We start from the raw sequence: 70,695 nt of genomic DNA, 5'->3' as shown, positions 1-70,695 counted from the left end.
ATCTGCATTTACAGTAGGAGATTGTAATGCACCTCTCTAGCAATTGATAGATCAAGCAGACAAACAAAAATCACCAAGGAAACATGTTTTGAACTTCAGGTTGTAGTATTATGATGCAATAGACATATTTAGTACACTGTACTCATTGCTTACAGAATACTCATTCTTTTCAAGTATACTGGGACATTTAAAAATTTTGAGCAAATACTGGGCCATAAAGCAAATTTTAACTAATTTCAGATAGAGATTTTTTTTAAAAAAAATATTTTTATTATTGATTTCTGAGAGAAAGGGAGAAGGAGAGAGAAATAGAAACATCAATGATGAGAATCATTGATTGGCTGCCTCCTGCATGTCCCCATTCGGTCCATTTGCATATTAGGGTTTTATTATATTGGATGGCCAATTTCAGCTAACAATTGGGGATCAAGTCCACAACCCAGGGCCACAGTTAGCTGAAAATGTGGCTGAGTAGTGCACTCTTTATTCTAGACAAGAGGCCCGGTGCATGAAATATGTGTACGCAGGGGGGTCCCTCAGCCGGCCTGTGCCCTCTCGTGGGGAGCAGGCCTAAGCCATCAATTGGACATCCTTAGCGCTGTCACAGAGCCACTGCGCTCGCCAGCCGTGAGCTGGGCTCAGGGCTTCTGGGTGAGCGGCACTCCCCTTGTGGGCGCGCACTGATCACCAGGGGGGCAGCTCCTGCGTTGAGCGTCTGCCCCCTGGTGGCCAGTGCGCATCATAGTGACCGGTCGTTCTGCCATTCGGTCCATTTGCATATTAGGGTTTTATTATATTGGATGGCCAATTTCAGCTAACAATTCAGGCTTTCTATTGACATAGAGCAGAAGTCAGCAAACCGTGGCTCTCACCTGTTTTTGCAAATAATGTTTTATTGGAACCCAGCCATGCTCATTTGTTTACGTATTGCTCGTGACTGCTTTCCCCTTGTAAGCTGAGTTGGGTAGTTTCGACAAAGCTGGCAAATATTTGCCATGTGGCCCTTTGCAGGAATGTTTGTGACGCCTGGTGCAGAGAAGAGGGGAGGATGGGTATTGGGGCCAATGAGAGGTCTGCCACGCTATTACTGCTGCCGTTTAACATCATCCTGACGAAAGTGCGTGAGACAGGAAAAGGCATCAGAGGAGTAAGAATTGGAAAGGAAGGGATAAAACTATATGACCATCTACACAGAAAATCAACACCATCCGCAAATAATTAGACCTAATACAAGGCTCCAGTGTAGCAAGGCAGCTATTAACACTTTAATGTAGAAAGAGCAGATAAGAAAAATATTAAAAGATTTCCAAATTAACATAAATTCAATGCAAGAAAATATTAATTTCAGTTGGATTTTTAAAAGCAACTTAATATATTTAAAAAATATAGATAAAATAAATAAAAATCAATTTTTTTGGAGAAAAGCAAAAACTGGGAGAAAGGGAAAAACGACATTAGAATGTATTACAAAGCCATATCTATAAAAGCCGCACAGTGATTATACAATACCAGACAAAGAGGCCAAAATGGTGTGGAATAGGGAGATCAGAGACAGACCTACGCATATGTGGGAACTTAATATGTGTGGAGAGAAGATATTGGGAAAGCTGGCTCTTCACAGGAAAAAAAAAGAACTCCATCACAGACAAAGGTGGGCTGGATAGATTCAAGACCCAAACATAAAAGGTAAAATTATGAAAGTAATAGAAAAAAAAAAAGAAGTCAGAATATTTTCACCTAGGGGTACAGAAAGACTTTATAAATAATGTCTCCAAAGCACATACCAACAAAGCAGAACAAAAATTAGTAAAATTGACTGCATAAAAATGAGAAACTCCAGCTCAGTGACAGTGTGTCGGTTAGGGTCATAGGGAGAAACGGGCAACTGAAGGCTATTTTAACAAAGGGACAGTTTATGAAAGTGTGAGCAGGGTTGGGAACGCCACAAGAAACAGGACACTCTCCACCTCTGGATTTGAGGAAATGCACAACTGTGAGCACGTTCACCGCCCCATCGAATTCCCCGTAAACCGGTCGTTAGCACGAGAAGTCTAATCAGATTCAGGGTCAAGGTTCTCTGACGAAAACCTCTCACAGGCCATGCTGTGTAGCCCCCCACTGCATCACAATGGAGACACCTAATGTCTGCCATTTTTAAAATTGGCCTCCCCTTTCTAATATTTTTACTCTTATTTTATTTTTATTCTGGTTCAACCTGCAGAAGTATTCCAGGGATGATTCACCTTCTTCTCTGGGCCTGTCCCAGTGGACCAGGTTCGGGTTCTGGAGGAGACCGCACACAAATGAAAGAGACTAAACAAGAAAATATAAATTTGGGAATTGGGGGCCAGGCAGGAGCCCAGCTCAAGAAGAAGGATTCCGCTTTCCTCTGGACTTGCCATCCCTTTTATTCAGGTCTTGGGATCCACCCATAGCCCTTAGGCAGGCAATTCCAATAATAGCCAATCAGCAAGGATTTACATAAAGCTAAAAGGTGCAAGTTGCTTCAGCTCCATTGTCTCAACTAAACTGTGGTGCAGAGCTCTGGCCTTCCAGAGCTCAAGGTCTCCAGCCTTCCAGGTTCCTTGTCAACACCTCTCTGCTAGTGAAGACAATGGGCAGCTTCCAAATATATATATATTAGAGGCCCGGTGCATGAATTCGTGCATGGGTGGGGTCCCGCCAGCCTGGCCAGGAGGAGGGGACATGGACAGTTGGCCGGCCTGCCTGCTGGTCAAACTCCTGGTCTAGGGGACAATTTGTATATTAGCCTTTTATTATATAGGAAACACACTGAGTGGCCAGATTATTATGCTTTCAGAGATCATCATAATCTGGCCACTCAGTGTATTTCTCAGCGCTCCCCAAGCATTTTGGGGTGTGGATGCTGACATGTACACAGACATATTTCCTTTCTCCCACTCCTCAGTTCAAGGCACGCTCTCAGCTTCAGTCCGTTCAAAGTTCTCTCATTAAAAAAAATATTTTTGTTGATTTCAGAGAAAGGGAGAGGGAGAGAGAGAGAGAAACATCAATGATGAGAGAGGATCAGTGATTGGCTGCCTCATGCACGTCCCCTACTGGGTATCAAGCCCACAACCCGGGCATGTGCCTTTGACTGGAATTGAACCTGGGACCCTTTAGTTGGCAGGCTGATGCTCTACCCATTGAGCCAAACTGGCTAGGGCCAAAGTTCTCTCATTTTTATGTTTTCCCTTCATTCTGGTTGCACCTCCTATTCTCCCTTCCTTAAGCAACCACTTGAATGGATTTGACATGTCCTTGAAAGTGTATGGATCCTTGAAAATTGTGTGGTGCTGTTGTGCGTGTAGGCTATTGATTCTCATTAATGTTATTGTGTTCTAGACTGTATTCTGTTTTCTACTTTTTTCATTCAATACTGATTTTAAGTCTTTCCATGTTGTTGTTTGAATATGTAGTCACTCTTTCTATTTTTTGCCTGTATGATACACTTGGTTATATTTTTCTAGCTTTAGTGAGATATGATTGACAAATAAAAGTTGTTAGCCCTGGCCGGTGTGGTTCATGTGATGGGGTGTCGTCCCATGCACCAGGAGGTTGCCGGTGCGATTCCTGGTCAAGGGCATATGCCAAGGTTGCGGGCTTGATCCCCAGTAGGGGGAATGCAGGAGGCAGCTGAAGGATGTTTCTTTCTTTCTTTCCCTCTCTGTCTAAAAATTAATAAATGATTATTTAAGGAAATTGTACATATTTCAGTTGTACAATGTGATTTTTAAGATATACAACATGACTTAACATACATATACATATACATATACATATACATATACATATACATATACATATACATGTACATTATGAAATGACCACCATAATTAAGTTAATTCCTCACACGGTTACTATTTTTTGGTGTGTGGTAAGAACACTTAAGTTCAACTCTCTTAGTAAATTTCAAGTACACAATACAGTATTAACTGTAATCACCATGCTGTACACAAGCTACCCAGAACTCCATCCTGCATGACTGAAACTTTGTTCCCTTTGACCAACATCTCCATTTCTCTCACTCCCCAGCCCCTGGCAACCAGCATTGTACTCTCTCGTTCTAAGCACTTGACTTTTTTAGATTCCACATATAAAGGAGATCATACAGTGTTTGTTTTTCTCTGTCTGGCTTACTTCACGTAGCACAATGCCCTTCAGGTTCACCCATGTTGTTGCAAATGGCAGGAGTTTCTTCTTCTTGTGGGCAAACCAAACGATAGGTATCTATTACATCCAAGTACATACAGAATCTAGTAGGTAGTTGTGACATAAGAAGTATATATTTGGTCTCTGTCCCCGGTTCCTGACACTGAGCTCCTCTCTCCCTTGGAATTTCCTGGGTGGAAGGAGCATCTTTGGTTTTAATGATGTACTTGTTGGTGGGCTCCTGAGTGGGGGCTGGTCACCAGAAAGACCCAGCCATGATTAGAAGCTTGGGCCTTTCAGCCACCCTCCGTTCTGTGTAGAAGACCTGGAGACTGAGTACATAATTTATCATGCCTACATGATGAAACATAAAAATCCCTAAACTATAGGTTTTGGAGAGCTTCCGGGTTGGTAAACACTACATGCCATGTGAGTAGAGCCCTCTAAACTCCACAGGAACAGAAACTCCTGTTCTCAGGACCGTTCTAGACCTTACCTTATGTACCTCTTCATCTGGCTCTTCATCTGTCTCCTTTATTATATCCTATTAAAAACCAGCACATGTAAGTGTTTCCTGAGTTCTGTGAGCCATGATAGCCAATTATTGGGTCTGAGGAGGGGATTGTGAGAATACCTGATTTATACCTGGTTGGTCAGAAATACAGGTGACAACCTGGGACTATGAATGGCATCTGAAGTGGGGGCAGTCTTGTGGGACTGAGCCTTAACCTGTGTGGTCTGCACTACCTTTAGGTAGCAGTGTCAGAATGGAATTGTAGGACACCTAGTTGGTGTCTGCAGAGTTGCAGAATTGGTTTGCATGGGTAACCCCCTGCCCCCCGACATTTAGAAGTGCTGTGAATAGAGGAAACAAGAGTTTTCCTTTAATAATTGAGGAGTTTCAAATCAGAGCAGAAAATATGCAGTAAATGGTGGTGGGGCAGTTGTTATCCAACTCACTGACTTCATCACTTAAAAATTTTAAAAATATATTTTTATTGATTTCAGAGAGAAAGGGAGAGGGGAGAGAGAAACACCAATGAGAGATAATCATTGATTGGCTGCCTCCTGCATGTCCCACATTGGGGATTGAACCTGAAACCCGGGCATGTGCCTCGATCAGGAATCGAACTGTCACCTCCTGGTTCATAGGTCGACGCTTAACCACATCAGCTGGGCTGACTTCATAATTTTTTAAAACAAATATGTATTTTTATTGATTTCAGAGAGGAAGGGAGAGGGAGAGATAGAAACATCAATGATGTGAGAGAATCATTGATTGGCTGCCTCCTGCACGCCCCCTACTGGGGATTGAGCCTGCAAGCTGCGGGCATGTGCCCTTGACTGGAATTGAACCAGGACCCTTTAGTCCGAAGGCTGATGCTCTATCCGCTGAGCAAACCCGGCTAGGGCTGACTTCATCAATTTTTAAGAAATATTTGAGACCTGGCCAGGGAGCTCAGTTGGTTAGATATGCCAAAGTTGAGAGTTCGATCCCCAGCCAGGGCACATACAAGAATCAACCAATGAATGTATAAATAAGTGGAACAACAAATTGATGTTTCTCTCTCTGTCAAATCAATAATAATAATAAAAAGAAATACTTGACGATGGAATTGATTTATTTCTTATGTGCTATTTTTCTCAATTCTGAATGCTTGGAATGCGACTTCTCAAAAACTATGGTTCAGATGTTATGATTCATACTGCTGGGTTAAAAAATAGTAGAATTGGTACATAGGAGCCATGGCTACCCCTAATGTTTTAACAAGAAGTGAAAAATACTTAGAATTTCATGTATGGCAAAAACATTGCAGGCAATGAAGGCAAATCTACAATATATGCTGAATAATGACTAAATATATAAGCTGGCCCTTCCTTGACATTGAGTGCCATTAGCCCAATAGACTGCTACTCGGTAGGTGACTGGCTGGCCTATTTCCACACCTACTTTCCAAGATCCAGCCTTTGTGATCTTTCCTCTAGTCTACAGTTTACCAGGGAAGTTTTGGCATTACCTCAATCTCAACCAGTTCAGACCACCATTGAGGCCAGATTCTAATCAACCAACCAAGCAAACTGTTAGAGCTGCTCTCAGCTACTTTGATTGACTCTGTGAATCTAGAATCTCTAAGAAGTACACCCAAATCAATAAAATAGAGAGGTGGCACACAATCCTGTCCCTTTAACCCAATGGTTCAAAATAGACAATGGTTATTAAGACTTAGTGCCTTGTCAAGAGCAACCTAGCCAGATCACGAGCATGGAATCTTGATCTTGATCAGACCAGGGACAGCTTCAGAGTCACAACTTACTTGGCTGTGGGTAATCCCACAGTGTCCCCAGGTGGCCCAGGCTGGAGAGGAACCACAGAGAGACCTCCGCAGTGGGAGGGGTAGACAAGGATGCTGAGAGAGGCCTGGGCAGGTGAAGGGCAGCAAGGTATGCATCTCTCAGGGAGAGGGGGGAGGACTATTGCGGATTGCAGAGTTATCCTGTCCCACTCTGCACATTTATGACCAGAGACATTGGGACTGGCCTCCCTGGGCCCAAGAGACCAAATTTCAATATTACAATAACCAGCGAAAGTACAATGACTCCCCCCCCCCCCCCCCCCCCCCGCCAGGGGGGTGGATTCTAGGGGTGGAAAGGACAGGAAGGACAATTTACTCATAGAGACCAGCCTATACTTGTTTACAAACGTGCAAGCAGTCCCCCAATGGCGGGCTTTGCTTGTCCAAAAAGCAAATCTTTTTTTTAAATGTATAAAATAAATTTTATTTATTTTTTAATGTGAATTCATTTTTTCCCATCACCATTTATCCCCTCTATGGCCTCTTCCATCCCCCCATCACTACACTGTCCATGTCCATGAGTTTTCTTTTTTTCTTTTTTGTCCCCCCCCCCCCCCCCCCCTCAGCTGTCTGCTTGCTTTCTATCTATGAGTCTGTCTCTATTTTGCTTGGTAGTTCAGTTTGTTCATTAAATCCCACATATGAATGAAATCATACGGTGCTTGTCTTTCTCTGACTGGCTTATTTCACTTAGCGTAATGTTCTCCAGGTCCATCCATGGTGTTGCAAAGGGTAAAATTTTCTTCCTCAAAAAGCAAATCTTTGCCCTCCCCGGGTGGCTCAGGTGGTTAGAGTATCATCCCAATAAACTAAAGTTGAGGGTTCTATCTCTGATCAGGGTACATATAAGTGTTAGGGGCAGAAATAGAATATTGGGGACTAGCTACAATGATAAGAAATATTAATCATGCTCTGTTAACCAGGATGGTTCTGTTCTGCTTAGAGAAAGCACATTTTAACCTCCCTGGGACATGGGAGCTATCATCGGAATGCAGTCCATCCTCCTGTCCCGAGAACTGCCTATCATTATGGAAAGATTTACAACCTCGTGGCTGAAACAATCTAGTCCCAGAGGCACCTGCTCTTTACAACCCGCAGACCCTATTGCCTATAATCTGGACCGGGGGCACCCGGAGGCACCTGCCCTCTGTGACCCCCCACCCCCAGTCCACATGACCTGTAACCTATAATGATTATCCCGTGCCTACTTTCCATGCCTGTAATTCTTACTTCCCCATGTAATCTTTGTCCTTCTAATATAAGCAGCTGGCTTATGGTGGGGGGAGAGCAGATGTTTGTGGATGACCTGCTGCTCTCCCACACTGCCGGCAGTATAGGAATGAACGCTCATACAGATTCAGCCCTGTCTCTGCTGAATTGGCTCAACTAGTGACAGGCAGCCTGGACCCCTTGATTGTTCGGTTACACAAGAAGCAACCAATAAATGCATAAATAAGTGGAACAACAAATCAATATTTCTCTCTAAAATCAATAAATAAAATTTAATAAGTAAATAAAATAAAATTATTTTTTTAAAAAGCAAATCTTTATGTTGGCCATCAGAGCCTATATACTCATAAACTTTGTAATATACTATTGTTATGAACTGAATTGTGTTCCTCCTCCCCCAATTCATGTGTTGAGTTCCTAACCCCCAGTACTTCAGAATGTGACCTTATTTGGAGATAAGGTATTTATTTTATTTTATTTTTTAAATATTCTTTAAAAATATTTTTATTGATTTCAGAGAGGAAGGGAGAGGGATAGAGAGATAGAAACATCAGTGATGAGAGAGAATCATTGATTGGCTGCCTCCTGCACACCCCCTACTGGGGATTGAGCCTGCAACCCAGACATGTGCCCTTGTCCTGAATCGAACCTGGGACCCTTTAAGTCTGCAGCCCGACGCTCTAGCCACTGAGCCAAACCAGCTAGGGCAAGATAAGGTCTTTAAAGAGATAGTTAAGTTAAAGTGAGGTAATCAGGGTGGCCCCTAATCCAAAATGACCTGGAAGGGAAACTTTATACACAGACGCGTAGAATGAAGACATTGTGAAGACGAGGAGAGGACGACCATCTACAAGCCAGGGAGAGGCCTGGAACAAATCCTTCCCTCTCCGCCCTCAGGGGGAACCGGCCCTGCCAGTGACACGTTGATACTGGACCTCCAGCCTCCAGGACTGTGAGAACATAAGTTCTGTTTTGTAAGACCCCCCACCCCCCGCCTCCGCCCCAGGCTGTGGTACTTTGTTGTGGTAGCCCTAGGAGATGAGGTAGCTCCCTCCCAGGATGAATGCTCCTCTGAAAATTTGTAATGCCACTAAATACAAAATCCACTGGTAAAGACTAACTGGAAGTTTAAGAAAATGTAATCAGTCGGGAGGGTCTTTGGGAAGAGCTTATGGAAATTCTAATATTCTACGTAATTGTGAGACCCTATATAGTGGCACCCTACAGGAAGAACTCTGTTTCTAATAAAGCTCTACGGTTCTAACTTCCCCTTCCCGTAACCTCCTTGCCCCTATATAAACACTCCTCCATCGTGGCCCGCAGGCCAGCGTGTGCGTGGCTTGCCATGTCTGCATGCACTGGGTTGCAACTCATACTTTTTTGCTTTTGGGTGATGAAACACCTAGTCAACATTATTCTTCACTTGACACTACCAACAAAAAATTCTCTCCATTCAAGTTAGGATTATTAAGTAATAAAATCTCACAAGTGAGGAATGCACCTAATAAGATTTGTACAAATAAAATCTGGTTTGGAATCCCAATTTGAATGATTAAATTAAATTAAATTTCACTAAATTCAGCATCATTAAAGAGGGCCAGTATACAATATCTCCGTCTGAAGAGCGCCGCCCGTTTGCAGTGCTGACAGTGAGGTTTGCCCTGACTCCTTCCAGGGCCCTTGGGCCCACCCTGCAGTGTCTAGGCTGGGCAGCAGAGGAAATTCCTTCTTTCCTTCAATCTAAGCTCCCATCATCAGGACAAATTTTACCAAAATGACTTTGAATAGATGAATTACCATGTTTGTTTTGGTTTGGTTTGGTTTTCTGCTTTGTTTTTTTAATCAGCCCTTCACCAACAACTGAGACCATCGGCTCTCAGGAATAAAAACAAACACAGACTAGATAAGGCTTCCCTAGTAGTCTAAACGGATCCATTTCCTCAACAGAATTTTAAAACCACAGGGCTGGGGGTCTGAAGAGACGCCTGGTGTGTGTATGTGTGTGTGTGTGTGTGCGTGCGCGCGCGCGTGCCTGTTTGTGCCACAACCTGTCTAAATCCTCAATTCCCTTTTATTTTTTAAATTTTTTTAAAAAAAATATATTTTATTGAATTTTTACAGAGAGGAAGGGAGAGGGATAGAGAGTTAAAAACATCAATCATATGTCTGCAACCAAGGTATATGCCCTTGACCAAAATTGAACCTGAGACCCTTCAGTCTGCAGGCTGATGCTCTATCCACTGAGCCAAACCAGTTAGGACCCCTTTAAAGGAACAGATATATAATAAAAATCTAAAAGAAGCCACATTAGAAATGCAGAGAGGTCTGCAAAAACAAGAGGCTCCTTTCATTCCCCAAAACCAAACCAACACAATGAATGCAGTGGATCTGTGTGCCAAAGTGTCCATTTTGCCCTGCGGAGGCACTGCACTGGCACGAATTTTGAAGAGGAAAGAGAGAGTGTGGGGCCTGCAAACTGCAGCAATGCAATCTCCACTTGAACAATGCACCTCTTGCCCCAGGCAAATCTATTTGTGTGTGTGTGTGTGTGTGCCACTTGATGTGTAGGCGCATTTCCCCTCTGTTGAGGGGAGGTAGGGGTGGAGGAGACCAGAGCAGAAGTGAGCATGGGGGGCGGATAGAGGTGGGGAAGGGGTCTGCAGCAAGGGGGAAGTGCTGTGAACCCTGCGAAGGTGAAAGAAAAAAAAAGGACGCCTACTAAGAAGTGCTCCTGGTGTCTGACTGGAGTCAAATAAAAAAAGCAGAGCCTAGCCCAGGCGGTGTGGTTCAGTAGTTGAGTGTGACCCGTGAACCCAGAGTCACCGGTTCAATTCTGGTCAGGGCACATGCCCTGGTTGCAGGCTCGATCCCCAGTAGAGGGACGTGCAGGAGGCGGCCGAAGGATGATGTTTCTCTCTATCCCTGTCCTTTCTTTCTCTCTAAGGATCAATAAAATCATAAAAAAAAAAGAAAAAAAGCAGAGCCTAGCAGCCATCTCCGCACAGGGGGCTCTCACGCACACTGTTTTTGCGGAGAATCCGCAGGCTGGACTGCCTGCCTTTGCACTAGCCTGCTCCCCAGCAAGGTGAACTACCGGTCTGCATTGTGCTGCTGCCGGGTGAGCTAACCCTTATAAAGGTTTCCTGGCGTCCCATTCCAACCAATGGGACTGAAGCTTTCCTCATCCAATCAGCTGTGCAGTTCTGACCAATCAGAGCGGCTCTATTCTGACCAATCAGGATAGTGCCTTTGGACTAATCAAAGGCACAGAATCAAGGACATACCAATCAGGGACCAGGGGCGGGACTTTCAGCGGAGCCAGTCCCGCTCTGGCTCGGAGAACGCATTTTCAACGGAAAACTGGAGCGTTTTCAACGGAAAACTGGAGAGTTCGTTTCCCTGGCGGGAGCGGTTGGATCCGGGACACTGGCGAGGTCTCCCCGGAGGGAAGCGGGCGGACCGGCGCGGAGCGGAGCTGCCTAGTTGGGAGGCTCCTGACTACAGCTCCTCCTACGTCCACCGCGAGAGCAGGTAGAGAGTTAGCACCCACCTGGAAGTTACCGTAACTCAGCAACCAGAGTCATCTCAGCAGTTGTATTTACCCGTATTATTTATTCTTATCCATATTTTTTTTGCCGTCATTTCATCCCTTCTACTCTTCTCCCCCTTTTGCTCCATCCTCTTTAAAGCAACACGGCCCTCTCCTCACCTTATTGGCGATGATACCACAGAGTGGTTGAGAGCAGAGACTCTAGAGCCAGTGTGACTGGGTTTGCACTTAAGTATGTCATTTATTAGCGTTGGGATTCAATTTCCTCATCTGTAAAATGAAGATTATATAGGTACCACCACAGAGGATTGTTGTGAGATTTAGACGGGTTAATATATGTAAAGCACATATCACTGCCAAACATATATATGTGTCAGCTATTATTATTGTTGGATCCCTCAGATATGTCCAGAACTCACCTTTGCCCCCTGGCTCTCTCTATATATATCACCCATTTTGTGCCCAATCCAGGGCTAAGTGCTGTGGAAGCTACAGAAATATGACATCGTCCAAAGAACATAACAATGATAGGTGGGAAGTAAGGGGATATGCGTAAAAGGGGAGGTGATATATAATTAAGTACTAAAAGAGATATTATAATTCACCAGAACCTGTAGTCACTGGGATGTGGGAGTCAGAGAAAGCTGCATGAATAAGCTAGAACTTTAGCTGGCACTTAAAGGGAGTCTATGATTCATTAAATAGAGAAAAACCAGTGAGTGCAGTGTAGGCAAAAGCATGGCTGCAGGAGTGATCAGGACTTAATAGACCAGTCTGGCTGTAAAGAATTGGTTTAGGAAGCAGTGAAAAATCTATATGTATAAAAGCCTAATAATGCTAAGTGTCCGACCAGTCGCTATGACACACACTTACCACCAGGTGGTAGGTTAGCTTGCTGCTGGGGTCCGGCCTATTAGGACTGGGTGAGACAGGCTGGACTCGCCCCGGAGCCCTCCTGCAGTCCCTCCGCGGCCCCAATGGTGCACCGGTGGGGTCCCTCTGCTTGGCCTGTGCCCTCTTGCAATCCAGGACCCCTTGGGGGATGTCCGAGAGCCAGTTTTGTCCTGATCCCGCAGGCCAGGCTGAGGGACCCCGGCGGTGTATGAATCCGTGCACTGGGCCTCTAGTATGATTATGAAAACCTGTTAAGGGTGTGAAAGTTACACTGAAATAGAGCCACTGAAAGTTTTCAAATGAGAGAGACAGATGATTACAATATGATTATTTTAGATTCCATATGCAGAGCGATCTAGAGTGGAAAGCTTGATTCAGGGAGACCAAATAGAATGCTCTAGCAAAATCTAGGAGTAAAGTGAGAAGGCGCTGGACCACAGCGGTTGTGACAGGAGTAGAAAGAAAATCCTGGGGACACAAAAGGCAGAACTGACAAGATTTAGTAACTGACGGGAGGTGGGGGGTGGGATGTAGAGGAAAGAGAAAAATAAGACCCTGGGAAATTTCTGTCCTGGATGATAAGAATGATGGCGGTATAACAGGTGCACGTACAGCAGTTGGGAAGGAAGGCTTCTGGTTGAGTGGAAATGGGGCAGATGGGTATCTTTCTTTTCCTGACCTTCCTGAAAAATCCTCTCTAATAAAATGGTAATATGCAAATTAACCATCACTCCACTACATAAGCCACACCCACCACCCAAGCCATGCCCACCAGCCAATCAGGGCGAGTATGCAAATTAACCCCATCCAAGATGGCTACAGCCACAGAGAGCAAGGTTTCCCAGGTAACAGAGCAATCCAAGCTTTCCATAGCCGTTGCAGGCCTAAGCCTCCACTCAAGCTACAAAGTTTCAATTATAGAAGGTAAACAAATTCAAACAAATGGCGGCAGAATGGAGCTTGAGAGAGCAGGCCAGGGTTGCCGGCAGCAACAGGGGAAGCAAAGCTTTCTGCACACCCTGGCCGGGCTCACCCGCTTAAGGCTACAAAGTTTCAATTGTAGAAGGTGAATTAACTGCCACAGAAATGGCTGCTGCCCCGGAGGGAGTAGCAGGCTTGGCTCTGCTCCAGGCTACAAAGTTTCAATTGTAGAAGGAAAATAAATTCCAGATACCAGGGCCTCTGCTTGGGTTGCCAGGGGGCGTGGCTGGCCTGCAAACCACCACAGGCCCCTCGCTCAGGCCGCCCCACGCCCCAAGGGAACCCCACCATGATCCGGGACACCCTTCAGGGCAAACCAGCTGGCCCCCACCCGTGCACCAGGCCTCTATCCTATCTAATAAAAGAGTAATATACAGATTGATCATCACTGCAACACAATATAGCTGCCCCCATGTGGTCAAAGATCCTGCCCCCATGTGGACACAAGACGGCCACCACAAGATGGCCAGCAGGAGAGGGCAGTTGGGAGGCACCCGGCCTGCAAGGGAGGGCAGTTGGAGGTGATCAACCCTGAAGGAGAGGGCAGTTAGGGGTGACCAGGCTGGCAGAGGAGGGAAGTTGGGGGCAAACAGGCTGGAAGGGGAGCAGTTAAGCATCAACCAGGCTGGCAGCGGAGTGGTTAGGGGGTGATCAGGATGGCAGGCAGAAGCGGTTAGGGGCAATCAGGAAGGCAGGCAGGCAAGCAGTTGGGAGCCAGCAGTCCTGGATTGTGAGAAGGATGTCCGACTGCCTGTTTAGGCCCAATCCCACTAGGATCGGGCCTAAACGGGCAGTCGGACATCCCTCCAGGAGTCCCAGATTGGAGAGGGTACAGGCTGGGCTGAGGGACAACCCCCCGCCGTGCACGAATTTCGTGCACTGGGCTTCTAGTGTGTATATAAACTGAATAGGTAAGTTGTTGCTGAGGGAAGAGGACAAATCTAAAGGCAAAGATTCAGTCATCCACAGAATTAGTGGTTGAAACAACCTCAGGAATTTAACAGCTTTTGTTTATTATTTTATTTTATTGGATTATTCCTCCCCCTCCCCCATTGTTTTTCAGAGAGTGCGTGGAAGGGAGGGAAGGAGGTTAAACTGGTCCTAGTTACTCCATCTTGGCCAAAAGCCAGTAGTATTCCCCTCCCCCTATAATAGTATTTAAATCTTGATCCAGGATCCAATCAAAGATCAGGCATCACATGTGGAGTCTTTGTTTCCTATAGTCCAATTTTCCTACACTTTTTTATTTTAGTCTTTTCTGACACTGGCATTTTTGATGTGTTTAAGATAGCTGCCTTGCATGTTGTCCCTCAGTCTAGATTTGTTTGCAAGATTCAAGATAAACTGTTTTGGGAAGAATACAGTAAAACCTCACTATAACAGACTAATTGGGGTGAGGGGTGCCCATTAAAGCCGAAAAATCCGTTACATAATAAAGTAGGTTTTCTGAATGCATATGTTAAAAAATTGACAAATTAGCTAACCTGTTTTTACTTCTGTAGACACGTTTGTGTAATTAAAATTAAGTATGTATGAAAAGTTTAATTTCACAGAAAAGCTTTCTATATGTATTAATATAATTTTAAATTTATACTGAATAGGTATACTGCATTCACCAGTCACTGCGAGTAAACAGATGCACACGGCTGGGGCCAGGCTTAGTTTAGGTGGGAACATTGGCTGCCATGGGTTAAAATTGCTGCTGAGCCCTAGCCAGTTTGGCTCAGTGGATAGAGCATTGGCCTGCGGACCGAAGGACCCTGGGTTTGATTCTGGTCAAGGGCATGTACCTCGGTTGCAGGCTCCTCTCCTGCCCAGGACCTGGTCGGGGTTTGTGCAGGAGGCAACCAATAGATGTGTTTCTCTCACATGGATGTTTCTCTCTGTCTTTCCCTCTCTCTTCCACTCTCTCTAAAAAATCAATAGAAAAATATCCTCGGGTGAGGATTAAAACAAACAAACAAACAAACAAACAAACAAACAAACACTGCTGCAGAAAGTCGTCATGAGACAACAGAACCAATTACCACACAGGATTTGGTGTGATCATGTGCTAATCATTCACTGACCTATGGTTACAAGTGGTGATTCTTGCATTTAAATATGTAGACTGTAGTTGTAGATATGTGATATTTATTTATGTTGGTGAAATTACTACATTGTTTTTTCTAAAATATGGCCTATTTGCTAAAATTTGTTAAAAATAGCAGTGAAATAATAACAAAAAATAACCTTTTAATTTAATAATAAGCAAATCTTGGTTAAAAGCATTTTAAAATTAACAAGGTGTTAATTTTCACATATGACATACGGATCAGAAATTTTGTCGGTTAAATTTGAAGTCCATTAAATCAAGGTCTGAAAAATCGAGGGTTTACTGCATAGGTGATGTATTCTTCCTGTCTCCTCACTTCGGGGGCCCATAATGGGCTACACTTGATCACTTAGTGCAGATCTCTCCATTGTAGTTATATTCCCCTTGGTAACTAACACATAATCTGTGGGATGGTACTTTGGGATCAGGGAAGATTCTACTCTCAACTTTTTACCAACTGTGCATCAATGATAATCTGTGTCTGAATTGATTATTGGTGGTTACAAAATGACACTTTTAAAAATTCTATTATTCCTTCTACATTTATTAGCTGGAAGCGTTATTCTATAAATAATAGCTTCCCCTCTTTTCTTTTTGAGTATCATTATGCTCTTCTTTAAATTAATTATGTTGCACCTTATCATTTTTCTTTTGGATGTTCAAATTGCCCAGATTTGACCAATGCAATCTGTTATTTAGCCAAACAGTGTTTTTCTTCTTTTTTTCCCCCCTTTATTGATTAAGGTATTACATATGTGTCCTTATCCCCACATTGCTCCCCCCCGTCCCCCCACTCATGCCCTCACCCCCCTGGTGTCTGTGTCCATTGGTTAGGCTTATATGCATGCATACAAGTCCTTTGGTTGATCTCTCCTGCCACATCATGTTTTTATGCCCAGAGTAATTTCTTATATACTTACACTTACAATTAGGAATTGAGAAAGGGACTCCATAAGTTGGCGACTTATTCGGAGTCTTCTGAGAAGTCTTCCTCTTCCTGTGGACGCTCAATCCAAAGTGAGACTTTGGGTTGGGAGAGGGAGATACAATTAAACTATGCATTAGTGTCACCCAATCCCAATCCTTATCACCTTTATTCTAGGCATCCCATACCCCCTGCCACACTTACCCTTCTGTTGGGCACGTCTGTCCTCCTCTCTATTTATTTACAATGTTTAAGAGTAGCAAGTGGCCTACCTCTTCTACCTACTCTAGTAACTCCTTTGCCACTAATTGAATTCTCTGTGTTTCCATTTATAGGATTTTACCTAGCTGTTTGGCCTGCTACCTCTGCCAATTTAAAAATAATATTGAGACTGTGGGCAAGACAGTCAAACTGCATTTGATACTGAATGTCTGACAAACACAGATTGTGGTGAGTCGGAATTGCCTGATAATAACATTTAAAATTATTATTTAATTTGTTTTAATTTTTTATTTTTAATCAATGATAAAAGTGTAAACAAATAATGTAACTGCATTCTTATTATTATCATTATTATTTTTGTTAATCCTCACATGAGGATATTTTTTCCATTGACTTTTAGCTAGAGTAGAAGGGAGGGAGGGGGAGAGAGAAGAAAAGAGAGAAACATCTATGTGAGAGAGACACATCGATTGGTTGCCTCCCACATGCACCCCGGCTGGGGCCAGGGATCGAGCCTGCAATTGAGGTACGTGCCCTTGACTGGAAATGAACCCAGGACCCTTTAGTCTGTGGGCTGACACTCTAACCACTGAGCAAACTGGCTAGGAAGATACATGTTTATTTTGTTTGTTTTTGCAGTTTTATAAAAAGAGTACAAATGACACTGTTTTATGAAAGTTTTATTTGGAACCTGAGAGTTTCTAGTTCCATCACCAGAGGCTGCTGCCCCGCCCTTCTCATGTACGTGAGGGCTGTTGTGTACTTAGACTGTCCAACCCCAAACTTGCTTTGAACCTCCAGGCTTTCTACCCACCGGACACTCGGTTGCTTTTAAGTATTTTTCTACATATTAGGTTATTGGCACCTTCTTGATAACTTGCAAAATGTGCTTTCATGCCTACACAGCTTGAATACGGTCTCTGTCAGTGATCTGGGCACATCATAAATAATCATGCTGTGCTACTTATATAAAGACAGTGCTGCTTATTTTTCAAAACAATGTTTTGACCAATTATATTACTCCCTTCCACCCCAAGGTGGATAGGACATGCATTTTAATCTCCTTTCACAGGTGAGAAAAACACGACCAGGAAGTACTAAGTGCTGTCATCTATTGCCCAGGTCCCTGGCTCCCAGTTTTAGGTGCTTGGCAAGCCCCTGTTCCTCCTTTCTCAGAGCCCTTACCTATCCTCTGACCCTCACCACCTCGCTGCGCAATGGTACACTTGACCTTCACGCAGTCAGGAGCTTTGTATGGTTCCCCAAATAAAGCTGAAAAGAAAAGAAATGACATGAAATGAAAGCCAAGTAGGCATCTGACAACAATTGCTTTTTCCCTTCTGTATTTTAGGGCCCCAAGTGTTATTCCATAGATTTATTGAACATTCCACATTGGCACACAACCCGGCAAATCTCAGTCTACATCCCAGATGCCTGCCTAAATATAAGCAAAGAGCAAGGGTGGACACGGTGGTTTTTTCTGTAGCCAGCCTTCTGTTATGTGGGCTGGGATATGTGGGAGCAGGGACCAAGCTAAAGAATCAGTGGGTAAATGGAGAAGGGCGTGTCCAGATGAGGACCTGTTAGCAGTGGGTGTTAATCATGGTAAACTGTGATGGTAGCAAGAACACGGGCACCCTGAGGAGATGGAGAGAGGAAGCCTCAGGCTCCCTCCGCATCTGAGGCAGGACAGGAAGGAGTCACAGTAGATGTGCAGAGGGTCTCACTGAGTGGGGTCTCCTAGCCTTGGCTTTTTATTTTACTTTATTATTATTTTTAGCTAGCCTTGGCTTTTCTTCAGTACTGGGCATTTGGCCCTTGGGGACCAAGGGACTAACCCTCACTATGGTTACTATAGTTGACGCTATGGAATGTTCTGAGTAAATAACCACTTTTTCCAAAGAAGCCTTTTCTCCTTTTGTTGTGTTGCCAGTCATAGGTTTAAGTTGGGGCTTATTTTTCTTCTCTCTAAATGGCAGTCAAATGCTTGCTGATTCCCAATGTATTTGGCTGGGATGTATGGACTGACAAAAAGCTGTCCCATGAGTTTTTCATTATCAAAAGTGGTCTCTTTTTTATTGATAGGCGAGGAATTATAGGCCTTGGCCGGGAAGCTCAGTAGGTTAGAATGTCACCCCTAAATGCTAAGGTTGTAGGTTCAATCTCCCGTCAGGGCACAGGGTACATACAAGAATCAATCAATGAATGCATAAATAAGTGGAACAACAAATTGATGTCTCTCTCTCTCTCTCTCTCTCTCTGTCTTTCTTTTTCTCAGAAAAAATCACTAGAGCTCTGAAGGTGCCAGTGCATCCCTGAGAAGCACAAGGAGCCAGCCAGCATGTGTCCTGCCATTCGAGGCCTAGTCCACCCCTTAGCGCCCACCCCCATTGGAGGTGGGGTCCAAGCATCCTTGAAGGCCAGCTCCCCATACTGCTCACCAACACTGACAGGGCCTCCAGGGAAGCCCTCTGGCCTTTGAGGCCCTCGATCTCAGCCTGGAGTTGGCTGATGTTCTGTTCTTCTCAGAAATCTCAGGATTCGTGCGATTCAGGTCATCCCATGCTTCCCAGCCAACGTCTGCAGCTCCTCATACTTGATCTGGTACATGGTCTCGTCTCAGCCTCAGCCCGGCTGCAGTTGGGGATCTCCATGTACCGGGCCTTGACCTCGGCGATGATGCTCCCGCTCCAGGGAGCGGTTGTCCAAGGACAGCACCATGGATGTGTGGGAGGTCTGGACTGTGGTTCACGCATCTCTTCATACAGCTGCCTGGAGAAGTGGATTTGATCGGCCAGCCCTTCCAGGAGGGCCTCCAGTTCTGCTTTGCTCATGTAAGCTTCATCCACATCTTTCTTCTTCTTTTAAAAATCTCACCTGAAGATATTCTTTCCATTGATTTCCAGAGAGAGTGGAAGGGAGGGAGGTGGGGGAGTAAGAGAGAGAAACATTGACGTGAGAGAGACACATCAATTGGTCACCTCCTGCACATGCTTCCACAGGGACTGGGGAACCTGTAACCGAGGTACATGCCCTTGACTGGGAATCGAACCCACGACACTTTGGTCCATGGGTGGACACTCTAACCACTGAACATACTAGCCAGGGCCATCCACATCCTTCTTGATGAGGACAAATTCATTCTCCATCTCTGTGCGCTTGCTGATCTCATCCTTGGACTTATTCTTCAAGTCCTTCACCAGCCCCTTCAGGTTGCCAAACTCTGCCTGCAGCCTCAGTTTGTCCTGGGCCAGCGTGTCCAGCTGCCGCTGGAATTTGTTGATGTAGCTCTCGGACATGTTGGCCATTGTACTCGAGTTGTCTGCCGCTGCAGGAGGCTCCACTGGGTCTCCAGCATCTTGTTCTGCTGCTCCAGGCTCTGCACCTCACCCATGAAGGAAGCAGACTTGTCGTTGAGGGTCTTGATCTGCTCCTCGTCCCGGTGGGCACCGCCTGAATTTTGGGGTCCACCTCCAGCTTCAGGGGCCTCAGCAGGTTCACTTGGAAAGCTGTGATGCTTTCCCAGCCCCGCCATAATCCCAGGCCAGACTCACGTTGGCATCCAGGCCAGCCTGGTAGCCGCTGCCCACTCGGGAAAAGCCGCGGTTGGTGCCGGCCCACTCGGGTCTGAGCGGCTGATGAAGGCCCCGGGGGCCGTGGAGGTCTGGTCCCCCTTGTGGACATCGTGGAGGCCGGAGTGGAGGGGAGGAGGCCTGGACCTCCTCTGAACCAGACCGAGATTCGAGAAGGAGCCAAAAAGCTGCTTCTAGTTGGTGTGATTTAACTTCCAGGATCAAAGAAGCGAGGAAAATAAAAGCACCCTCCAAGGGTGCCTGTGAGACTAAGTCTAAAGGGGACCGAGATGAAGTGCTTCTGTCGAGAGGAACCGCTTCTGCCCAGCGTGGTGGTGCGTTTTTTTCACTGCATGAGGGCACTCGGCCAAGGGCCGAGAAAGCGAGTGGGACTGAAAGTCCTGCCTGGACTCCATGCCAAGCCACATGCACAGGTCTCCCCAGACACATCGTGGGGCTTTTTAAACAGACACAGAGAACGTCTGAAAGCCCAGCATGCAAGGGCTCGTTTTCAGGGTCCCAGGTCTGTGGTGATTTTGCTCATGAGTATGGACTCATGTACCCATTTAGCCCTAATAAGACCAGAGCTGTACGTGTGAGAGACATGGAACAGGGCATGAATCACTAATTGTCAGTGTGCCTTTACTTCCAAAGGGCTCTTTTCTGTATTTCTGGCATAAGAGATGCTCACCCAAATGCAAGATGGAGGTAAATTTGAGTGGGATAAAGATGGGACAAAGCAGGGGACGCACAGAGCTCACATTTCCCTGTTTTGTTTTTTTATTTTTAAATTCAAATTCAAATATTTCTTACATTAAACTGTTTAAAAAATGTACAACTGCTCAGCAAGACATTTTATAAAAACTGAAAAATGCTGTAAGTAGCAATTAAGAATGTTCTCACGTAAGAAGATGACAAAAATTTTCACTTAAAAACAGACATTAATCATCTTAGTATGACGAGTTTATTTAATTCATGAGAAAAGATTCTCAAAGTAGGAATCACCAAGTTTTCTATTGCATACACAACTGTGATTAGGATTTTCAACACAAGGTTCTCCAGGACTGGTCTAAGTGCTCAGTCATCTGTTTAGTTGTTTCTACAAGAAGCAGAACTTTGGTGTTGACCTCTGCTAGCTGCTTCTGAGCCCTGTAAAAATGAGTTGACTTGTGTCAATTTGTCTCCTACATCCTTTGCGCTTTCTTCAGAGTCCAGAGTGCTAACCATTACACTATGGAACGCGCTTTCTTCAGCCTTCAGTTTGTACTGTTCTACTTCACAGTCTTCTGTCATATGCATTTCCATATATGTTCCGAGATTTACTGCTTTTTGTTTCCACTTCTCTTTTTAAAAAAAAAAAAATACTGATTTTTTACAGAGAGGAAGGGAGAGGGATAGAGAGTTAGAAACATCGATCAGCTGCCTCCTGCACACCTCCCACTGGGGATGTGCCCGCAACCGAGGTACATGCCCTTGACCGGAATCGAACCCGGGACCCTTCAGTCCACAGGCCGACGCTCTATCCACTGAGCCAAACCGGTTTCGGCTCCACTTCTCTCTCTCTCTCTTTTTTTTTTTCTTTAATTGCTGAGGTAGATGATGACTGAGAAGTGTATGATAATCTTACTTAGATCGAAGAATCGAAATCATCTCATCCTGCCTCTCTGCTAATCTCTCTATGGCTCTCACAACTAGTTGTAAATCATTTGATGCTGAATCCCGGTTTCTATCCTTTTCACGGTCTTAGTCAGGCTCACTTCCTTTAGTTGTGATACCAAGGATTTGGTTAACCTCTTCAGATCCAAGCCCGTACACTGCTTTTAAGCTGTCATAATTAATATTGGAGATACCTCTCTTCTTAATGGGAGGCAACATCATAACTTCTTCAACGTCTTGCTCTGATATGTCTGCTTGAAGTTCCTTTGTTATTCTGTAATCCCGAAAGGTGCCCTCACACTTCCGTTTCCACATTGTAGCAGCTCGAAATAGATTTGGGAACGCTTGAGGAGTTATTCTTTCATGTCCTTCAAGTCGTAAAATCTTTAGATAAGGAAACCTTTCCCTAGAATGTTGATCAAAGGGCTCTTTTTCAGTAGCTACCAGCTTAGCTGCATCCTCAGATACTGGTCGCATTGCAGTTATGTGATTCACTCCTTCGTTTATAAGGGATTTCATCACCATGAATGGTGTCATCTCTGCGAAAGAAGAGAACAACTTGAGCTGTGTAACAAAGGCTCTAGATGTTTTCCGTGAAGGTTATCGTCCTTCATGAACAACAAGGTGTTGAGGATGGGCAGATCAAGTCCTTCAAAATTGAGCCAATCTGCAGTCGCCTTGATGTCTAATGCAGGATCCAGTTCCACTGATGGAGCTTGTCTAGCTGGGAATACTGTAGTGTAAAGTACACTGAATCTTTTGTTTATTTGGTTCTTAGGGTTCTGTTGAGGTCGACAAACAACATAGTACATCAATCCGAGGGCAGCTTTGACAATGAGGAGATGTTGTTCTGAATCCACTTCGGTTATAACGTCCCACTCGATCACGGAGCCATCTTTCCCAGGAACTCCTCTGTCAGGTTGTGTGCACTTGTCCCATGGCTTGCCTGGTATGTCGTAGAGGAGAGGGAAGGTTGCCAATAAACACGTGGTGTTGATTGAGCGAGTTCCCCCACAGGTGGCATTTCTCATATGTGTCAGGTCAATCAAACCTGCTGCTGCTGCCGTAACTACTTTTGCCTTGGGCGGCAAGTGGACATCGACCAGCCCACTAGGTACCAACTCCGCATGTGACGCCATGTTGTCCTCCACTTCTCTTTTTCATCCTTTAGTTTTTGTATTTCCTTGGGAGTGAGTGCTTCCACTGCTAACTCCTGTGAGGTGTTTTTCTTCATCCAGATGTATCACATTTCATACTGATCTATTCCTTCTTTAAAATGATGCCATTGGTTGGTTAATAACTTCAGCATAAGAACATGCTTTTCACTTTCAGCATCCAGTATTTTTATCAGATCCTGAAACTGATCGTGGGTATTCATTATTGTCTTTTCTTCCCTGTTAGCTTTGTTTTGAGCATGATCCAGTTGCTGTCGAAGCCACATATTTCACTCTGTAGGTGAGATAGACTCTGTGATGATTCCTGTTTTCCAGTGTCTTTGTTCACTTTCCTTGTTCCTTGAACAGGTGTTCAATTTCCTTCTTTTGACACTTTTGGCTGAGGTCCCTTTTTACACCTTCTAAAACCAATGTACTTTCTTTGAGAGCATCTCTTGTGTGACAAAGCTCAATGTCTAAGCTATTGTATTTACTTTCCACTTTAGAAAGTTGTTGGGAAAATATCATTGTTATATTTTAGGTTAGACATAACAAAATTCATTTTGTCCAATAAACAAAACCATTCATCTCTTGCTCTCTGGAAAGCAAGTTTTAGCAGTCCATTGCCTTAACTACTCGGCCACCTCGTCCCAGGGAAGCAAGTTTTAGATATCTTTTTGATGTCTGACAATGCTCATGATCCTGTATACCAGCAGTAGCCAGTCTAGACTGGTATGATTGAACTTCTGCTTCCAGTCTTCCTCTGTTTTGTTGTTCATTTACAGTTTAGCATTGTTATCTCAGCTGTCAGAACTTCAAACTGTCTATTATATTGAAATACTGTTTTTGTTAATGTTTCCTCATTCAGTTTTATTGTCTTTTGAAGATGGTCATTCTTTTCTTTGACAACTGCAATGTCCTCAAAATATTTTGTCCCCATTTCCTGGTTCTGATTTAAAAAAATTTTTTTTTTATTGATTTTTTTTTTTTTTACAGAGAGGAAGGGAGAGGGAGAGAGAGTTAGAAACATCGATCAGCTGCCTCCTGCACAATCTCTACTGGGGATGTGCCCATAACCAAGGTAGATGCCCTTGACGGGAATCGAACCTGGGACCTTTCAGTCCGCAGGCTGACTCTCTATCCACTGAGCCAAACCAGTTAGGGCTGGTTCTGATTTTTTTTCTGTGTCTATAGTAAGTCCAGTCTTAGCTTGGCAATTTCATTCCGCAAATGTGATTTTCATGCAACAGACACTTTTCTTTTTTCAGAACTATTAGAAACCTCAGAATTCATTTTCTTGGGAGCTATTTCTATCGCCTTTGTTTTGCAAAAGTGTTTGGTCACAATTGCATCTTGTAATAGTCTAGCATTCTGTTCTCAAGAAGGTTGCCTCTGAGTGTAATTTGCTCTTCTACAACCTCATTCTCTCTTATAGTCTCCAGTATGATGTCTTGTGTTCTACTGGTTGTTTCAAGTTTGGGGTTCATTAAAGTTGGAATGCCAACTTTAATGGAGTGCTTTCTTTCTTAAATGCACCCTCTTTTTTTCACAAACAGGTGAGCTTTTGGTCTCTTCTCCTTTTCTTCCTTTAAGATAAATCTATCAGAATCTTCATTCGCCATAATAGAAAGCTACTGATTATTGGTTTGTTCACCTTTGCTGTCATCAGTGGCAGCATTATGCGTGTTTCCTGACACTTCCCTTTTACTGCTTTTCTGCTTTCTTTTTTCTTAAATGATAGAACTATCCTTATTGAATCACAGGTGTATATATCTAATTTGACTCCTGCTGAGGTACTTTTGATAACACCTTGCTTGTTCATTAAGATCTTGAACTTATCAAGTGATGAAGTAGGTGTTGCATTTCATTTTTCAATAACTTTCTCTAATTCTTCCTTTGATAACTTGTAAATATACTGAGCTTTTCATCAATATGTAAATGCTTGGGAACAATTTGTTTTCTTACTGATTTCAGAGAGGAAGGGAGAGGAAGAGAGAGAGAGAGAAACATCAATGATGCTAATCATTGATTGGCCGCCTCCTTCACACCCGCCACTGTGGAGCAAGCCTGCAACTGGGTCAAGTGCCCTGACTAGTGAATTGAACTGTGATCTCATGGTTCATAGGTCCACACTCAACCACTGAGCCATGCCGGCTGGGCTGAGTCCGTTTTTTACATATCGAATCAGAGATTCTCAAACTAGTTTTCTAGCCCAGCCATGAACAAGAGTGATGTTTGCATAGAGGCCTCCGTTCTCTGCAGATTCTGCTGTTACCACAGACAACTTTATGCCAGCAGTTAAACCAGTGAAAGGCATCAGGAAGACCACTGCCTTTCCCTCCAGATCTGCAGGCTTCAGTCTCCCATTGTTCTCATCCCCGGGTGATGGACTTGAAACTCAGCTAAGCCAGCAGCTACAGACCCTCTTCCCCAACAATGGCCTGGGAAGGCTCATTTCTCATGTTATCCCTTCTTTGAAAATGGACTGCTCTGGGGTCAATGTGCAACTGGCCTATGGTGAGCTCACCTGCAGAACAGGCCTCCTCATGAAGCTTCAATGAGCAGCAAGAAGTAAAGGTTTCCAAGGGGAGTGGAATACGGACCAATGGAAAAGTGAGAGCTACGTCAATGAAAGGACAGAAGCCCAGGGTGGCTAGAAAGAGCAGGAGTCGAGGGAGGTGAGGACCGCTCCCTAGACACGGGACCTGGACTCAGTCAGTTTGGGACATGCCATGAAAGCGCCCAGGCAGGAAGACCTGGGGCGCATACTCTGAATCTTGTCCTGACCATGTGACTTTGGCTAAGACAATGACCTCCTGCTTTGCTCATTTAGAGAATGGTGCCACTGCTCCCACGGTAGACGAGGAGAGGGCCCAACATGCAAGACAGATAAATTGTACACGAAAGTGCTAATGCCAAGATTCTATAACACATCAGATGACTAGTAAGGACCTATAAGCCATTCACCTGAAATAGTGGGGTTTTAGAGTAGCAGTTAAGAATAGTTATTCTTTAGAATATATTTTTACTAGTGGCCCTGTGCACGAATCAGTGCGCGAGTAGCTCGCTGCCGCTTGCCTCAGCTGGCTGCCCAGCCCACCGCCGCTCGTAGCTCTCCGCCGCACGTAGCTCACTGCCCCGCCCTCCTGTTTGGTTGTTATGCATCATGGCGTGACGACCATTTGCATATTACCTCTATTATCTAGATTGATTTCAGAGAGGAAGGGCGAGGGGGAGAGAGATAAAAACATCAATGTGAGAGACACATTAATTGGTTGCCTCCTGAATGTGTCCTGACCAGGGCCAGGGATTGAACCTGCAACCAAGGTGCCAGGGATTGAACCTGCAACCAAGGTGCATGCCCTTGATCAGGAGTTGAACCTGCGACCCTTTGGTCCATGGCCCTGTGCTCTACCACTGAACCACACCAGGGGCTGGGGGACGGGGGGCAGGAAGGGGTTGTTTTATATTTTCTTAAGTGATGTGACATAAAGTCCATTTATATTTTTGGGAGCATTTTCAAAATTGCTTAACTGTAAACAACTTAATAAAATATGTCTATGTAAGAAATGTCCAAACCTGTAAAGAATTTTTATGAGTTTATTTGAGCCAAACTGATGACAATTGCCAGGAAGCAAAATTTCAATAGATTGGGGAATGCTCCAGAGAATGTCAGTTTTGTAGTTTATTTTATACAGTAAAATCCAAGGAGGGTTACATGAAATGCATTGGTGGTAGATTAGGGAAATCTCTGAGATTGGATAAAGAGTAAAGTGAAGAGACAAATACTCTTTTTTACATTGGCTGGTAAAGGGTATAGGCTAATTAACAATGAACATTTACAGCACAAAGAGATGGTATTTGGGCAACAAGATAACAGTAATGGGTTCCATGGTCTCTGCTCTGCTAGGAGATTGTGCCCTGAGGGTCAGAATAAAAGGGATTACTCTGATAGTCCAAAGGTATGTTATTGTAGATGCAAAAAAAAAAAAAAAGTCACAGTAGACTGGCTTAGTTAAGGTAAAGATTGACTCTTGTCAAGGAAGATTCTGATACACTAGGCCAGGCATCCTCAAACTACAGCCCGTGGGCCACATGCGGGTGTTTTTGCAGTTTTGTTTTTTTACTTCAAAATAAGATATGTGCAGTGTGCATAGGAATTGGTTCATAGTTTTTTTTAAACTATAGTCCGGCCCTCCCAATGGTCTGAGGGACAGTAAACTGGCCCCCTGTTTAAAAAGTTTGAGGACCCCTGCTCTAGGCAGTTAGACATGAGCGGAGTAGGAGCAATAGGCCAGGTATTGAAGGTCACCAGGGCAGAAAGCCCAGGTGCATGGCAATGGACAAAACTGGGAAAAACAAGTATTGTAGGGTGGGACCTCACCTCCAGCATGACCTTTCCTCTGCTAGCAGATTGCTGATCGTACAGCTTAGACCCCCTGACCTTTCATATTGCTGGTCATGCAGTTTGGACCCTCCTCTGACCTTGTCTCCCCTGGCATGTTGCTAGTCACATGGCGACCCTTTAGAGGAGGAACAAGGGGGCCAGAGAAGAGCCTCAGATAACTCCCATAAAAGCCCTTGCACGTCCACTCCCTGAAGCAGCAAGCCCTCAGGACAGTGAGGGCCTGACTTGCACCAAATAATCTTGGATATAAAGCATCACATCTATTGACCACAGAGACAGTTTTTGTCAAACTAGAGATCACATCTAGGCCTCAGTTGTGTTCAGCGCCAGGCCTAGAAAAGCAGCGAAACCAGATGAAGTGACGCCATGGCTGACATCAGGGCCAGGTGCAATGACTAATGACCTCTGACCCTCTAGTGCTGACTAATTGGTAGAGACCACGACCATGAAAGGACACACCTGGAAAGCTGATTTCATTCTACTGAAATCCTCCCCTATAATCCCTGCCATTGGAAACCAGATAAAAACTTGAGAGAAAGAACCCAGTGCACGCGTGCTCTCTCTCTCTCTCTAGAGCAGGTCCCTGCCTTTCCTTCCCCCTTTCTTCCCTCAAGGCTTCCCTTGGCTTTCTCCTAAGCTCCAAAGGCCCTTCTTTTGCCTCAGTAACTTGTTTCCTGAGTTCACACCGCTCAGCTGTCTCACTCTATCTCTCTGATTTTCTAAAACTTCTGCTTGTGTTTGAGTTCTTGGCTCTGAATTCTTTCTTAGCCAAACTCAAGGACTGAGGTCTAGCTTCACCGGTAACATCTGGTGCCATTAATAATACCAGCCTAGGATGTGACAACCAGTCATGACCCACCTTTAAGAAGTTTTAATTTCAGACCATCCTATGTTGTTACCTGAGGTCTCTGAGTTTATAAGTCCTTCCATGCACTTGTCAGGTTTAGTATGTGGCTCCTTGTCCACTAGTAACACCAAGCTTGAAAGCTAATTTTGCTTTGTGGTCACCGGTCATCATTCAATACAGATGAACACATCATCCAATACAGCCAATCACCCTTTGAGCCCAGACATCCTGCAGTACATGAATCCCGTTAGAGCACTTTAAACAATGTTTTTATTGATTTCAGAGAGAGGAGAGAGAGGAAGGGAGAGGGAGAGAGAAACATGGATGAGAGGAACATCATTGATCAGCTGCCTCCTGCACGACCCCCTACTGGGGATCGAGACCTCAACCAGGGCAAGTGCCTTGACCAAGATCAAACTGTGACCTCCTAGTTCATGGGTCAACATTCAACCCCTGAGCCACACCGGCTGGGCAGGTCTACACTTTTAATGATAAGAATGATCTCTTTACTATTTAATGTTTCACTTTAGCTATTTGGAGAGAAGCATAATAGTAAGAAGTCCGGGTGGAGTCTCATTCCTCGTGGACTGGAGCGTCACACAGGGGTGACCACAAGGTGGTGCTGCCACTCTGAACGTAAGAAAAAGTATAACTTTTTATCGTTGACACGTTTACAGATGCCCCCCCCCCCCTCCAAGGCAAAGTAACTATTGATGCCTATTACAGTAACTTAAAGATGTTTTACAGAAACTTTCCTGGGTAGGGAAAAATCCAGGTCTTCCTTATTGTGTTCCTCCTTTACTTTTACCCCAAACACTTCACTTCTGACACTTCTGGTCACCAAAAGTATGGACCCCTGCCCGCCCCCCCCCCCCCCCCCCGCCCCACAACAAGCAATTCTCTGGGCATCCTGCAATTTAACTCATTTCTAACACTATCTACCTAGCGTTGGCGTCGGAGCCCACAGGTTAAGGGCTCAGTCCCACAAGACTGCCCCCACCCTTGCCAATCGACAGCCCAGTATCACCTGTGCTTCTGACTGACCAGCTATAGATCAAAGGTTTCCATGACCCCTTCCCTGGGTTCAATTAATTTGATAGAGCTGCTCCCAGAATTTACAGAAACACGTTTACCAGTTTATTAAAGGATATGATAAAGGATGCAGACGAATAGTCAGAAGAGAAGACAGAAAGGGCGAGGTGGTCTGGAAGCATATCCCAAGTGCGGGCCCTCTGCCCCTGTGGAGTGGAGGTGTGTCACCCTCTGGTATGTGCATGTGTTGCCCATCTGGAAGCTCTCCCAACCGCTTACTATTGGGATTTTATGGAGGCTTCATCACTCAGGCATGGCCAATTATTAACTCCGTTTCCAGCCCTTCTTCCCTCTCCGGAGAATGGGGGGGTGGGGTGTGAGCTAAAAATGCCCCTGATCGTGGCCTGGTCTTTCTGGTGATCAGCCCCCATCCAGCAGCCACCCAGGAGCCCACAGTCACCTCATTAGAACAAGAGCTGCTCCTAGTGCTCTTACCTCTGAGGAATATGCAGGGTATTTAGGAGCTCGTGCCAGAGACCAACACATATACATGTTTTCTGTTGTCTGCACAGGCCAGATTTCACAAACCAAACACACACAGGCAACCAGAAATTTGATCGAGAAAGAACATTATCAGCACCCAGGGCTGTACTGTACCCCCTCCAGTCATGGCTCTCTCTCTCTCTCTCTCTCTCTCTCTCTCTCTCTCTCTCTCTCTCTCTCTCTCTCTGACTTCTGACAGGATAGGTTAGTTTTGTCTGTTTTCATACTTAAGCAAATGGAACCATGCATGTGGTTCTTTCACTCACGATCGTCTGTGAGGTTCATCCGAATCGTTGCACACGGTTGTGGATGGTTCACCCTCCTGGCTGTACAGTGTCCTGTCATGGGACTATACCCCACTTCGTTTAGTCACTCTACTGCTGAGGGGCATCAGGGTGGCTCCCCAGCTTTGTCTCCTATGAGGACTGCTGCTAGAACACGGTACATGTATTTTGGTGAGCACATGGATGGTTTCTGTCGGGTGCACCCCTAGGACTGGGATTCCTGGGTCATGTGGCCAGGGCTGTAGACCCTGCCAAGCAGCTTTCCAAAGGCTGCACCCTTTGCGCTCCCACCAGCATGGCGGAGAGTTTCCGCTGCTTCACATCCTTCAACGTTTTTTTAACCACAATAATTTTAAACATTATTTCTTAAAAAAAAGTTGTTGAAACAACTAACATTTCTCGAGAGCCTACTATGTGCCTAAGCTCTTCTAATTGGACACAGCACTGAGCAAGACGGGAACGGTCCCTTTCCCCTGCAGCCTGGGCCCTCGAGGACACTAAGGCTCAACCGATGAACCAGGCATGCGTGGCAGGTGCTGGGGCCAGGGGGGAGCAGGCGAGATGAAGCTGCAGAGACCTCTTCGGCTGAAATTCTGCCTCCCCCTTCTCCACAGCAGCTTCAACTTGGCCCTAGCAGGGCCGAGTGAGTGAGAAGACGCAAAGGACTATAAAGCTGATAGAAGAATCCAGTGTTGCGTGCTTCTTGATAAATTATTTCCTCAGACTATTCAAATGTTTATACCAAAATGCTAGCTGTCCTCTATCTAGACGTTAAAAGCAAAAGGGGAACCCAGGCAGCTGTGTACCAGGCTCTGTGCAGGGTGTGAGGGACACGGAGGTGACGAAGTCACGGTTCCTGCCAGGAGGGTGTCAGGGTGCAGCAGGGGAGACAGACAGCACCCCGAAACAATGGCAGAGTGGCGCTGAGGAGGGATGGTGGGCGCTGAGGAGGGGATGGTGAGCTCCACGTGGGGAGTCAGGGAAGGCCTCCTGGGGGAGGGAGAGATGGTGCCTGGGCTGGGATTCCAGGACAGTGAGAAGCTTGTGTGAAGGAATAAAGAGAGCCAAACAGCTTGTGGTCTGGGGGCTACAAGGAGTGTCCTGCAGCTTGAGAGATGTTATTTAACTTCTCTATGCCTTAGTTTGCTCTCTGTAAAGTGGGGATAATAGCGGTACCTTCTCCAGAGGCTATTATTAAGCTCAACTCAGGTAGTGGAGATAGAGCATGTTGTCCAAAGCCTGGCACACAACAAGCTTTCAATGCGTTAAACTAGTGTAATTATGTCATTGCTTGGTCATGTATCAATGCATTTTTCCCTGGAAAGTCCATTTCAACTCAGTAATATATAGACACTGAGTGGCCAGATTATTATGATCTCTGAACGCATAATAATCTGGCCACTCAGTGTATATCCTATATAATAAAAGGCTAATATGCAAATTGTCCCCTCGACCAGGAGTTCAACCAGCAGGCAGGCCGGCCAACCTCCCATGTCCCCTCCCCCTGGCCAGGCTGGCCAGACCCCACCCATGCACGAATTCATGCACCGGGCCTCTAATACACACACACACACACACACACACACACACACACACACACACACAGAGTGGCCAGATTATTATGCATTCAGAGATCATAATAATCTGGCCACTCAGTGTATATTTTAAATCCTCACCCAAGGATTTTTTTGCATCAATTTTTAGGGAGCGTGGAAGAGAGAGGGAAAGACAGAGAGGAACATCGATGTGAAAGAAACACATCGATTTGTTGCTTCCTGCATCCGCCCTGACCAGGGCCTAGGCTGGGGAGGAGCCTGCAGCTGAGGTACATGCCCTTGACCAGAATCAAACCGGGGGCCTTTTGCTCTGCAGGCCAACACTCTATCCACTGAGCCAAACCAAATAGGGCTCAAATCAGTAATATTTAATTTAAAATTATTTTTATATTAAAAACAGAAGTGTATTAAAATAAACGCTCTATGGTACGGCAAGTGGATCTCCCAGAGTTGACTCTCCTCTGACCTTGGCGGGGGGGGGGGGGGGGGGGCGGTGAGGCTCCAGGCTGAGGTTCCTCCAAGGGCAGCTGAGCCGCCATCTTCTCCAGAAAGTACCCCCCCCAAGTACCCCCCTTCACCCTGAGCTTGTGCTGTGTATGAATCCGTGTTTCCCTCTCATCTGTGGTCTTGAGGGAGCAGCCCCTGTTCATTTCTGTCCCCCTGGCACAAGCCCTGGGCGGCACACAGTGGGCGTCTGAGTCCATCACCAGTGCTTGTGTTTGGCCTCAGAGAACTTGCAGTCATGTCCAGGAGGCAGAAAGCAACGTGGCTTAGAGACTCGGAGGAAGGTTCCCGATCGGCACCCTTCTCACATCCTCATTGGCATTTCACGTCTCCAGTACCCCCACCATGGCTGCCAATTTGAACCATTCCTGCTTCCCAGTGCCCTTGTGAACTTTAAGCGCATGCTTGTCCTCTCAGCATAGTGTGTCCCCCCCGCCGCTCCCGAAAGTCTTGGGTGACATGGAGCGGGTAAGCCAGGCAGGGAGAATGAGGCCTGTCACGGGCTGCAGGCGCAGACACAGACCTGCAGCCAGCATAGCCAGTGGCCAGGGCCTAGCCCGGTGAGAGCAGGGTAACGGGGCTTGTAAGATCGGGGTGAGTGAGTGAGTGTGTGTGTGTGTGTGTGTGTGTGTGTGTGTGTGTGTGTGTGGCTCTGCCCAGATGGGGCCGTTTTGACTCTCCTCCTCCTTGGTGAGTCTCCCCCCTTGTCCCTTCCTGTTGGCTCTCCTGGTTCCTCATTTTGTGACGCAGGAGTGTGTGGACCGTCCAGAAGGAGCCAGGGATGAAGCTGCTGTTTCCCCTTTGCCTCATGCCTCCTTTCACTTCCTGTCCAACTTCTTGGTTGTCTCTGGATGCCCAGCCAGGGACCCGTTCTTCTCTCCCACCCCCTGCCTGAGCCACAGGAAGCGGGGGCTCTCCTCTGGGTCCCAGATGCTTCCAGGCTCCCCAGTTCCTGTTGTGGCATCTCCTCCAGGGAGTGGACGCAGGTGGACCCCTGAAGACCAGGGGGAAGGGAATGGGTTTTTATCGAGCACCTACGATGAGATGGGCTCTGTGGACAGGCTCAGGGTTAGATACCTTTTCTTCCACGAATGCATTTAATCCCCACAGGACAACACAAGGCAGGTGTTATGACCATACCCCTTTCCACTGAAGAAACGGAAGCTCCGAGATCTTAAGTAGCTTGTCCATGGTTCACTTACAGCCAGTAAGCGGCAGGACCAGAACTCCAACTTGTGTTTGACTCCAAGAGCCATGGGCTTCTCCATATGCCTTCAGACAGGGAGTCACTCATACAGAGGTTGGGCTCTCCCCTTTCCTTGCTTTTTGGGGGGCATGGTGCTGGGCATGGAGATTGAGTGGCGAGGAAGGTAGTTCCTGAGTTCAAAGAGCTGGAGCGCAGACAGGGAGAGAGACACGGCCATCCATTCACTCATGCAATCCGTACTTACTGGTATCGGAAGCAGACCGTGTGCAAGTACTGACCCAGACCTGGGGAGCCAGGCCTGAATGAGACAAGGCCTGCTCTCGATGAGCCTGCATTCCCGCATGCGCAGGAAGAGAGTAACCAGACCCAAATGCATGATACGTGAGATGCTGACCGGGGCTATGGAGAAAGAGAGTGGAGAAGGGGGGAGGGGCAGCTTGGTGGTGACGGAAACAGAGTCTCCTGGTGTGGGAACGAGTTGGCCAGGATGGACACCCACCTTCTCAGCCTCCTAGGCTGGCACCGGAGGAATGTTCTGCCCAGTGTATTTGCTTGGCAAGAGTGGAGTGAGGGTGGGCTCTACTGCAGTGTTCTTGGCATGGGTGGTGCGTTCTTCTAGACAGTGACCCGGGAGTCCAGCCCCTGGCATGCAAACTTTCTTTTCAAGGTGAATTTTTGATGTGTGTAGTGAATTTTTGATGTGTGTAGTCTTTAAACAGAAAAGACTATTTACTATAACTTTGTTTAAAAAAATTAGTAGTCAGTTTGTTAAAATAACTTTAAAAACTCATTTTTAAGCTTCACCTATGTGTGTGTACCCGCAGGCACAAGGTGTGGGCTAAGGAGGCACGGGAACGTCGCCAGCTGCTCGCTCGATCTGTGTGCAGTTAGGCCTCCCTGCCGGCCCAGCCATCCGCGCCCTGTGCCTCCGTTTGCCCCGTGGTACGCCAGCTGTGCCAAATGAAGCCCCGCGTCTGGATGTCCCTCCCAGCGTTCTTTAAAGTCTGCCCCCCACCCCCCCGCCCTGGCCCGAGTGTGGCAGGAGCAGCATAGGAGCCCCGTTTGAAAGTGGCATCTTCTGCAAGGATGTAAAGGTCCACAGGCCTGGGGCAACACACCTGCGCTTGTAACCAGCCCCAGCTGCCCGCAGTATGCAGTCTACACACACACACACACACACACACACACGTGACAATGACGCTTCAATAGGCTCCTTTCACTTGTGCTATGACAGCTGAAAAACGGGGAGAGAATTCAGCCTCGGAGCTGGTGTTTTCAGCCAGTTGGCCCCGAGGTTCACTGCCATTTCTTTTCTCTTAAAAAAAAAAAAAAATATATATATATATATATATATATATATATATATATATATATATATTGACTTCATAGAGGAAGAGAGTGGGAGTGAGAGATAGAAACATCAATGATGAGAGAGAATCATCAATTGGCTGCCTCCTGCACGCCCCCTACTGGGGATCGAGCCAGAAACCCAGGCATGTGTCCTTGACGGGAATCAAACCTGGGACCCTTCAGTCCGCAGGCTGAAGCTCTATCCACTGAGCCAAACTGGCCAGGGCTCACGCCATTTCTTTCAGAGATGAAATGAATAGATGTTGGTTCCCATGTAAGAAAGGCCCAGTAGCACCGTCCTTTCCGTCTGAGGGTGTTGAGGTCTTAGGAAAGGTTGGTTGATGGCTCCCTTCAGGGGCACCCCTGTCTGTATGTCACAGACACCGATTAAAATGGTGACGCACTGAAGTCCATGGGGAAGATTCCTCGATGGATTGAGTGTCAGCGGAACCTTGTACATCCTGATAAGTTGACTCTATGGGATCCACCCAAATTCCCAACATGTCCCGTGGAAGGGTGACCTCTGTCGAATCCACAGTTGGGTCAGTAAAGGCGCCACCGATGTGCAGCCTTGGCTAACGCTGCAGGTGCCACGTGTTACCCTTACGGACTTCGCTAAGAAGCTCTACTGTTCCTTCCTTGGTTGGACACAGTCTCAAGATAACCTTTTCTCCCAAATCATTAGTAAACTCATTGGATTCTTCTCCAAAAACTTTTTTCCACGCCTGGAAACGTGTCCTCCATATTCTGTTCTATAACCATTTAGACAGTTTTTAAGTGAACAGTTGGATGGCATTAAGTATAAATATGCGCGACTGTCACTGCCACCCATCTCCGGAACTTTTTTTTTATCTTGCTAACCTGAAACGGTATCCCCATTAAATGTGACTCCCTATATTCACCTCCCCAACTCCTACTTCTGTCTGTGAATGGGACCACTCTCGGTACCTCATATGAATGGGAACGTACAGTGTTTGTCTTTTTGTGACTGGCTTATTTTACTTAACATAACGTTGTTTAGGTTTATCTATATTGTAGCATGTGTCAGAATTTCCTTCTTAAAAATTTTTTTTTAAATTGATTTCAGAGAGGAAGGGAGAGAGAGAAACATCAATGATTAATAATTGTTTGGCTGCCTCCCGCACGCCCCACACTGGGGCTCAAGCCTACAACCCGGGCATGTGCCCCGACTGGGAATCGAGTCGTGACCTCCTGGTTCATAGGTTGACATTCAACCACTGAGCCCCTGGCCGGCAGACTTCCCTTCTTTTTAAGGCTGAGTAATATCCCATTCCATAGGCAGCTCATTTTGCCTATCCCGTCATCCATCACTGACCACTTGGGCTGCTTCCACCCGTTGGCTATTGTGAATACTGCTACGAACATGGCTGCACAACCTTTTTCCTTTAGCTTTGAGTTTGGGGAAAATTTACCATTTCTATCTACATCACTGATTCCGTTTCCTGCTATTACCAATGGGCTCTTCACATACTCCATCATGTTTGAAATTATCCACCATCATGTTACACCCCAAATTGTTCTTCTGTTATCAGTTGTTCCTTTGGTGTGATTTCCTGCTCTTGTTTTGTAGAAGCAAGATTCATTCATTTAGCAAATAAACTATCCAGGATATTTTAAAAACTTTGCCCTGTTTATTGCTAAGTCTATTTCTTAAAAAAAATTTTTTTTGGGGGGATAAGGACACCTATGTAAAACTTAATCAATAAAGAAATTAAAAAATATTTTTTATTGATTTCAGAAAAGAAGGGAGAGGGAGAGAGAGATTGAAACAGCAATGATGAGAGAAAATAATTGATCCACTGCCTCCTGCACACCCCCTACTGGGGACTGAGCCTGCAACCCGGAATGTGCCCTGACGGGGAATCGAATCGTGACCTCCTGGTTCATGGGTCGATACTTAGCCACTGAACCACACCAGCCTGGAGCAGTTAACTCTATTTCAAGAGGATCATTTACCTGATTTATTTCCATCTTTTGACTTGCTGTATCTTTTCATATGTCCAATTTAAAAATGTTGTCTTTTTGCCTGAGTGCATTAGTTTGCTTGAGCTGCCATAACAGAATACCACAGAATGGGAGGCTTAAAGAGCAGACATTTATTTTTTTTGTAGTTCTGAAAGCTAGAAGTCCAAGTATAAGGTGAGACCACTCTTTCTGGCTTGTAAGCAGCTGTCTTCTCTCTGTGTCCTCACATGGTCTCTCCTCCGTGTGGGCACTCCTGATGTCTTTTCCTCTTCTTGTAAGGACATCAACTCTATTGGATTAGGGCCCCACCCTTATGACCTGTTTAACCTTAATTACTTCCTTAAAGGCCTCATCTCCAAATACAGTCACACAGAAAGGTCAGTGGACCATGTGGTGTTGGCTATGTTATATGCTTGAATGCATCCAGCCATTGGCTGTGCTGCTCTGGAAGCTCCCAGAAGGCTTTGCTCACATGTTGGGGGCCTCGTGCTCCTCTGTGTGGTCTCTCTCCCTCTCTCTTTCTCTCCATATTGTGTCTTAACCTCCCCGCCGCAGCCCAGTCTCCCAACCCAGGCTTCTCCATGACCTCTCTCTCTCTAGCCTAATAGCTGGACTTCCTTATAGCATGGTGTCTGGCTTCCAAGAATGAAAACTGAACCTTCCAGGTCTCTTAAAGGCTAGGCAGAGTGTGGCTTCAAGCACTTCCTATTGGTCAAAGCAAGTCACATGGTCAGCCTGGACCCAAGGCGAGGGGAATGGATTCTACCTCTGGATGGGTAGTCTGACTTGCACACACAGTGAAGGGAGAAGTTGATGGCTGCCATCTTTGGAGGCTGCCGTACATAGTAAACACACCGCTTTGGTTGCCTGTGGAGAGGGGAGGAATTGGTGTGGGGAAGCAGAGTGCAGGAGGGAGAGTATTATACAAGACAAGAGAAGGTTTTGCCCAGATCTCAGAAGAAGACTGGGTGTCATGAACTCAGAAATTGACTAACCTCACTTTCTGTGCCTTAGGTACACAACCCCCCCCCCCCAACACACACACCCACCCCCCAAAAAAACCCCCCAAAAAAACCCCAAATCAACCACACAAAACAGAACTTTATAACTGTGGTGGGCTGGCACGGCCATGGCATACTCAGCCCCAGGGCGCCTTATGTGCCACGCCAGCTCAGCCAGGTTCAGTGACCCTGAGTGGGGGCAGTGAAGGATTAGAAAAGACAGAGAAGAGAAGGAAAGCTGAATCTTGGTGGGAAGCTGCCCTCTCTGATGAAGAGAGACAGCGCCACGGACTACGAGCCGTGTCTTTATTTTATAGCCAGATGCCACGAGGCAAAGTAAGGGCGTGGTCAAGATGTTTACAACATTCTCCTGGGTTTCGAATCTACTCAATCACATGCACCTGATCAAGCTTTGCTTACTTGCAGCCTATATCACTTAGGCACGTGGGGCCACGTGTTTGGACCATAGGTTCAAGCTTACAACTATAGCTGTTGGCTCTAATTGTGCTGGGAGGGCTCCGTCCTCCAGGCTGAGACTTGCACGTGGCCATGAGAGGACTGTGCCCTCTCATTAGTCCAAGGCTTGAACCTGTCCAAACACCGTATCTGCTCTCCACAATAACCCAAATCAGAAAAACCCTAACATAAAAGTAATGAGTCAAAGTGGAAACATAAGAAATAGTCCAAGTATATGTCAGGTGTTGGCAAATTAAAATGTTGACTTTCAGATAGTTAGAAAGAATAGGACGCAGTGGGTATCTCTCGTGTTCTGTCCTATCCCGCCAGTGCCAGGAGGGAGTTGTACCTTGAAACTTGGAATTTATTCAGTCGAGGTGGGTGGCCAGTGAGACTCCCTCTGTCCCTGGATGGCAGTTGGTGAACCTGGACATGCAGCTGACAATCTATTTGCTGAGTTCTTGCTTATATCTCAGAACTGAAACCACGTCCCTGGCAAAAGTAGGGCTTCATGACAGTGTTTTTCAAACTTTGATTTGTGACTGGTTAATGGATCAGGAAACTCAATTTAGTTGTCATGAAATAGAATGCAAGTAGTTCTGGCCGGTGTGGCTCAGTTGGTTGAGCGTCATTTCATACCCCAGAAGGTGGCCATTTCAATTCCTGGGCAGGGCACAGGCCCAGGTTGCAGGTTCAATCCCCGGGTGCATATGGGAGGCAACGGATCGATGTTTCTCTCTCTCTCTCTCTCTCCCTTCCTCTCTTCCTAAAATCAATAAAAAATATTTTAAAAAAGATCATAAAGACTATTAAGAAAAGAAATAGAATGCAAGTAGTAAGGTAAGCATTGCTTTATGAAACTTTCATGTCAACAGTACATCTACAAATGCATTCATTCAATCACTTGTTCATTCAATAAACACCTGCTGAGCACCTACTATGTGCCAGGCACTGGGGATTCAGAAACCAGCGAAACCTACAAATATGCCCGTGTGTGCAGGTGCTTGCGTGTGTGTCCTGGATCACGTTGTAGAACGCATCTCTTACTGTGGGTGACAGTCAAAGAGCACAGCAGCCACCACTGCCCTGGTGGCTTCATAGAAAAGTCATGATATCGAACCAAGTGGCTACTTCCCATGCGTGTCAGGAAGTTACCACAAAAAATGCACAGGCTGTACACCTGAGACAGTACAATGTTAAATGTCAACTAAAAAACACACAGACAGACAGAAGGAAAGCACAGGCTTCTGTCTCCACTCATTTTCAGCACCAGGCACCACGGGCTACTTTATAAGCAGCCCAGGTGGGAGAGGGTCTGAAAATCAGACCGTGTTTTCTTCCCCAGACTATTGTTAGTGTGAGTGTAGTGATTACTGACGTTCCTCAGCCCACGGAGCCCACCCTCCTCATAAGACTGTGAAGACCCCTCTCTTATGCTCTGCTTCCCATTTCCCTCCCCTCTGTTCCTCCACCCAAGGCAAGTCACTTAATCTCCCCGAGGCTAATTTTTGGTGGCAATTTTCTCCCCCGAGGTGCTGTGTTGTGAGAGTTACAGGAGAAACTGGCTGGGAGTGAGGACGAAGGTTTGTGTTGCCAGGGCCATGCCAGGGGCTCGCTGGGGTGGCACACCTCCTGCCCCAGGAGGGCTTCCTTCTGCCCAGTCCTCCCTCTGTAACCGGACAACCACGGGGTCCAGGCTGCCTGTCGCTACTTGAGCGAATTCAGCAGCGACAGGGATGAATCAGATATGATCGTTCATTCCAATACTGCCGGCAGTATGAGAGAGCAGCAGGTCACCCACAAAAATCTGCTCTCCCCCCACCATAAGCCGGCTGCTTATATAGGGTAGAAGGACAAAGATTACGTGGGAAAGTAGGAATTCGAGGCATGAGAGAGTAGGCCCGGGATAATCATTACAGGTTATAAGTCATGTGGGCTGGAGTGGGGTCGCAGAGGGCAGGTGCCTCCAGGTTCCCTGGGACCAGATTACAGGCAATAGGGGTGGAGGTTGTAAAGAGCTGGGGCCTCCAGGACTAAATTGTTTCAGCCACGAGGTTGTGAATCTTTCCATAATGACAGGCAGTTCTCAGGACAGGTGGATGGACTGCAATCCCATGTTAGCTCCCATGTGCCAGGGCGTACAACTCCCAGCCAGCTTAGAATGCTCTTTCTCTAAGCAGAACAGAACCACCCTGGTTAACAGAGCATGACTAGTATTTCTTATCATTGTAGCTGGCCCCCAATATTCTATTTCTGCCCCTAACACCTCCTCCCACTGCACATCTGGTCCTCCATGGTGTCAGTCCCCAATGGGGGGAGCTTGTCAGCCCAGCTCAGGGAGCCTGGGCTGAGCCCGGGAAGCTGGGCCTGGGCTCCGATGCCAGATTGGGCAAGAACAGAGAACTGGCCCCTCTGATCCTGGTCAGGGTGTTTAGAGACACCAACAATTCTGGGAAATTCAGAGGCAGGAAGTGAAAGGGCGTGGGGTGAGGGGAAACCCTGAACTGCACTTGCACCCTCCTGGCCTGGCCTCCCTTCCAATCTGTGCAATGAGGTCCACGGTGACTGGCTCATCGGGGTGAGGGGGACAGACCAGGAGACCCTTTCTCTAGAAAGAACAGAGACAGTCCTGCCCCAGCCCCCACCATGCTTTGCCTGCCTCCCAACTCCATTCCACTTCTGTTTACTGTCCAAAGTCCTGGGGTCAGGAGATGCCAGGTTACAGCCACTTGGACATTCAGACACACGGGCTCAGGGCCCTCACCTGGACCAGCCCCCTCCCCTCTGTCCTGCTAGCACCACCTGCCCCACTTCTCCTGGCTCCAGCTCCTCCTTAGCCTTGGGGCCTGGGCTGCCCGCGGAACCGGGAGTAAGCCCTCCACACCTTTAGCAGGTAACCAAGGTTGGGGAGGCAGGTGGGACTGGGGATGTTTGGTATTGAGACCGTAGTTGAGGAGCTGTGGGGGGCCGGATGGGAAGATGAGTGTGTGGAGCGAAGGCTCCCCCATGGCCATGCCACAGCCTAAGCAATCATCGGAGAGGGGACAGGACTGGCTGTATTTCAGCCCCAAACTCACCTCCAACCTCAGACCCAACCCAAGCTGTCTCCTCGATCTATTCTCACCCTGCTTCCAACCCCATCACCCGCCTCCACCTGAATTAGCATCTTAGCACCAACATCAGCCCCGAACTCAGCCCCAGCCCTGAGAGCAGCCTCGACTCAACCCCAGGTGCAGCTCTGCCCTGGACCCAGCATGGAGAAGGACTTCCAAGACATCCAGCAGCTGGACCCCGAGGAAAATGACCACCAGCTGGGTAGGGGTGAGGGGCCAGGCACTCATGGACACAGTCCCAGGAGAGCAGATGCATTTTGGAAAGGCAAGTACCCAGTTTCTGGGGCCCTGCTTCACCTCTCTCGCTCCTGACTGCTGTCTCTCTGAGGTCTCTGTCACATTCACTCCGTGGGCAGGGCCAGGCCCCTCCACGTGTGTAGGTGTGTGGTGCCCACACCTCTGTTTACCCCCTGCCCTCACCTTCCTCTCCACCCTCAGGACCCCAGGAAAGGGTGCGTGCCCAGAGGTGAGGGAGTGAGTGGGAGCTGGAGATGACTTCCTCCCCTCTTCCTTCTGACATGTGCTGTGTGCAAGGGAAGCCCATTCAGCCAGGAGAGTGTCTGTGTATGCGGGAGGGTGTGGGGATGGGTAGGTGGGGCAATGGACACAGAGCTATTCTGGAACATTCCAACTCTCCCCAACACTCCTCCCTTGATCTTTCTAGGCTGAAGGGCTGGAGCCAGAGGTTGGGGTGGGTGTGTGTGTCAGGTGTGTGGGTGCTGGTGATAGAGTGAGGCTCTGTGGAGACAGGAGGGGCTGGGGCTTGGAGCTCAGGGAGAGGATCTGGTTGGCCTGGGCCAGGAGGAGAAACCCCTCATTCCTGAGGCTGGCAGACTGCGGAGGCTGGTGCCATTGCCGGTGGGAGCTGGGCAGGGCAGGGGCAGGAGGAGGCACAGGCATTCCTACTGAAGGCTTGGCAGTAGGCGGAGGCCACATCCGCCTCACTCCCTCTGCATTGCCAATGCCCACGTGATACCTGGTATGCCGTGAACACTCAAAAATGATTTGGGGTATTGTTGCATCTTCCGAAGGTGAGAGGGTTCAGCGTTTAAGCAGGTGGTCTGGAGACAGTCCAGATTTGGGGTTTCATGGGAGAAGGCACTCACCCAACAGGCCCGATGGAGACGCTGCAGGGCACCACTGAGGTGGTGCAAGCGTCAGTGGGCAGGTGAGCTGACATCGGCCTCCTGCCTACCGGCCATCCTCTCCCTCTCTCCAAGCACCTTATATGCCTGTTTTCAGCAAATTTGGAAACATTTTGGCCAGTGTCTCCCCCACCCTCCTCCCCTTTCCTTCAATGACTCCAATTCTGCATCTATTAGTGGACACACAGTTCACTGATGCAATTTCCACTTTTAAAAAATTATTTTTTCTCTCGGTGTTTCTTTATATAGTTTTATTGCTATATCTTAAAGTTTACAAATCTTTCCTTATGTATGTCTAATCTTTCATTAATTCCACCCAATGTATTTTTTATCTCGTACATTGTAGTTTTTATGTCTAGAAGTTCAACATGGGCCTTTTAAATATCCTCCTTGATATTCTACTTAATTTTTTGAACATATGGAGCACAGTTACAATATTTGTTTTAATGTCCTGTCTGCTAATTCTAACACCTGTGTCACTTCTGGGTCAGTTTTGATAGATTTATTAACCTCCTTGTTACAAAACGTGTTTTCCTGCTTCTTTGTATGTCTAGGAATCTTTGATCGGACACCAGACATTGTGATTCTACCAGTTTTGTGCGGGATATGTATTTGTATTCCTCTAAATATTCTTGAGCTTTATTCTGGGATGTAGTTAAGTGACTTGGATCACTTTGGTCCTTCTGGGTGTTGCGTTTATGACTTGTTAGGTGGGTCTGGAGCATGGTCGGGGCAAGGGCTTCTTGGGTCCGCTACCCAGTGCCTGGTAGGTGATGTGGGAGCAGGCGCTGTTCCTGGCCCTGTATGAGTGCCAGGCACTGCTCCCTGATCCTTGCAGATTGTGTTTGCCTGGTCTTGGGTGGTTTTGTTTGCTGCCGATTGCTTGAAGGGAACACTACACAGATCTCTGGACTGCTCTGTGCAGCTCTCTCCCCTGATACTTTGTCCTGTGATGTCTAACGACCCCGGTCTCCTTAGACTCTTGGCCCCGTCTCTTCAACTGGGGGAGTCTGCTGGACTCTGCTTGGACTGCCCCTCCCTGCCCCGTGGCCTGAAATCTTCCTCCCAGCACAGGCTGGGACAGTCATAGGCCTCATCTTGTTCGCCTCCTGTCTCCCAGGGACCATTGCTCTGTGTTGCTTGAAGGCCGGTGCCTTGAAAGTGGCTGTTTCTTCCAGTTAGCTGTTTCTTGTATTGGTGTCTCTGGGAGGAGGGCCCATCTCGTCCTTATTACTCCATGTTGGGCAGACCCTTTCTTTTATGTTCCAGCTTGCCCACGCAGCACTTCACACGTTTACACCCATTTCACGCTCAGAACAACCCGATCAGGTAGCTGCTGTTCTTACCCACTTTTTTTTCCATTGTGGTAAGAACACATGATTGGGATGGACCCTTCAACAAAATTTAAAGTGCACCACACTTCTTTGTTAACTAGGCACAGTGTTGTAAGCAGATCTCTAGAACTCACACGTCTTGTGTAAACGTAACTTTGCACCCGCTGAACAGCAACTCCCGATTCCCCATCCCCAGCCCCTGGCAACCACCATCCCACCCTGTTTCTGTGAGTTGGACGGTTAGATTGTGAAAGTGGACACAAGGAAGCGGAGGCGCCAAGAGGTTGAATGACTTGCCTCTGACCTCGGAGCTGGTTGGTGGCACAGTGGGACTCAGCCACGGGTGGTCTGGTGTCCGTGCAGAGGTGCGGAGACAGGTTGTTGAGCCGACCCAGAGTTGAGGGTTTATAGGCCGTAGGTCAGGCTGGGAAGAGGTCAAGGGCCCACTAAATGGACAGCATTAGAGAGAGCAGTCAGAGGCCCAGCCAAGGAGGATCAGTAGTGAGCGTGAGAGTGAAATGAAAAGTGTGTGTGTGTGTTTTCAGGATTCAGCTTGACCAAGGGGAGGGAGAGGTTTCTGTGAGGGGACTGAGGGCTAAGGGGAGAGTTTATAGTGGAGGAACAAGGGTTACTGGGGTGGAAGGGCAGAGAGACGTGGGGAAGGAGGCTCTAAGGGTGAAAGATGAGAGAGGACGGGACTTGGACAGCAGCCCGTGGGGAGTGGTCTGTGACTGGACCGTGGGGGAATGACGAGGGGAACTGGGTGGTGGTGGTTCCAGTTTCAGACTTGCTTGAGGAGCCCAGGCATGGATTTTAGGAACACCGGGCCTGTTCCCTAGGTCCCTGGGCCTAACATTGGGCCTTTACACACCAATGATGTGACTATTGGTGTCATGTGCAGGTGTGTTGCATGCACGTGTAGGTGTGTGCATATGCATGTGTTCATGTGGGTGCCAGTGTGCAAATGCATGTGTGTGCAATGCTGAAACGCCGGGGTCAAAGCCCATAGTCCTCCCACCCACCTGGGCTGTACTTCCTGAGACTTCGGCTCCCCTGGGTGCTCCCATTAGGTGGGCTCTGGACAGCCCGCCTCCTGACACCCTTTCCCTCGCAGGAGCGCCCCCTCCCCAGCCCCCTCTGCTGCAGACTCTCTGCTCCAGCCTCTGGCTCAGCCTGCTGGTCCTGGGCTTCAACGTCCTGCTGCTGGTGGCCGTCTGCGTGATCGGGTCCCAGAGTGAGGATCGCAGAGGCCAGTGGGATGGGCCGTGATGGGGGGGGCAGTGCGGGGGGCAGTGCGGGGGGCAGTGAGAGCTACAGCAGGGGAAGACTTGGAGGCAGTGAGGAGCAGTGCTGGGACGGTGAGGGGTGAGGGGGGGATGGTGCCATGACCGTGATGAGGCTGTCACCTGGGGCACAGCCCCCTCCACTTTGCCCGGTGCCCTCTCTCTCCTGACAAGGAGCACAGATGCAAAGGGAGTTTTGGACCCTAAAAGACGCTTTCAGCAACTTCTCCGCCAGCACCCTCACGGAGATCCGGACGCTCAGCTTCCACGGTGAGGGCGCTCCCCGGCCGGGCGGGCCGGTGGTGGGGTAGTTGAGGCACCCGCTTAGCAGCACAGGCTGGACTCCGAGGTGGGTGCCCAGTGCGGGGTCTGCAAAGGGGGTGTTTGTGGTGTGTGGGCAGGTACCCCAGCGGGTCCCTGGGCTGAGGGACCCTGAAGGATGGATAGGCAGGTGAAGAGGAGGGGGGTCAGTGCCAGGTGGAGAGAACGAATCTGCCAAGGAGGTGGGCAGGGCCAGGCCACGGAAGCAAACTGTGTGAGTGAAGCGAGGCTTCGTTTTGAGAATATGGGGACCGAGGGAGGGGCTTCAGGCAGGGGAGCGGCCTGAGCAGGTTTGCTCCTCAGAGAGCCAGGTGGCCGCGCAGGGAGCCGGGGGGCAGAGCCGGGGACCCAGGTGAGGTGACGGGGGCTGGTGCTCCAGTGGGTGAGCGTGGAGGGTGCTAAGAGGCGGAACGGAGGAGGCCCGTTCAGCTTTCCTCTCTCTCAGGAGGCAGCACAAGTGACAAAGTGACATCTCTGGAAGCCAAGCTGGAGAAGCAGCAGCTGGAGCTGAGAGCAGGTCTGAGACCCCCTGGTGTGCGGTGTGTGAGTGTGAGTGACGTGTGGGGTGTGCGGTGTGTGAGTGTGAGTGTGAGTGACGTGTGGGGTGAGGGATGGGTGTGAGTGTGAGTGATGTGTGTGGTGTGGGGTGAGGGATGTGTGTGGGCTGTGGGGTGAGTAGTGATGTGTATGGGGTGTGGGGTGAGTGATGTGTGTGTTGTGCACGTGAGTGTGAGTGTGAGTGATGTGTGTGTGGGGTGTGGGTGAGTAGTGATGTGTATGGGGTGTGGGGTGAGTGATGCGTGTGTTGTGCATGTGAGTGTGAGTGTGAGTGATGTGTGTGTGTCCTGTGTGGGGCGCCGGTAGATGGGACGCCCGCACTGCCCACATCCGGCCTGTCGCTCTGTCCCCTAGATCACGCCACCTTGCTCTTTCACCTGAAGCACTTCCCCGCCGACGTGCGCGTCCTGTCCTGTCAGATGGCCTTCCTGCAAAGCAACGGTAGGGAGGCAGGGACAGGGAGCCTCCAGGCCCAGCGCGCCTGCCCCTCCAGCGGACTCACCGCCCTGCCCGCTCCGTCCTGCAGGCACGGAATGCTGCCCCATCGGCTGGCTGGAGCACGACGGCAGCTGCTACTGGTTTTCTCGCTCTGGATCCACCTGGCCGCAGGCTGAGCAGTCCTGCCGGCTGCAGAACGCCCACCTGGTCGTCATCAACTCCAGAGAGGAGCAGGTGAAGCCGCCCCGCCCCAGGCAGGAGGCGCCTGGAAGGCAAACCCTGGGCGCTGGGTCCAGTGCTTTATTGTTATTATTAAAATACACTTGTATTGATTTCCGAGAGGGAGAGAGAGAGGGAAACACCAATGATGAGAGAGAATCATTGATCGGCTGCCTCCTGCATGCCCCACACTGGGGATCAAGCCCACAACCCTGACATGTGCCCTGACTGGGAATTAAACCATGACCTCCTGGTTCATAGGTCATCGCTCAACCACTGAGCCACACTGGTCAGGTGCTTTATTATTATTATTTAAAAATATTTTTTATTGATTTCAGAGAGGAAGGGAGAGGGAGAGAGAGATAGAAACATCCATGATGAGAGAGAATCATTGACCGGCTGCCTGCTGTACACCCCCTGCTGGGGATCCAGCCTGCAACCTGGGCATGTGCCCTTGACCGAATCGAACCTGAGACCCTTCAGTCCGCAGGCTGATGCTCTATCCACTGAGCCAAACCGGCTGGGGCCACTTTTTAACTTTTTTTTTTTAACCCGGGGAAGAGTCCCGAAGCAGCAGGCTGGCAGGACCCGGGCGGTTCACAGTGGAGCAGCCCCTGATCTAAGAGGTGGGGGATTACAGCCAGGAGCTCGGGCAAAGGGGCAGGAGCCAGGTGAGCAGCGGGTGAGGAGCAGGTCAGGAGACAGAACGCAAGACAAGATGAACCAACTAGAGGCAGGACTGGGTGCAGAGCGCGGGGGCACTGAGAGCCCTTCTCGCTGTGGCTGCCTGGGCTGTGGCGGCCAGTTGGGTGAGAGGAGCAGAGTGGGCGGGATTCCCATCACATAGTAAAGACTCAGCAAATGTTGCCACGACTATCCTCCTTAAACAACGGCCCCGCCTACTCTAACAGGCTGGCTCTTCCCTGTGAGCGCTGGTGCCCGGGTTGTGGTGTGGTGGTGGCAGGGGCAGGTGAGACCTGCAGCGCCATCTGGGGCTCCGGGCAGTGGGTCCGATTGGAAGCCCCAGGACCCGGTGAACCTCTGGAGGTGACAGCTACACAGAAGCAGGAGCAGGGCAGAAGGCCCTCAGGGGCAGGTGACATCGACGGCTCCGGGGGGCAGCAGGCACAGGGGCCGGAGTCAGGATCCCGAGAGGACTACAGTCCAGGTAGCAACCAGGGGTTGAGAATGAGGTGGGGGCGGGATGGGGGCAGCGTCACAAACTCAGCACTGCACTGACTTTTGGGGCTTTACCAACCACCGTGAGGTCCTTAAGTCAGAAGCATTAGAGAGCTTCTGAGGGTTAAATAAAATGATATCCATGAAGCACATAGCATGGGCTTTAGCCCAGTAAATTATCTCGAAACAATAGCTAAGGTTACCAAGGAAACGGCGAGGACCTAGTTCTGCTGGGAGCTGATGCTTCACCTTGGGGCAGGGCAGGCTGGGGCATGCTGAGGCCCACAGCTAATGCCTGCACGGAGCACAAGGGACTAGACGCTCTATTCCCACTTGTTTTCCAGAAATTCATTGCACAGCACTCGAGCCCCTTTCACACCTGGATAGGTCTCACTGAGAGCGATGGCTCCTGGAAGTGGGTGGACGGCACAGACTATGGGAACAGCTACAAGTAAGCGCCTCCTCCCCGCCCCACCCGTCCTTAGGGACCCAATTCCCCAGCCCTCTCCCCTCCAGCCTCCCACCTGCTCCTTTCTGTTCCCTGAACCCTCCAAGGGTGTACTTTTTTTTTTTTTTTTAATTTCAGAGAGGAAGGGAAAGGGAGAGAGAGATAGAAACATCAATGATGAGAGAGAATCATTGATCGGCTGCCTCCTGCATGTCCCACACTGGGGACCCAGCCTGAAACCTGGGCATGTGCCCTGACCGGGAATCAAACCGTGATCTTCTGCTTCATAGGCCAATGCTCAATGTGGTTCATAGAGCCACACGGCTGGGCAAGGCTGTGCTTTTCCGAGGTGGGGTGAGGGGTGCTGGGATGGGTGCTCAGAGTCTGAGCTCTGTCCTGCATTCCTAGGAACTGGGCCTTCGGTGAACCCAATAACTGGCAGGGGCATGAGGAGGGCGGAAGTGAAGACTGTGCCGAAGTCCGGGAGGATGGGCGCTGGAACGACGATTTCTGCCTGCAGGTGCAGCGCTGGGCGTGTGAGATGACACGCAACATCACCGGCTAGGAGCCCTGACTCCAGCAGATCTCCACCTGCACCCCACCCCTACCCTGCTCCCAGCTTCTCTACTGGGGATTTGGAAGAATAGTCAGAGGCATGGGGAGGAGTTGAGGGAAGATAGAACACAGTGGTTTAAGAATCTCAGACCCCGGGGACACAGATCCCGCCTCCTTCTGCTACTCACTGTGAGGATTGTCACTTGCAGCCTCCTCCGTGGAGTAGGAAAAGAAGAAACCAATGCTTGACACTCTGTGTGGACTGGTTATTTGGACCTGGGAAATGCAGGGCGCAAAGAAGAGGGGGCGCAGAGGGTCTGGGAGAAAGTTTAGTCCTAGACAGCTGCTCCTGGGTCCCCAGTCCTGAGGGACCCGGATCAGGGAGGGGAGGGAAGAGCTTGGAGCAGGAGCATCCAGGGAAGGCCCGGGGCTGGGGGCTGGGGGTGCGGGAAGGAGCTGGCTGGGCCGCTGGAGGGGCTGCCCACAGCCCGAGGGGCGCCTGGAGGAGGCCCCTTCCCTGCATTGGCATCTCCTCCAGAAGAGGCTTCGGGGCACCCCACTCCCTCAGCCCGGGAGCTGTGGCGTGGGCCGCGAGGCCGCTGAAGAGCGTTCGCTAAGAGAGGGGACGGGTGGCACACGTTTCCGCTGTGTTCAGCGTGGCTGCCTCTTTTTGACCCAAACAGATCTAGACGGATTCCAGCACAGGGTGTCCCCGACACGTCCGCGTGGGCAGCCTTCACCCCCCGAGTTCATCCCAGAGCCAATCTGAGAAGGGCCTTTAAGCAACTAACTTTTTCTTTTATTCCTATTACAAAAGTACTATCTACACTTAGTGAAAACTGTTTTAAAGACACACACACACACACACACACACACACACACACACACACAGATTTATTACAGGGAATTGGCTCCTGTGATTATGAAGGCTGACAAGACCCCAGTCCTGCGGTGAGCAGGCAAGCTGGAGGCCCAGGGGAGCCTATGGGTGGCGGAATGACAAAGGCAGCAGACCAAACACCCAGGGGTGATGTTCCCCTGAGTCCAAAGGCAGGAGGAGGCCAATGTCCCCATTGGAGGGGTCAGGCAGGAAGAACTCTCTGGGACTCTCAGTCTTCTGGCTCGTGCAGGGCTTCAACTGGGGGGATGAGGCCCACCCCCTTGGGGAGAGCAATCTGCTTTCCCCATTCAAATGTTCCTCTCATGGAAAACACCCTCCCAGACACACCAGAATAGCACTGACCCAACTTCCAGGCACCCTGTGGCCCAGTCAAGCTGACATAAAAGGTTTCCTGTTGGGTGTGCCCTGCATATGTGCACATTTGCAATACTGCACTTCACTACCCAGCGGCTTTTCCCACTTTCCCGTGCCTTGTGGACTTTGATCCAATCTTTGCTATTCCCGTGGAACTTAGCAAGGGTGGAGAATTCCAAAATATGGATGTGCCATGTTAGTTAATCATTCCTTGTGGAATATAAGGAATTGGCATTAAAAAAAATCTTTATTGTTCAGATTATAAGTTGTTTCTCTTCCCCCACCCCCCTAGCTCCCCTCCACCCGGTTCCCACCCCACCCCATACCCTTACCCCCCTCACTGTCCTCGTCCATAGGTGTTAAGATTTTTGTCCAATCTCTTTCCGCACTCCCCACACTCCCTTGCCCCCGAGAATTGTCAGTCCACTCCCTTTCTATGCCCCTGATTCTATTATATTCACCAGTTTATTCTGTTCATCAGATTTTTATTCACTTGATTTTTAGATTCACTTGTTGATAAATATGTATTTGTTGTCACTTTGTTGTTCATAATTTTTATCTTTACCTTTTTCTTCTTCTTCCTCTTCTTAAAGAATACCCTTCAGCATTTTCATATAATACTGGTTTGGTGGTGATGAACTCCTTTAACTTTTTCTTATCTGTGAAGCTCTTTATCTGACCTTCAATTCTAAATGATAGCTTTGCTGGGTAGAGTAATCTTGGTTGTAGGTTCTTGCTATTCACCACTTTGAATATTTCTTGCCACTCCCTTCTGGCCTGTATAGTTTCTGTTGAGAAATCAGCTGACAATCGTGTGGGTGCTTCCTTGTAGGTAACTAACTGTTTATCTCTTGCTGCTTTTAATATTCTCTCTTTGTCTTTTGCTCTTGGCATTTTAATTATGATGTGTCTTGGTGTGGTCCTCTTTGGATTTCTTTTGTTTTGGGTTCTCTGTGCTTCCTGGACTTGTGAGTCTATTTCTTTCACCAGAGAGGGGAAGTTTTCTGTCATTATTTCTTCAAATAGGTTTTCAATATCTTGCTCTCTCTCTTCTTCTGGCACCTTCATAATTTGGATGTTGGTACGCTTGAAGTTGTCCCAGAGGCTCCTTAAAGTATCTTCATATTTTTGTATTCTTTTTTCTTTTCCGGTTGGGTGTTTTTTGCTTCTTCGTATTTCAAATCTTTGACTTGATTCTTGTGATCCTCTAGTCTGCTGTTGGATCTCTGTATATTATTCTTTATTTCAGTCAGTGTATGCTTAATTTCTAGTTGGTCCTTTTTCATATCCTTGAGGGTCTCACTAAATTTATTGGTGGTTTCTAGAAGATTCTTGAAAAACCTTATAACCGTAGTTTTGAACTCTATATCCAGTAGTTTGCTTTCCTCCATTTCTTTCATTTGTGACCTGTTCATTTGTCTCCGCATTTTGGCTGCTTCCCTGTGTTGATAGAGTGGCCTTGTGTGCTAGGTGTCCTATAGGGCCCAGTGGCTCAGTCTCCCCAAATACCTGAGGTGGACACTCTTGGTGCACCCCTTTGTGGGCTGTGTGCACAGTCTTGTTGTAGTTAAGCCTTGATTGCTGTTGGTATCACTGGGAGGAATTGACCTCCAGGCCAATTGGCTGTGAGGATCAACTGTGTCTACAATGGGAGAACTTCTGTGCTGGAGATACCCTTATGGGGCAGGACTTGCTTCAGTGAGGCTTTGGTGCTCACTGAGTCTGCCCATTGAGTGTGTTGCTTATGGATGTGAAGAGGTGTAATCTGATATGGCCTCCCACTGACCACTGGGTACACTGGCTCTTGGATCTCCAAGGAGGTGCAAAGTCAGCCACTGCCTGAGGCCACTCAGCAGGAGCTACAGAGACATCTGCAGATTCCTCCTCTTTGTTTGGGGTTTGGAAGTGCCCAGATGAAGCCCAGCTGTGAAGCAATGCAGGCTGCTGCTGCTGGGCCTTGGGCCTTCTTTTGAAAGCTTTGGAGCTCTCTGACCTACCTGCAGATTGTTAGCTTTTAGGTTGCAAAAGGCCAGGCCATTCATATGCAAAAGCCTCTGCGCACACCTTGGGTGGGGTTGTAAACTGGGTGGGGCGGGGTCTCAGGGAATCACCAGGGCAGAGCAAATAGCACTGGCTGCCACTCAGCCCTGCCCTGGAGAGGTCCCTGGGTCTCTGTGTCCTGTGGCCCTGTGCAGGAACAATGATCGCTACAAGCACCTCTGAGAGAAAGCTGTCTTCATGTTCCAGCCTGAAGCCAGACAGTCTAGTTTCTCCCCATATGAGTCTGGGTCCCCAGAGTCTTGCCCAGAACTGGAGTTCAGAGCAATTGGGAGCTTGTGTCTCCCTCTAGATTGAAAAAAACAACATGTACCCAGTTGCCAGCCCATTTCGCGCGTGCCTCTGAACCTCCTACCAGTCTCAATGTGCTTTTTTCTTTCCTTCTAGTTGTAGAACTTCCACTCAGCCAGCTTTCCCATGGTTCTGGATGATATTTGTTTTGTCTTTTAGTTGTAGTTTTGATGTGATTGTGAGAGGCAGCAAGTACAGGTGTTTACCTATGCTGCCATCTTGGTTCTCTCCCCTCAGGTGAATTCTTTGGCATTTTTGTATGTTTTCACACATAATATTTCAAGCAAATTTTGCTTCTCAGCTTGTGCTAGGTAAAGACTTCCTGATTTTGAGTTGCAAAATTTTCTAAGACTTCTCCTTTCAAATATATATGATTGGCATGAGGTAAAAAGAAATTATGGAGCCCTAGCTGGTTTGGCACATTGGATAGAGCGTCAGCCTGCAGACTGAAGGGTCCTGGGTTTGATTCTGGTCAAGGGCACATGCTGGGTTCTGGGCTTGATCCCCAGTAGGGGGCGTGCAGGAGGCAGCCAACCAATGATTCCCTCTCATCATTGATGTTTCCATCTTTCTCTCCCTCTCCCTTCCTCTATGAAATCAATAAAAATATATTAAAAATCATGTAAGTAATAATACATGCAAGTAAAGTCTTGTGAAGCTAGAAAAAGCCACTTCTGCTGTGTAGAGAAACCACTCAGTGCTTTTTAGCTGTTTCTTCCAGTGACATCTGAATTTCTAGATAATGCACATAAACAGATATATCTTTATTTACCAATTGTTGATATTATTTAGTTCTACCTGTAGATAAGGTACAATCTTCCAACTGAGTTTACAACAATTTCTATTTAAATCGTAATTCAGAATGTGTATCAGCTATGGCTGCATCAACAGTGGTAAATGCTGAGCCAAGTAGTATCATCTGATTACATTTCCTTTCTTGCACAACTTTTGTTTCTTCTGAAGTTTATAATTATTTAAAAGAATATGCTCTATATTCTTTGAACCTATTGTGAAATCTTCCTTAACTGTAAAAAAGTCTGGCAATATAATCATCTACTCATGCAAACTGGTCATAGAATTGTTATTTCAGTTGCACTTTTTTCCTAGAGGGGTGAATGGAAATTTTATGAAGCTTAAAGTGTATACAATTTTGGGGAGCCCTTAAGAAAAAATACAAAATTAAGCATCAAAGTTATTATGTACTTAACCCAAAAAACTCACAAATTAAAAAAGCTGAAGATACCATAAGCATCACAAAAATGATATAATCTATATATATAAAAGGCTAATATGCTAAGTGTCCGACCATCAGACCACTATATGTGCACTGACCACCAGGGGTCAGATGGTCAGTGCAGGAGCTGCCGTGACTCGCACTGGCCATTTACAGAGAAATGGCACCATGGACCTGGTGCCTACAAAGCAACACTTGGCTTCCCCCAAGTGGGACACAGGCCCCGCCACCACCCCGGAGTGACAGTCCACCAAATCACAGCTAACGCTGCCGAGACCCCATGGCACAAAATGTGGCCCATAGCCCAGCCCAGTCTGGAAACGGTGGCTGTGGGTGCCCGGTAATGACATCACATAACAATGCCTGGCTTCCTCTCCTTAGCAACTAGCCTCCTTGCAGTTTCTTCAGCCCAGGAACATGACTTGCTTTATAGTCAGGTGGAAACATTTTACACTTTAACCAAATGTCTGTGAAGCGTCTTCCCATGCCTCATCTCATTTGATCCTCACAGAAGTCCTGGAGTATGCACATAGGAGACTTGGTGGAATCCTATTCTCTTTTCAATAGCTGGAAAACAGAGATTTAGAAAGCTTAGAAACTTGACCCAACTGAAAAGAAGTAAGAAATGGTGGATCTTAAAAATGACTTCAGATTTTCTCACTGCGCAGAATATAGTCAAACACTGCTGCAGTTAAATATTTTACCCTTTGTTCTTCCTGCGTGATCTACAATAATAATTTGCTTTGTGTTGATATTTACTGCTGTGTTGCTGACAATTACCTGAAAGAGAAGTTGGGGTACTTCACTGGGCTGGAAAAGTTTAGCTAAATCAGAAAGCAGGTCTAATTAAGCAAGTTTATTCTATATGTATAAAAGGCTAAGTTGACTTGTGCATGCATGATACATATAAAGCTCTTGCTGGTGCCAATCGCATGCATGTGTTTCAATCTGTCATTGTTGATTGTGAATTTGGTTGATACGTCTATTATAGAGAAAGAGCAAATAGTGACATTAAAATATTTCTTCTAATTAATTTCCTTTTAATGTGTATGAATTTGTGCACTGGGCCACTAGTATTTTAAATAATCTTCTAACACGCTTCTAAACTCTGTTTTCCCTGTACTTCTTTGCTGCAGGCTCATTGTTTACATGTGACAAAGGGGTTGTAAGGGGTGAGTGTCCACAGAGAGAAGAGATTGTCAAGTGTTTTCTCTGGTGCGGTTCTTCTATGTCACTGCTGTCAGGTCCTTCAGGGCATGTGCATGTGCCACCTTCATGTCACCCCAAATAAGTTTGCACAGTGGGTGATAAAATGTCCCCTGAAAGCCATTCCGGAGCTGGTGGGTGGATCCTCAGAATACATGATGTGACTGCAAACTGCATATCAACCCTGTCACTCAAACCAACTTCTTACTCAGATGAACAAAAGCCACATGACACAGGAAAGTGTGAAGAAGGGAGAGTTGGAGTGAACATGACAGTGGTCATCTGAACTGATTGTGGTCAAAATAACTTTTGCTTTCATCATTTACAAAAACTTATGATTATGTGATGACACTGATAGGGCCCTTGGGGACCTTGAAGAGGCCCAAGAGAGGCCCTTGAGTTCAAGCTCCCTTAGGCTCACTGTCAATCCATGTCTTACCTCCCCACAATTCCTCTTTCCCACAGCCAGTCTTGTGTCCTCAGATCCCACCAGAAAGGCTATCTCTAAACCTGTGGTGGAGCAGTTATCTTGGAATTTCCTACTCATCCTGAGAAATTCCTGGACCTTTCTATTTCTCTTGGGTTGGGTCTTCTTGCCTGGATCTGTTCTTCTGTCTTTGTTCTTCTTTTCCACTTGTTTTACTGAACCATCCTCTCCAGTAGCTTCCTGGAAAAGTGTGTTTGGGAGGGACTTTCTTTGACAGATTGATTAATTATTGGTGAGAATACAGAATTATAGCTTGAAAATAACCTCCTTTCAACGTTTGGTGATCCTCACTCCATGTTTTCTAGCTTTTAATGTGCTGTTGAGAGACCTGACCCTGCTCTAGGCCTGATCCTTTGTATGTGAATCCTCTGCCTCTTGAGGATGTTACCTTAAGCCTGTGTGTGAAAATCACTGCTGCTGTGCTTTGGTGGGAGCCTTTCAGTTGTTAGACCAGGCTCCCACCAGGTTGTTTTAATTTGGGAGAGTGGAAGGTGATTTGAGAGAAATGGCTGAGAACCAGGTGGTTGGTCTGTTGGGCATGGTGAGGATTCTGCTGCTACTTGCTGGAAAAGTGCTGTATCAGGCCCTGCCTTCCTCCCTGCTCAGTACCCCCAGGGTTGTCATGGAAACCTCAGGAGACTTGTGTCTAACAGGAAGCAGTAATGTCACATTATTGTTCATATTTTCCTCTGAATCTTAGATTTTAGGCTTGTGTGCTCCAAAGGTACTCTTTTCAATCAGTGATCCATATTCTGAATGGAAAATATAATTAAAGAATCATTATATTAAAAGTAAGTTCCGCCCTAACCGGTTTGGCTCAGTGGATAGAGCACCGGCCTGCAGACTGAAAGGTCCTAGGTTCAATTCTGGTCAAGGGCATGTACCTTGGTTGTGGGCACATCCCCAGTGGGAGGTGTGCAGGAGGCGGCTGATTGATGTTTCTCTCTCATCGATGTTTCTAACTCTCTATCCCTCACCCTTCCTCTCTGTAAAAAATCAATAAAATATATATTTTTAAAAAGTAAGTGCCAACTATTGCTAAGTGAAAGAAGCCAATTTGAAAAGGCTACATTCAGTGTGATTCCAACTACATGACATTCTGGAATAGGCAAAACTATGGAGACAGTAAAAAGAAAGTGATTGGCAGGAGTTTAGGGGGAGGAAGGGATGAACTTGTAGACCAAAGGGAATTTTAGGGCAGTGAAACTATTCCGTATGATACTGTAGAAGTGGATAATGGCATTATACATTTGTCAAAACCTGTAGAATGTACAACACAAAGACTGAACCCTAATGTAAACTATGAACTTTAGATACTAATGATGTTTCAATATTGGCTTATCAGTTATATAATATGTACCACACTAATGCAAGATGATTCAATAAAGAAAAGGAAGAATAAAATAAAAATCACAATAAACATAATTTTCTGTTCTTTTGAGTTATTGATATGACTCAGGGGAGAAGGTAGTAAACTTGTGTGTTCTATGGTTGTAAACAGAACATCTGATAAATGAACAGCTGGTGGGAGCCAATAGCTTCCTATAATAATCTAATATAATAATAGAGGAATATGCAAATTAGCTGGGACGCCATAACATCACGACTGATCTACAAGTGGCGGAGAGCTACAGGAGGTTGGGGTAGCGAGCTACAAGAGGTGGTGGGCGGGGTGGCCAGTTGAGGCAAGCGGCAGCGAGCTACTTGCGCATGGATTGGTGTGCAGGGCTACTAGTAGTAAAAATAAATGAAACAAACATTGTTTATACTGTGCTTTTAGAAATAATTTTGTCACCACAATCTATCAAAGAAGGACCTTAATAAATGCAAAAAGGAGATATTTATTATGTTGCATTCTAGTATTATAATATAACTAGAGACCTGATGCATGAAAATTCGTTCAAGAGTAGGCCTTCCTTCCCCCGGCTGCCGGCACCAGCTTCCCTCTGGCCCCGGCTTCGTCCGAAAGGATGTGTGGTCTAATTAGCATATTACCCTTTTATTATTATAGATTAATTTAAATTATATATAAATAATAAAAAGAGAACCAAAATGTCTTCATAAAGAAATACTGTCCCATATTACCATGACTCAAAGTGAAAATTATCTAGAAGAGAATTAAATATATCAAAACCTATTTGATGAAGCTAAAGCTGGACTCTAGGAAAATGTACAGCCTCATGTTTTTATAACCCAAAATTAAAGATTGAAAGTAAATAGCCAAGTATTCAACTTAAAAATTAGAAAATTCAACTACAAAACAACCTAAAATATAGTGGAAAGAGGAAATGAATAAAGTTAATATTAGAAGATTCCAAATATAGTAGAATGAAGAAGGCTAAAAACTATTTTAAAAGTTAAAGCTTTATTTTTTGATAACTGGAGATTCACCTGCAGGTGTATGAAATAATACAGAGAGATCGCATGTAACCTTTACTTATTTCTCCCAATCATAACATCTTGCAAAAAATATTGTATAATATCATCAGCAGGATATTAACATTGATCCAGTCAAGATACAGAACATTTGCATCACTATAAGGATCCCCACTGTTGCCCTGTTATAGCCACACCCACCTCCACTGCCCACCCAATTCCTAACCCTTGATAACCACTAATTGGTTCTCTATTTCTATAATTTTGTTATATCAACAATGTTTTTCCGTGGAAACATGCAGCATGTAACCCTTTGGGACTGGCTTTTTTCACTCACCGCTATCCCCTGTAGACTCATTAAAACTGTTGCATGTGTCAATCATTCATTCTTTTTTATCACTGAGTACTGTTCCGTGGGATAGATGTACCAGTTTGTTTAGCTTTGTACCCGCTGAAGGTCATCTGGGTTGTTTCCAGTTTTAATTATTACAAATAAAGCTTATATGAGATTCATGTACAAATTTTGCTATGAACATAAACTTTCATTTCTCTGGGAAAAAGCCCAAGACTACAATTGCTGGGTCATGTAGTGGTTGGATGTTTAGTTTCAGAAGAAGCTGCCAAACTGTTTCCCAGAGTGGTTGTACCATCTTATATGCCTACTAGAGGCCTGGTGCACGAAATTTAAGCACCCCAGGGGCGTGTCCCTCATCCTGGCCTGTGCCCTTTCACAGTTCTGGAGTCCTCGGGGGATGTCCGACTGATGGCTTAGGCCTGCTTCGGGCCTAAGCTGTCAGTTGGAATCCTTAGCGCCGCTGCAGAGGCAAGAGAGGCTCCCACCACCACTGCTGTGCTCGCCAGCTGTGAGTCCGGCTTCTGGCTGAGCAGTGCTCCCCCTGTGGGAGTGCACTGACCACCAGGGGCAGCTCCTGTGTTGAGCATCTGCCCCCTGGTGGTCAGTGTGCATCATAGTGACTGGTCATTCCACTGTTTGGTTGATTTACGTATTAGCATTTTATTATATAGGAGAATCACCAGTGTATGAATGATCCAGATTGCTCACATCTTCACCAGCATTTGATTGCTAACACTATTTTAAAGTTTTAGCCATCTGGTGAGTGTGTAATGAAATAATACTGTGTGTGTGTTTTTTAAATTTCTTTATTGATTAAGGTGTTACATATGTGTCCTTATTCCCCCATTACCCTCCTCATCCCCTCCCCCCCAATTACCATGGTTTTAATTTGCATTTCCCTGATGGCTAATAATTTGTACAATTTTCTTGTGCTTATTTTCTTTTTTTAAATATATTTTTATTGATTTCAGAGAGGAAGGGAGGAGAGAGAGATAGAAACATTAATGATGAGAGAGAATAACTGATCGGCTGCCTCCTGCACAACCCCACTGGGGAACAAGCCAGAAACCTGAGCATGTGCCCTGATGGGGAATCGAACCATGACCTCCTGGTTCATAGGTTGATGCTCAACCACTGAGCCACGCCAGCCAGGCTCAAGTGCTTATTTTCCATCTGTAATTCTCTTTGAAGAAATGTCTCTTCGCGTGTATGTGTGTGTGTGTGTGTGTGTGTGTGTGTGTGTGTGTATGTGTGTTTGCCAATTTTCTAATTTGTGTGGTTTTTTTTTTACTGTTGAGTTTTGAGAATTCCTTATATATTCTTGATGTCAGTTTTTTGTTGGCTATGTAGTTTGCAAATATTTTCTCCAAGTGTGCAGCTTGTCTTTCTATCTTCTTAACAAAATCCATTTCCCAAAAGAGTAATGTGATAAATACAATCTTGGCAATCTCAATTAAGGAACAGAAAAGTGACAACCACATAAAATAAGAAGTTAATGACACTTTTCCTGTTTTCATAGGAATTTGGCTGGGTTCCTGAAGCTGAAAATGGTTGTTGGTAAATGCCCATACATTAAAACAGGAGTTGAACACATGTAGGCAGGGGGAAAACAAGCAACCACCACTCTCCCCAGCCTCTGTAAGAGAGGAGCGAGTTAAGGAGATTATTTCAAAGAAATTTCAGTTGTAAACCTGGGCTGGAGCTGTCACATTCATCAGCTAATCAGGCTATTCTTGGCCATCTGCCAGGACAAGGAGGCCTAGCGGACTCCATGGATGTCAGACTTGAGCCATATAGGAAGGACCCTGCCCAAGAGGACTGCATGGTAGAGTGAGGCTGGAGGAGACTGTGGGTGTACAACTGCCATATGGGGCAGGAACCCATGGTGACCATTACAGAGGGAAGCCAGAGAGTTCATAGTCCTCATGAGGGATTTCCATGGGAGGGTCCCATAGGGGGTCTCGAAGGAACCAAAGGATCCAATGAGAGGCTGGTGTTGGATGCCTGCTGTGAAGAACATCTTGATCACCGCAATAGCACCAGGTCACAGGCCTCTTTTCCTTGTATTCCTTTTTTTTTTTTAAACAAATTTGATATGTTGTATTTTAATTGTAGTTGAGTTCAAAATTAGTTCCTAGTTTCTCTTGAGACTTTGTCTTTGATCCATGGATTATTTAGAAACATGTTGCTTAATTTTTGGGTTATGGTGATTTTTAAATTACATTGCTGTTATTGATTTCTAGTTAAATTCTGTTATGATCTGAGTACATATGTTATACAATTTCAATTTGTTTACATTTGTTAAAGTTTGTTGTAAGATCCATGATATGATATATCTTCAAGTAAGTTCTATGTAGTACTTACAATTAATGTGTATTCTGCTGTTTTAAGGTGGCATTTATGGTCTATAAATGTCAGAGAAATTATATATAAAAATAATGCAAGTGTGATCTGAATGCCAATTAACTTTTTTGGAACAGGATAAAATAACTTTACTATTCAATAAGACAATAAAAGATACCCAGTGAGAAAATTTTGAAGGTAAACACTGAAAAATAGAAGCAAGAAAAATTTTAAACCATTAGAAGAAAGAAAATGCAAAAAACAACAACAAAACAATAACAATCTGTCAAAGTCAGAAAAAAGGCAAGAAAATATGGTAGATCAAAACATAAAATTATAGCCCTGGTCAGTTTGGTTCAGTGAATAGAACATCGGTCTGCAGACTGAAAGGTCTTTGGCTCCATTCTGGTCAAGGGCACGTACCTTTGTTGTAGGCTGGATCCTCTGGCCCTGGTTGGGGCATGTGCAGGAGGCACTCAATTGATGTGTTTCTCTCACATTGATGTTTTTCTCTCTCTATCTCTCCCCATCCCTTCAACTCTCTCTAAAAATCAATGGAAAAATATCCTTGGGTGAGGATTTTAAAAAATTGACTTCAAGGCAAAATTCATTACTAGGGAAAAAGGAGTCACTATCTATCTACACTAATAAAAGAGAAACATGCAAATTGACCGTACCTCCGCTATGCCCACCAGCTACGCCCACCAGCCAATCAGGAGCAAGTATGCAAATTAACCCAACCAAGATGGCTGTGGCCACGGAGCGAGCAGGAGGCTTGGGTTTTTCTGGCAATGGAGGAAGCCAAGCTTCCTGCCTGCTCTGGCCGGCCCTGGCCTCCTCTCAAGGCTACAAAGTTTCAATTATAGAAGATAAATAAATCTCAGATACCAGGGCCTCTGCTTGGGTTGCCAGGGGGCTGGCCTGCAAACCACTACAGGCCCCTCGCCCAGGCTGTCCCACACCCCAAGGGAACTCCCACCCAGGGGGTGATCAGGCTGGCAGGCAGAAGCAGTTAGGGGCAATCAGGAAGGCAGGCAGGCGAGGAGTTAGGAGCCAGCAGTCCTGGATTGTGGGAGGGATGTCTGACTGCCCGTTTAGGATCAGGCCTAAACGGGCAGTCAGACATCCCTCAAAGGGTACCAGATTGGAGAGGGTGCAGGCTGGGCTGAGGGACACACACCCCTGTGCACGAATTTTGTGCACTGGGCCTCTAGTATATATATAAAAGCCTAAGCGACCGGCTGACTGGTAGCTATTATGTGCACTGACCACCAGGGGGCAGACACTCAATGCAGGAGCTGCTGAGCTGCAGTGACTTGGCAGCTACAGTTCTCGGTGACACACCTGGAACCAGAGAGGAGGGAGCCTGATTCTGGGGTGCATCACCCGAGAACCACCCTCTCACAATCTGGGACCCCTCGGGGGATGTCAGAGAGCCAGTTTTGGCCCAATCCCCGCACACACTAGACAGTCTCTCATCCCCAGGCCTTTGCACTTTGTGGTGCCCTGTGTACGGAACATTATTCTTCCCTTCTCTCTTTGTTAAAAAATTTATTTTTAAATTGATTTCAGAGAGGAAGGGAGAGGGAGAGAGAGATAGAAACATCAATGATGAAAGAGAATCATTGATTGGCTGCCTCCTGCACACTCTCTACTGGGGATCGAGCCTTCAACTTGGTCATGTGTCCTGACCAGGAATCGAACCATGACCTTTTAATTCATAGGCTGATGCTCAACCACTGAGCCACACTGGCTGAGCCTGGAGCTTCTCATGACTCACTCCTTCACCTCCTTCAGATTTTTGCTCAGATACCACCTTCCCAGAAAGGCCTTTCTTGAGTTCTTCTCCTTCTCCTTCTCCTTCTCCTTCTCCTTCTCCTTCTCCTTCTCCTTCTCCTTCTCCTTCTCCTTCTCCTTCTCCTTCTCCTTCTCCTTCTCCTCCTCCTCCTCCTCCTCCTCCTCCTCCTCCTCCTCCTCCTCCTCCTCCTCCTCCTCCTTCTCCTCCTCCTCCTCCTTCTCCTCCTCCTCCTCCTCCTCCACCTCCTCCTCCTTCTCCTCCTCCTCCTCCTCCTCCTCCTCCTCCTCCTCCTTCTTCTTCTGTTTCTTCTTCTTCTTCTTCTTCTTCTTCTTCTTCTTCTTCTTCTTCTTCTTCTTCTTCTTCTTCTTCTTTTTTAAAGAAAGGTCCCTTAAAATTTTTTTTTAAAAAATTTATTTCAGAGAGGAAGGGAGAGAGATAGAAACATCAACAATGAGGGAGAATCATTGATCAGTTGTCTCCTGCACGCCCCCTACTGGGGATGGATGAAGTCCGCAACCCAGGCATGTGCCCTTGGCTGAAATTGAATCTGGGATCCTTTAGTCTGCAGGCCAATGCTCTATCCACTGAGCCAAACCAGCTAGGGCTTGACATCCTCTTCTTGATGGCCTATTAAATACTGACCCTGTCTCTCACTTCCCTGCTATATTTTCCTCCATAGCACTTATAACCATACAAATACATACATACATATATATATTTATTTATTTATTTTTTGCTAATTTATTTTGTTTATTTGTAAGGTCTATGAGGGCAGGGCCTCATTTGTCTGTTTGTTCACACCTAAAGTATGCCTTTTTTAAAGGAGAATGCCTGGTATATTGTAGATGCCCAATAAGTACTCGTTGAGTGAATGCATAAATGCATGTATACGTGAATGCAGAAACACACCATGTTCTCTGTGGAAATGATTCAACAATGCAAAAATGTTGTTTATGCCCAAATTAGTATGGGAATACAATGAAGTACTGTGGTAGACACAGAGATGAGCTAGCCAGACCCCCTCCGTTATAGGAGTGTGGCCTGTGCAGACAGCCCTCTCCTGTGAGGTCCCACCCCTGCTGGGGTGCTCATCTGGTGACTGAGCAAGGTGGGTTATAAAGGCCCAGGTTTGAAAATCAGAACTTCCTGCTGGGTTGCTGAAGTTTTGTGGGGTCTTCACAGCTGTTTACTAGTAACTTCTCCCTCTGCCCACTTCTCTTTTTACCCCCCTTCCTTTCACAGGTATTGATCCCTAGTAAATAACTTGTACCCCAACTTCAGTCTCAGTGTTTACTCCTAAAGACCCAACCAGTTGTTAGGCGCATTCTTGGGCTCTGTTATGCTCTGCTTGGGGCTCTTGGCCCTCCCTGCAATTGCTCTGTTGTTCTTATTACAGGTCTCATTATTTACAGCCTTCAACTTCCCGTAAACCACCTCACCCAGTTTCCAGTGGACCACCCACACCCGGCCCCCACCTGCACCTGATCTGACCAGATACTCTGACTGACCCTTACGAGAGACATAAATACCCCATTCCCCCTACTCTGTACCAATGATGCCATTTTGGTCTCAGCCCTTCTGCAAGCAGAAGGATTTCTGCTGTCATAGTGTATCTGCACCTCTACCATTTATGTACTAGTAACAATAAATTTATAATTCTTTACTCTTTTGGCCTCTCGTGTTCCTCTTTCAGCAACCCTAACATTTGGTGCTGAAATGGGGAGGGTTCCATGGGGAAGGGGAGCCATCACCCCGGCTTCAGTCACCCTGAATTTGCTACTCAGAGAGCAGTACGCAGCGGCAGCTCCACTTGGGCTTACCTCCGAATCCTACTCTGGTGACACAATCGGCGGCCTCGATTAGGCCTCCCTCTCTTAAGGGCCCTTCCAAACCAGCAAAGGAGGATGCTAAATCAGAGATCTCTCCTTCCCTGACCCCTCACTCAACACTGGCTCATTTTGTAACCAGACAATCAAGGGGTCCAGGCTGCCTGTCACTACTTGAGCCAATTCAGCAGAGACAGGGCTGAATCTGTATGAGCGTTTATTCCAATCCTGCCGGCAGTATGGGAGAGCAGCAGGCCATCCACAAAAATCTGCTCTGCCCTTCACCAGAGGCCAGCCGCTTATACTGGGGAGAAGGACACAGATTCCCTGGGGACATAGGAATTACAGGCATGGGAAAGTAGGCACGGGATAATCATTACAGGTTCCAAGTCATGCAGATTTGGTGTGTGTGTGGTCACAGAGGGCAGGTGCCTCCGGGTGCCCCCGGACCAGATTGTAGGCAATAGGGGCTGCGGATTGTAAAGAGCAGGTGCCTCTGGGACTAGATTGTTTCAGCCACGAGGTTGTGAATCTTTCCATAATGATAGGCAGTTCTCGGGACAGGAGGATGGACTGCATTCCGATGTTAGCTCCCATGTGCCAGGCGTACAACTCCCAGCCAGGTTAGAATGCGCTTTCTCTAAGCAGAACAGAACCATCCTGGTTAATAGAGCATGATTAGTATTTCTTATCATTGTAGCTGGCCCCCAATATTCTATTTCTGCCCCTAACAATTTCATCTCCGGTAAATGACAATTGGATCATCCCTCCAGGTTTCTGATTTGCTGTCTCAGACAAAAGACATAGCGCTAGGCTAGAAATCCTCTCCAATCCGGTCTTGGTCCCTAGACCAGGTCCCACAGTCTTCCTGGTCGCAGGGGACACCTGCCACGTGGATTAGACTGCCCTCCTCCCTCGGGAGCCTGACTAGAGGGTGGGAATGCCCTCCCTCTAGTCTAGCTCCCTAGGTCTCCTTTTGTTACTTACCTCCTCTTCCTAATTTACACCATGGAGAATTCTTTTTCTGTTCCCCCCAATAACACTCCTCTGGGATGTCTCCTCCATAATCTTAACACATTCAGCCTTTCCACGGATTTCCGGTCAAAGAGCCTTATCGTCTATCTAATACTGCCTGGCCACAAAATACATTAGACAATGATTCACATTGGCCTGAGAATGGAGCTTTTGATTTTAACATTCTCTGGGACTTAGACAATTTCTGTCACTGCAATGGGAAGCCTTCATTCCATCTGCCATCTGGGTGGAAGTGGGCATAGTCCTCACCTCCACCCAGGCCGTGCTGCTGGTTGGTGCATGGTGGCTATTGCCAGTTCTGACTGTTCAGGTTGGTGTGCCCTCCCTGGTGTCCAGGCCTCTCTCCTCTCTGGGGGAACCCTTCTCTCCCTTGGCCCGCAGCTCCTGGGTGCTGGGCCAGTGCCCATTGGCTCCCCGCCTTTCCTACCAGTTTTGAGGAGGTCTCTGCCCTTCCTTGTTTAAAAGTCTCCTCTTCAGCCAGTCTTCAGCTGGTATTTCAGGGTGACTATTCCCCAATTTAGTTCAGCTCTAGTTAAATTCTGGGAGGAGGTGGGAGAAAGATCTACCTACTACTCCACTGCCATCTTCCAAACCCCTCTCCCATGGTTCTGTGGGAACTGCAAGGTTAATGTGATGCTCAATCAAAGTTTGTTCATGTCCCCAGATCCTCCTGTCCCAATCTGGCCAGGGATCCTACTTCCTTCACCCTCTTCCCTCCTTCTTGGAAGAGTGAGCAGAGCTAGGCCAGAGCTGGGGGAGCTTGGTGGCTCAGGCCCCAGAGGAAGCTCAGATGCTAGGGACTGGGGTTATAATTGAGAAAGAACTGAGAAAAAGGCTCTTCTGGATCTGGGTGTGCAATGGTGAAGACACTATCAATTATGGAAAATTCTGATGCAGGAAGTGAAAGGGTGTGTGGGAAGAGGATTAGACTGTACCTCTTATCCATTCTGGTCAGGACTCATTTCCCAAATAAAAGAAATGAGGAAGTTAGGAAGGCTGAAAGGAAGCGAAAAGGGAGGAGACACGCACTGGAGGAGGAGAGCAGAGCTGGCTTGATATCTATCACCCCAAACACACAATCTCAGCCTGTGATTTGATTATTATTTACTGCCCTAAGTCAAGGAAATGAGAGATCCCAGATTATAGACTCCTGGACTTTCAGACACAGAGACCAGCAGGACTCCAGTCACTTATCCAACTTCTCCCCCACGCACCTCTACCCCACTCTCCAGGATTTCATTTTATTCAACTTTGCTCATTGCTGCACGGCAAACCCAAGAATCACAGCCTCCAGACTTTGCACAGGTAACTGGGTTGGGGGATGCAGGTGAGACCAAGGGGACAGGAAGGGAGTTAGAGAAAGCAGGGAGAGGGGGCTGTGGGTCTGAAGTGGGACTGATTAGGAAGAGATATAAAAGGGCAGCTTGGAGATTCAATAGCCAAGTGAAAATTTTAGACTCTATTCACATAACTGGATTCAGGTTGAAATATGACAGCCAAACCTCGGTCACAAACTGAGACTCACTCAGCCCTATCTCCAGCCCAATTCCAGTCCCATCTTTAGCCCCAGCCTAGCCTCAGTCCTAACCCCATTAGAAACACCATCTTCTCCTTTAACCCCCAAACATAGCTGCAACCCCAAAGTCAACCCCACATGGACTCTCTTCTGTTTCCAACTTCAGGGCCAAGCTGAAGTATTGACCCTGATCAAAGGAGGAGATGCAAACTCAATTGCATCCCCAATATTGGACCCAATCCTAGTCACATATTTAGCTCCAACTTTACCTTCACCTTCATTCCCACACTCAACCCACCCCCAGCCCAAAGACCGATCCTGACCCCACTTCCAACCGCTGCTGCAAACCCAGGCCCGTTGCCATTCCTCTCCCTAACCCCTGGCTCATCCTCAGCCTGAACTTCTCTTACCTCAACATCAGCCCTGACTTCAGCTCCAACCTCCCCCATCCCCTAACTCCATCCCTAACCTGGTCTCTGGCCCTGCCTCCATTTCAGCTTGGACAGCCTCAGCGTTGGTCCAAGGATGTCAATGAAGTATGAAGACCTCCAGTCCTTGGAGAGTGAGCAGAAAATCCAGGGTTCTAGAAACGGTAAGAGGAAAGGAGAAATGGTGTCTCCTAAAATACTTTATTAATATGTTTAGAAGGATTTCTGCTGTCACGGTATATCTGCACCTCTACCATGTACATTGCTGGGCTCTCCCACCCTGTGGGGGCTCCAGTATAAAGAGGATTCACAATCCTCTGAAGGACAGGATCAGGGTGGACCAAAGCAGTCCTGCTATACTTTGGGGAAGGTCGTGAGTATTTACACTGGGAGAGTGAATAGTCATGTTTGGGAGAAAGACTTTGGCTAACCTGACAATACAGACAAGCATGAGCCTGCTGAGGGCCTGGCTGCTCCAGTGCATTCTGGGTCCTCCTGCCCCCTGTCCAGCCCTGATGATAAGACCTTACATATTGCCATCTTGCTGACATAGGGATGAGGGGCCCAGGTGACTGAGAACTTGTGCTGGTCCATGAGGGGTCAGATGCCTGGGCATCTCCTGCACCACAACCTCTCCCCAGCTTTACCTGCACCACCCCTCATCCCTGACAGGTCCCCGTGTCCCTCTCCTCCTCCCCTGTGTCTCTCCTGTGCCCGACCTCCATGTCCTGATGTCCTCTCCTCTTGCAGGGCTGCCTCCTCCCCCAGCCTTCCTGCAGCATCTCTGCTCTGGACCCTGCCCCCTTCTGATCTCTCTGGGCCTCATCCTTCTCCTGATGATTGGCATCCTCGTGATTGGATCCAAAAGTGAGTGTCACAGGATGGGCAGGGATGGGGGCGATAGTGGGGGACAGTAATCCAGGCACTGATGATGATCATGGTGGGTAAAGACGGCTGCTGGCTCTGTTACTTACTCATGGGTAATGTAGTCCAAGTGCATAACCTCTGGAAGCCTGAGTGTCCTCCTCTGCAAGCTTGGATAACAACAGTGCCTGTCCCTTGAAGTCGGGTGGCTGTGAGGACCCAATGAGCCAATGTATGTCCAGTGCCCTGCTCAGTGCCAGCACAGAGAGGACTGACCAAGCTTAGCACTCATGGTCCCACCTGCCTGATCAGATGCCAATATGCGGAGGGACCTGGAGACCCTGAGAGCATCTTTCAGCAACTTCACTTCCAGCACGGTGGCTGAGGTCCAGGCACTGCACTCCCAGGGTGAGCCTGGCTGGAAGGGGCTCTGGATGGGAGGGGTCATGGTGGGGAGTGGGGTGCTGAGTCCGGAGCACTGAATCCCCATGTCCTCCAGGTGGCAGTTTGCAAGCAACAATAACATCTCTGAAAGCTGTGGTGGAAAACCAGGAGCAGCAACTGCAAGCAGGTGAGAGGCCCTCCAGGAGTGAGTGTGCAAGGGCGGGGGCTGGGCTCTCAGGACAGAGGTGGGATGGGCGCAGCCAGGGGTGCTGAGTGCCCTCCCCTCCAGCCCGTAGCTTGAATGACAAGGTGTTTTCTCTGGAGAGCAAGCTGGAGAAAGAGCAGCAGGAACTCCAAGCAGGTCAGGCCCCTTCTCCCCTGCCCCTGGGCCTGATGTGGTGGGAGGGCATGGGGGGCCCTCAGCTGGGCCCCCTGCATTGTCCCCACTGCCCTTCTGTGTGTCCCAGGTTATTTTGGAATGTTCCTGGGATTCCAGCACCTGGTCAGCAGCCTGAACTCCCTGCATTGTCAGGTGGCTGCGCTCAAGAGCAATGGTGAGTGGTGTGTAGGGCAGTGCCCAGCCCCATATCCTGCCCATGTGTCACTGGGCAGCATCTCAGAACCTCCCCACTCCCACCTCAGACTCTCAAAATGCCTGCTGCCCCCTTGGCTGGCTGGAGTATGAAGGCAGCTGCTACTGGTTCTCTGGTACTGAGAAGCCCTGGCCCGAGGCTGAGAAGTACTGCCAGCTGGAGAACGCCCACCTGGTCGTCATCAACTCCAGAGAGGAGCAGGTGAGGGCTCAGGTCTGCGCTCAGGTCCTGAGAACTGGCCCCGCTAAAGAAATGGTTCTCCACTCTTGCTGCACATTGGCATCACCAGGGAGCTTTAAAACCATGGCGATGTGAGCCACACCCTGAGGGATTTATAATCATGGGCCACACAATGACATTTCAGCAAGGACGGACCAGAGAGAGAACAGTAATCTCATAAGATGAGACTAGAGCCGAAAAGTTCATTTCGCCCAGTGGGCAGTAGCGTCATGATGTAGTGCAGCACATTGCTCAGGTGTGTGTGCTGATGCTGGTGTGAACAGACCTACCTCACTGCCAGCCATATGTATAAAAGCCCAGCACTTACAATTATGCACAGTACAGTGTACTTGAAAATGGTAATAAACAACTGTTACTGATTTATGCATTTACTAGGGGCTTGGTGCATGAAGATTCGTGCATGGAGGGGGGGTCCCTCAGCCTGACCTGCACCCTCTCCAATCTGGGAGCCCTCAGGGGAGCCCTCTCCAATCCGGGAGTTTCTGTCTGTCTTTGCAATCATATGAGTGAATTGTCTGAGACCCCAACCAAGTTTGGTTTGTTGCTCACAGAATAATAGAGGCTTTTTTTTTTCTTTGCTTCATTGGTGAAGATTTCCTGGAAGTTTTAGGATATCTTCCCTTTAATTTTTCCTAGACACTCTGATTTTACTTATGTCTCTCACCTTTGCTTTCCCTCCATCCCCCCCCCCGCCGCAACAGTAACTTGCTCCAGGCTCACTTTGCTCTAGTGTAGTGGTTCTCAACCTTTCTAATGTCACGACCCTTTAATACAGTTCCTCATGCTACTGTTATGAATCATAATGTAAATATCTGTGTTTTCTGATATAGGCGACCCTGCTAGTGGTTCTCAACCTGTGGGTCACAACCCACAGGTTGAGAACCGCTGCTGTAGAGCCTAAGACCATTGGAAAACACAGATATTTACATTACAATTCATGAATAGTAGCAAAATTACAGTTATGAAGTAGCAACGAAAATAATTTTATGGTTGGGGGTCACCACAACATGAGGAACTGTATTAAAGGGTCGTGACATTAGAAAGGTTGAGAACCACTGCTCTAGTTTCTAGGATATCCATCTGCCACCAGAACTACGATTCCCAGCATTCCTGGTGCTACCTGCGCTCTTGGTTTTCCCTTCCTGCTCTGTCTCTGTTCCACGGCCTCCCGCTCTGCCATGTCCTCCAAGCTGCCAGCTCTCCCTCTCTGCTCTCCGCCCGGCGCCTGTGTATGCAAATTAACCCACCAGCTTTGTTGGGTTAATTTGCATACTCGCTCCTGATCGGCTGGTGAGCGTAGCGGAGGTACGGTCAATATACATGTTTCTCTTTTATTATATAGGATGATACCTCTAGAGGCCCAGTGCACGGATTCGTGCACTGGTGGGGTCCCTCAGCCTGGCCTGTGCTGTCTTGCAATCTGGGACCCCTCGGGGGATGTAGTAGTGTGTGAAGCGGCAGGCAGCCGGGGAGGAGCCCAAGTCCAGGCTGGGCTCTGTGCTGCTCCCTCTCATCCCGGCCCTGCTGTGCCTGCTGCCGCTTGGTAGCACTGCTGTGGAGGCGGGAGAGGCTAGCACCGCTGCAGCTGCGCTCACCAGCCTTGAGCCCAGCCTCTGGCGCCCGTGGGTCAGCTGAGTGGCACTCACGCTTTGGGGGCACACTGACCACCAAGGGGCAGCTCCTGTGTTGAGCGTCTGCCCCCTGGTGGTCAGTGTGTGTCATAGCGACTGGCTGGTTGTCCGGTTGTTTGAACGACCGGTTGCTTAGGGTTTTATATATATGTAGATACTATTATTATGTTAGAGTGTATTCTTTCTACTTATAAAAAAGTTT

General features: G+C 47.3%; 2 protein-coding genes, 1 long non-coding RNA gene and 1 pseudogene across 5 annotated transcripts in view; 3 read left to right on the top strand and 1 right to left on the bottom strand.

The window, feature by feature from the left end:
- Window positions 1–11,130: 11,130 nt before the first annotated feature.
- LOC307115100 lies at window positions 11,131–26,131 on the top strand. Its single transcript, XR_013815075.1, has 3 exons — window positions 11,131–11,288; window positions 16,538–16,652; window positions 18,703–26,131. It is a non-coding gene; the product is annotated as an uncharacterized lncRNA (long non-coding RNA).
- Window positions 26,132–34,778: 8,647 nt separating this feature from the next.
- Window positions 34,779–35,299, bottom strand: LOC307115482 (inositol polyphosphate 1-phosphatase-like; annotated as a pseudogene). The gene is made up of 2 exons: window positions 35,203–35,299; window positions 34,779–35,012 (listed from the first exon to the last, which is right to left on the bottom strand). The product of its transcript is annotated as an inositol polyphosphate 1-phosphatase-like (transcript).
- Window positions 35,300–40,722: 5,423 nt separating this feature from the next.
- Window positions 40,723–48,806, top strand: ASGR2 (asialoglycoprotein receptor 2). 2 transcript variants are annotated; one of them, XM_079798119.1, is made up of 9 exons: window positions 40,723–40,873; window positions 41,211–41,358; window positions 44,687–44,806; window positions 45,030–45,125; window positions 45,622–45,693; window positions 46,089–46,175; window positions 46,261–46,406; window positions 47,915–48,021; window positions 48,539–48,806. In XM_079798119.1, exons 2-9 carry the CDS (start codon window positions 41,235–41,237, stop codon window positions 48,561–48,563), a joined length of 777 nt encoding a protein of 258 aa, XP_079654245.1. In that variant the 5' UTR covers window positions 40,723–40,873; window positions 41,211–41,234; the 3' UTR covers window positions 48,564–48,806. The 2 variants fall into 2 exon arrangements, with proteins under 2 accessions (XP_079654245.1, XP_079654244.1); XM_079798118.1 differs by having other exon boundaries at window positions 48,427–48,806.
- Window positions 48,807–66,030: 17,224 nt separating this feature from the next.
- CLEC10A (C-type lectin domain containing 10A) overlaps window positions 66,031–70,695 on the top strand; it is a 5,563-nt gene continuing 898 nt past the window's right edge. The window contains exons 1-8 of the mRNA XM_079798120.1: window positions 66,031–66,142; window positions 66,851–66,945; window positions 67,532–67,648; window positions 67,958–68,053; window positions 68,145–68,216; window positions 68,319–68,390; window positions 68,497–68,583; window positions 68,672–68,823. Of these exons, the coding sequence (XP_079654246.1) occupies window positions 66,879–66,945; window positions 67,532–67,648; window positions 67,958–68,053; window positions 68,145–68,216; window positions 68,319–68,390; window positions 68,497–68,583; window positions 68,672–68,823 (663 nt within the window). The 5' untranslated portion in view covers window positions 66,031–66,142; window positions 66,851–66,878. The remainder of the gene's footprint in view (window positions 66,143–66,850; window positions 66,946–67,531; window positions 67,649–67,957; window positions 68,054–68,144; window positions 68,217–68,318; window positions 68,391–68,496; window positions 68,584–68,671; window positions 68,824–70,695) is intronic.

Source organism: Cnephaeus nilssonii, assembly GCF_951640355.1.
Source record: "Cnephaeus nilssonii genome assembly, chromosome: 19".
Lineage (NCBI taxonomy): Eukaryota > Metazoa > Chordata > Mammalia > Chiroptera > Vespertilionidae > Cnephaeus > Cnephaeus nilssonii.
This window is presented reverse-complemented; position numbering and strand designations above follow the sequence as displayed.

Coding starts and splice junctions, on each gene's coding strand:
- ASGR2 (XM_079798118.1), top strand. CDS start 41,235: ATGGAGAAGGACTTCCAAGACATCCAGCAGCTGGACCCCGAGGAAAAT. Junction 44,807..45,029: donor CTGCGTGATCGGGTCCCAGA/GTGAGGATCGCA, acceptor TCTCCTGACAAG/GAGCACAGATGCAAAGGGAG. Junction 48,022..48,426: donor GACTATGGGAACAGCTACAA/GTAAGCGCCTCC, acceptor CTGCATTCCTAG/GAACTGGGCCTTCGGTGAAC.